Source organism: Ceratotherium simum, chromosome 8, assembly GCF_057802395.1.
Source record: "Ceratotherium simum simum isolate JZ-2026a chromosome 8, ASM5780239v1, whole genome shotgun sequence".
Classification (NCBI taxonomy): Eukaryota; Metazoa; Chordata; class Mammalia; order Perissodactyla; family Rhinocerotidae; genus Ceratotherium; species Ceratotherium simum.
Genome location: NC_141907.1, coordinates 71,685,105 through 71,748,592, shown reverse-complemented (window position 1 = coordinate 71,748,592; position 63,488 = coordinate 71,685,105). Strand labels below are relative to the sequence as shown.

At 38.6% G+C, this 63,488-nt stretch overlaps 1 protein-coding gene and 1 long non-coding RNA gene across 4 annotated transcripts; one reads left to right on the top strand and one right to left on the bottom strand.

The window, feature by feature from the left end:
• Positions 1-12,130: 12,130 nt before the first annotated feature.
• NUDT9 (nudix hydrolase 9) lies at positions 12,131-41,600 on the bottom strand. 3 transcript variants are annotated; one of them, XM_004430930.3, is made up of 8 exons: positions 41,330-41,592; positions 34,219-34,458; positions 31,487-31,582; positions 29,173-29,259; positions 20,970-21,081; positions 18,848-18,994; positions 17,340-17,424; positions 12,131-12,624 (listed from the first exon to the last, which is right to left on the bottom strand). In XM_004430930.3, the coding sequence occupies exons 1-8, from the start codon at positions 41,434-41,436 to the stop codon at positions 12,380-12,382; spliced, it is 1,119 nt and encodes a 372-aa protein (XP_004430987.1). In that variant the 5' UTR covers positions 41,437-41,592; the 3' UTR covers positions 12,131-12,379. The 3 variants fall into 3 exon arrangements, with proteins under 3 accessions (XP_004430987.1, XP_087290688.1, XP_087290687.1); XM_087434561.1 differs by having other exon boundaries at positions 12,563-12,645; positions 41,330-41,600; XM_087434562.1 differs by lacking the exon at positions 34,219-34,458 and having other exon boundaries at positions 41,330-41,595.
• Positions 41,601-41,684: 84 nt separating this feature from the next.
• On the top strand, positions 41,685-50,288 carry LOC147916498 (uncharacterized). The gene is made up of 3 exons (XR_015552945.1): positions 41,685-41,961; positions 48,346-48,417; positions 49,206-50,288. It is a non-coding gene; the product is annotated as an uncharacterized LOC147916498 (long non-coding RNA).
• The last annotated feature ends 13,200 nt before the right edge of the window (positions 50,289-63,488 follow it).

Genomic DNA, 63,488 nt, shown 5'->3' with positions numbered 1-63,488 from the left:
CCCCTTTTTCTATTGCCAATCCTCCTCCTTTTTTTTTTTCCCCTTTTTCTCCCCAAAGCCCCAGTAGATAGTTGTATGTCATAGCTGCACATCCTTCTAGTTGCTGTATGTGGGACGCGGCCTCAGCATGGCCAGAGAAGCGGTGCACCGGTGTGCGCCCGGGATCCGAACCCAGGCTGCCAGTAGCGGAGCACACACACTTAACTGCTAAGCCACAGGGCCGGACCCTAGAACATTTTAGAACCTTAAATTTTCTATCAGTTAAGGCTCCCATGTATAGAGCTGGCCTGGATGATATATTGTAAAAGCACTTTAATATTCTTGGTGGTCACAATTTTTAATTATGGGTTGTTTGTCATAAAAAGTTACTCTAATCTCAGCCAAGGAGATGAAGTTATCTTCTGAGTAATCAGTCTTTAAGCCTATCTCTGTGTAATTGAGATACTTTAGAAGTTGGATTCCTAGACTAGAACCAATCATTCAGTTCAGCTTTGAATTTTGTGACTCATTGCCCATGACCATAAAGGCATTAGTAATATGGCTTAAATACTAGACGGGAATAGCGATGCTAGGAGATCACACTGCTCCTTGGATTTGTTGCTCCGAGGACCATTTGAAGCAAAGGTAATTGAAAAGACACACAGTATAATTTGGACTGATTCTATGCCACTAGGTAAAAAAATGTAAGGTATTCTTGTGTTGGGTAATTTAATGATTTCTAATAGGTCCACTTATCAAAGGAAGAAAGAAATTCAAGGGTTTGAATCCAGAAGAAAGAAAACTACAAAGGAGGAAAATGAAAAAGAAGAGAAAGGGAGATAAGTTGCCTAAATCCAGGCAAAGTAAAATAGTGTGAAGATAAGTCAGATTTGAATTTCAAATACATATAAAATAGTTGAAGAGTAACTTATATATAAAGAGATGTAATTTGCTTCAGATGCGAGGGACAAGTCTTATTAAGAATATGATGAAGTTGATTTTCTTCCAAAATTCTTCCAAAATTTGGATTTCTTCCAAAAATCCACTGTACTTCCAGAGTACAGTGATTTGGTTTGAAACTCAGAAGGTAAGTTAATTTGAATTAATGTGATTTAAAAACATAAAAAGGTTTGCTTTCAGAATCAGCAGGCCAGTAAAGATCACATTGATTTCCTTTATTGAATTTACTCATATTGTGCCTATTCTCTACCAATCCATTATGCCTTACAAGGTTTTTTCCATATCATGTCCTTCTTGAGAAATTATAATTGTCAGTAACAGCATCCAGACCAGGTGAAGGCCTGGTAAGTCTCGTAGCGGTGGAAGCTCAAGGTAGGTTTATTTGCGTATTACTTAAGAAATCTCATTTGAGCCAGTGGTGATACATCCCTAATCCAAAGCATGATATGACACTGGTGTTTGAAGATTTCTGAGTAGAGATCACAAATTCAAATAACTTCAGGGACCAAACAGGTTTAGGTTAACTGTGAGATTATAAGGAAGAGCAGGAAGTGTAGGCGACGTTATGAGCCAGAGAACTCATGTCTTGTTTGAAAGCATTCCCAGTCTTTCAAAGCACTGTTCTAGGCTTACAAAACCTGAATCTGGAGGCAGATGTGAGCGTGGCCACATTTGAACACCTCTAACTCAACAGTCTACTTGCAATGGGAATAAGACTTACATAGAAAAAACTAAAAATGATCTCCTTCACTTCCAGACTCTTCCTTCAGAATGGAATTTCTCGCCCTGGCTGGCCTTTTGAGCTCAGCCACCGCACTGCCCACCCCTGTGCATACCCTCCTCAGTTGTCCACTCCATTTCCGTTTTAGAGACATCGTATTTCTGGACTAGAAAGCATTTCTTGTATCTTTTCATTTTGCAAAAGAGGACAGTGGAGTACAGGAAAGTTGTAGACCCAGGAATTGACCACGATTCCTCAGCCCAAGGGTCTTCCCAGTACAAATTCCAGCTCCACGGGCCATTTGCTAGCTGAGTGACCTTGAGTGAGCAACTAACCCACGGCCTCTCTGTCTGTAAAATGAGTTTTAGGAACTACCTCCGAGTTGTGTGAGGATGACAAACATGCATCTAAAGCACTTGAGTCCTAACGGGAAAATAGAAGCTCATAAATAAACTTAGCAATGTAGAACAAGTGACTTAGGTCTGAATTCCGAGGTTTGAATTGAGTTTCATTTACAATACCCTCACCCCGAACCACCTCCTGTTGACTGTAGCCATGCCTTCTACATCTACACAAATGAGATCTAGGAGTCTAATCCGCGTTTAGTATAGTCTAACTAGGTAGGGCACCAAGTAGGTAAGAAACACTCTCTCCTGCACATTTTGTAACAAAGGAGCTTTCAAAGCAGTGAGGGAGCTTTCAAAATTTGTGTTTGGGGATGCAAAATTTAAATTTACACTTCCACACTCTCTTTACTTTGAACGTATAAATGCTGAGAACTAAATTGAAAACACTGTTGATTTGAAGATAAGAAGACACACAATATGTAATTAATCTTAAAAAAAAAGGTAAATAAAAACACTTTGGAAATAAGTTTAAAGGTGAAAAAATAAAAAATCAGTGGACAAAATTAATTCAACTTTTCCCTATCGGATACTTGACTGCTTTTTATTTCAGAGGTGAAGCTACCTCGTTGTTGGATATAATGCTCAATAGTGGCTTGTTATCTCTTCTCATTTAGAATAATCTCTTTGTAATGAATCAAGTATTGCAATATGTTGCTTTACCTTGTTGCTGTTATTGTTTTACAAGCTTGAACAATCTGGAGGAAGTTCCAGTGGACAGGTAAACTTCTAGTTATATTTTCAAATGACATGTTCATCATTTTAAAAGTTTACAATTGCCTGAAATGATTGACATGTTTCTTTTTACAGAGATTTCACTTTTACCCACCACAAGGACCACCATTTTTTCCTCAAATCCCATTTCCCCTACCTCCACAACTGCCTCTGGTGAGCCCAGGTTTGGGGAGTCTCAAGTTGTGACAAGTATTTACTAGCTGGATGACGGTTATGAAATTTTCCAAATTTGATACAGAAAGATGAGGTTTTAAGAGGTCACAAGGCATCAGCTATTCATGCTCCCCTCCCCTCAGAGCTTGTGGTGGAGTGTGACAAGGGACTAACAAATGTCCCTCCAAGTCTTCAGTGACTTCCTCCAATGTCTCTCTACACTCATCATCAAAAAGGTGTTTAACCCAAATTACCTTGGCTATGATGAGCCTAGTTACTCTTCATGAAGAGAATACTAACCTTTTTCTATAATATCTATTCTTGTTCTTTTCCTAAATCACCTTGCTGCTTTCTTTTCTCTAAAAAGTTTTTTTCCAGCTCTCTGTAACTTTTTATCACTGGTCAAACAATATAATTACTTTGTTCTCCTTATTGGACCCTATTCAATCTCTCCTAACATCTGGATTCTTATAACATTTTTTAATAAAAGCCAGAAGAATGCTAAATACGTAATGAAATTGCTTTTATTCTATATGTAATACTTTTGTTGGTACAGACAGATAGCATTTATTCAGTTAATGTTTATTGAGTGTCTTCTATATAATAGGGTCTACAGCGAGTGCAGGAAATACAAAAAGTATGAGACAAGTTCACAATCTGATGAGGAAGAGAGATTCATAAATTAAAAAAACAATGTAATTTGATAAGTCCTTCTAGATGCAAATACAAAGCCAGCCGACTTAAGATGTGTCAAAGATTTCATTTCCAGAGAAGATGGTATCTGATCCAGGTTATGAAGGATGAGGAGTGGTTGAGGCACTCCAGGTACACGGGCAAGCGCCTAGGCACAGACCTGAGAAGCACATGGCAATTTGGGGAAAGAATGACCAGTACAATCAGGCTGCAACACAGGTTGGAGACATGTTGAAATTGGACAGTATTTAAGCAATGATGTTTTGAAAAATTCACACATTTTAAAATAGCATCTAGCTTAACTTCCTGTCTAGCACCTAAACATTTTTAAAATATAAACACAATTTTGCATAATTTTATCTAAATGTAATCATCACCTTCCCTTTGCTTCTATTTAATTTCAGACAGTTGATTTCTCAACTTTAAGTAGGCTTTCAGAAATCTGTCACCAAAGTTAGTCCTCCATGGACTTTACGTTTTCACTTGTCCTAATTGAATCTTAGCCACTAAATTTCTATGTATTTGCATTTATAATTAATTGCTAATTATTTAGGTTCTAGTCAGGGCTAGGTGCATTGTTTCTTTTTTTTTTTTTGGCTGAATTCAGTGAGGTTTGTTTTAAATTAATGCAAAATCCTGGAGTCTTGATTTACAATTAGAATTAGGAATCTCTGTTAACATCTGTTTAAAATTATGTATATCTGTGTGGCAATAAAAAGAATCACCAGTATTCGAAATGGAAACTCTTCCTTCCACCAGATGGCAGAATAGTATTAAAAATCAGGCAAAGAATGAACTACTATAGACAAACTAATGGACTTGCAAGATCTATCAATGCATGAGACAAATTCCTAGGCTTTAGGCTTGAGTGATTAAGCAAAATAAGCATACCTCTTGAAAGAAAAAATAAATCCCACAAGAATCTAATTTTCACCAACTAGAAGTTGGGTTCTCTGAGAGCACATAATTTCTCAATAAATACTGGATGAATGGACAGATGGATGGATGGATGGATGGATGGATGGATGGATGGGCAAATGAATGAAAAAATGAGAAAAAAAGCCAAAACAAAATGTTCACAATTCACTTTTTTTCTTTTTTGTAGATTCCAATTCCTCTTCCTCTTCCTTATGATCCAAATTAGGTAATTATACTTCAAGTTTCCTTTAACAAAGCATTTAAATGAACACAAAACAAAAACTTGAAAATTCTTAAGATTTAATTGGAGAAGAATTTGATACCAAGAACTAATGCTTATCATTCTCTTTTGGGGACCATTAGTTGATATTTTGTCCAATTTGAATCATTTAATGTACAAATCTTTTTTTTTTTTTTTTTTTGGTGAGGAAGATTAGCCCTGAGCTAACATCTGTCTCCAATCCTCCTCTTTTTGCTGAGGAAGACTGGCCCTGGGCTAACATCTGTGCCCATCTTCCTCCACTTTATATGGGACGCCACCACAGCATGGCTTGACAAGTGGTGCGTCGGTGGACGCCCGGGGTCTGAACCCTGGGACGCTGCCCCAGAGCATGAGCACTTAACTGCTACACCACCGGGCCAGCCCCCTGTACAAATCTTATATACCCTTGAAAACCGAACTATCAAAAACCTGAAACATTCCTTGATCATGTGGAGGGAATCGGGGAGACCAGTAGAAAAAGCGTTTGAAGTCAAATAATCTGGGGACGCAAGCTCTGCCATGTAATACTCTGGAATAATCCTAAACTCCTTTGAGCCTTATTTTCTTCTAGAACATAAAATAGTGAAAATGCATGATTTTATAAAGTTCATTTCACCTCTAAAATTGTATGCTTATACCTGCCATTAATGGGGAAAAATGCATTCTTATTGAAACGGAATTTGTCCTAGAAGCCTCAGAACTAGATTTAAGGTTATGATCATGATATAAATGGATTATTTAAATTTTACTTTGACAGGATTTTACTGAATAAGGGATAATTACATATGACAAGACTGACTCAGTCACCATCCAAAAAATAAGTTGTGTATATTATAGCATTTTAATTCCAAGTTTTTAAATGATACTCCTATTATAATATAGATGACATTATTCAAGTTTTCTTTCATAAAGAAGTGATCCCAAAATATAGTCTTCTTTCCAACCTAGTAAGCCTAAGTTTAACGCTCTTCCCAAGAAGATCCTACTACATTTGGAGCCCACAAGAGAAAATGTGAACTATATGTTTCCAGAGGTAGTAGGTTTGAAAGGGGTGGAGCGGTACTATAGGGTGGGGTACTTGAAATATTAGTGACTATTTAATGACATAATTTTAGAAGCTAAGAATTCTAAAAAGCATGGTTTCATTAACCAAGCTAAAATAAAATGTATAACATATAAAAGAGCGATAAAATGCTGAATTACAACTCTTTGATTATTTGTTTCCTTTATTCTAGCTGACACCTAATGATCTTATATCAGTAAATATCTTCTGCCCTGTTAATCTATAAAGTTTAGAAAAATATTACATTCAACACCCTATAGTATAAAATGAGCCAATTCATCATGAAAATTAGTCTTTATTAGTCCAATTTCTTTGGAAACGAAATAAAGCACAACTGTTAAAGCCAAAAAACAATCCCAATATGCGCCAGCAGTTCTTCATTCATTTATTCAATTTATCCAAACTATAAATCTTTTATTTATAAATCAACAAAACAATCTCTTCTATCACTGATGAAGGTGAAAGTGAAGAGTCAAAAGACTTAGAGTCACAGAATAAATTGCTTTAGGAGAGATAAAATAGATTTATTTCTTCACTAATGAATTATTAGCATAAACACATCTTATTATTGAACCTAAATCTCAACAGATAATGTTTTTACTGAATTGGACACAATTCAACTTTTTAATGAGGCTCTGTATTGATACAATAAGTTGTTCAGAATCTTAGTTTATGGAAACACAGGAGAAATACTTGAAAGTAGTTAAAAAAGATAACACTAAAAAATTCCATTTCCCTGTCTAAAAACATACTTTTCACACTTAAACATTTTCTGAAATCAAGACGCATTTCACAACAGATCCAGACATTTAATCTAGGATCCCTTTTTTCTTTAATATGCTATCATTAACTAAATGGTACATTTTACATTTCATGGTATCTTACAATGAGGGACATGCAGTATTTTGTAAAAATGTCAGACGTTTAGGCCTAAATCATTTGTGTGCCTGAGATAAAATTTATCAGGATTCTTCAATACAGACTATTAAAAGTCAACCATCTTGCAGAATATTTAAGTATCCCAGAAACTTTAAGGTCAACAAGTAGCTTCAGAGCCTAAGTGAATAAGTTTAAGTTTGAGTTCAAATAGCTAGTGCCCTTCCCACAATCCACTCTGTCTAAGCAATGTTATAGTACATTTCCAAATGACAAATCATAAAAATTCTAGCATATATCTAAAAATGTTTTAGGAAACTATCTTCAATAATTAATTATTGAGGATTACAAAATTAGCAAGCTCACCTTTACATCAAAACATGGCTAACAGAGCACTGGCTTGTGGTTGGAAAGCCTAGATTCTAATTTCATCTTCACATCTAAATTAGCCATGTGACCATTGGTAAATGTATGAATTTACCTCCAAGGTCTCTTCCAGTGAAAACACTGACTCCTCAGACACATGATTCATTCAAATTACCAGATCTGAACACTTAATACCTATTTACACTTTATTTTTCTGAACTTTTTAAAAGTGCTGTTGATCACAACCCATCCTGGAGAGAATCCTGACAGAATAATTTAAAGAATTACCATATCTTCACAGTGATAAGAATTTTTTCTCCCAGGGATCCTAGTTAATCAGGCAGCAGGGAACAAGCATCCTAAGATGACTCAAGGCATTGTTCTTGCCCAAGAACAAGTTGGGATAGTGTTTAGCTTACATATTCTAGCACACATACTGGTAGGGACAGCTCTACAAATAGACGGATTCACCTTCTTGATGGAGTGGTCAATCCCTTGAGCAAGCTGCCAGTCTCTTAAAACAGAAGGACCTGTGGAAGCTACAAAGCAATACTTTTCCAGTGAAACTGCTTGTGTAAACAAACCCTCAAAGCAAAATATTCATAGTCATCCTAAAATTTTGGTTCAAGTATCACTCACACAGGGAATTTGCATAATTTAAGGAAAAAAGCACTATATATGGAAGTGTACACAGTGAGTTTCTTAACCATTCACATCAATTTTCTATCTTTCAGATATAGTGAATAGTTACAAGGCAGTTAGAAGAAAATATTTCTGTGAATTAAGGGAATTTAAATCTAGATATTATATATTCACTTTAAAATCTTATATCATGTAAACAAAACACTAAGCAGTAAAATGAAATTAATTTTTCAATAAAAACAAAGATCTTTATATAGAAAATATTTTAACTTATATATGTACTAAGTTAAAAAATAAACCCATTGACCGCACTGATCATTGATTTTCCTTCTTTCACAGTTAATCACTTCTATTTGAACCAACTTGGGGTAAGTCCATATTAATTTTCAAGCTATTATAAACTACAAATCTAACGGACTGAAGATGATATCCTATTAATCTTTTTATTTTTAGGGCTTCTTTGGGGTAAGACTTTATCTCTTTGATTATATTGATAAAAGCAAGTGACGTTTAATCTCAGGAAAGGTAAGAATAATTCTTCTGATGCGGGCTGGCCCTGTTGCTTAGCGGTTAAGTGCTCGCCCTCTGCTGCTGGCAGCCCAGGTTCGGATCCCGGGCACGCACCAATGCACCACTTGTCTGGCCATGCTGAGGCGGCGTCCCATACAGCAACTAGAAGGATGTGCAACTATGACATACAACTATCTACTGGGGCTTTGGGGAGAAAAAGGGAAAAAAAGGAGGAAGATCGGCAATAGATGTTAGCTCAGAGCTGGTCTTCCTCAGCAAAAAGAGGAGGATTGGCATGGATGTTAGCTCAGGGCTGATCTTCCTCACAAAAAAAAAAAAAAAAGAATTCTTCTTCTGAACCATAAAAACATATAGCAGAATCGAACCCAACTGATCTACCCAGATCAGAGCTCATGAGTTATAAACTCAATTTCCTCCGAGATATTTAGATCAGAATTTCTGCAGGTCTAAAAAGGTATTCTTTTCATAACGCTCATGGTATTTGACAAAATTTCAGTTTACAGAAATATATGCAATATTAGGTGAAGAAATTTTAAATAGTAAATTTTACCTCAAGCTTATTTTTGTCTATGGACAATCCATAGTAAACACTGAGAAAAGCCTGCTGTGAAAACTACCACAGAAACGGCCTGATCTCAAGGCAAGGCAACACACCTCCTTAACAAACAAAAGCATCAGCTCCTTCATGGAAAAGCTGCAAACCTTGAGACTTCTACTTTGATTCTCACACAAGTTTGCTTTCATTTAAAATATATACAAAAAAGAGACACAGAGAGAGACCAAAAAGGTATATTCCTTTTTTAAATATCTGAATTAATGTCAATTAAAATTATATACAGTACATATTTATTTTAATCTACCTTGAGAGAAACTAATGAACCAAAATATTCTCAACCCCGATTTTGAGAAAGAAATTGGATTTCACCTGTTTGCCTCCTGACAAGTTTCATTGCCCTCAAGTGCTTATTTATTTTTTCTTACACTTCAAGTGCTCTCACCAGGCCATCAGGGGCCAAGTGGGAGAAATTAAGTTCTATGTTGCAGAAAAGACAGTGGAGCATTCAACTTACCAGAATTTAGGTATAACAGAACCACATTATTTTCTACCTCCCAACACACGCTTATACCAATACTAACCCATTAACAACAAAATAATCATAATTTGGGAGACACGGGTGGAGGCGAAGATGAAATTATGGCAAAGACACCTTCATATAGTAACTATAATCTGTATTGTTTATTTTGGCAGAAATAATTCTCACTACTATGTCAGAAGTTATATATGGTTAGTAAAATCTCCAACTATCTTTCAAACACTATTATACATTTTTAAATATTTTTATCTTAAGAGTTTAATAGCCTCAGGTTATGCCCATATTGGTAAATTAACAATATGATGAAAGTAGGTGTAAACAAGACCAAATTAATTACAAATGCTTTCTTCAAAGGATGTATTTTAAAATCATTTATTAGAACTTCACAAATATTTTAGAAAACCACCATAAAGTCCTTATACTGTAAGACAGAGCAGCATTTAGCCTCTAAAAGTGGTTAGAATTTTCAAGTGCCCTCTTTAGCTACCAAATACTTAGCTTTTTAGGTAGTCATGGTCTTATGTAAGTTTAATATGTGCTTCTATTTGAGTTTTAAATGCTTTCAAATCTCAAGAACACCTGCTGGTAAGACAAACACTGATTGTGGCCACTTATCCTTAGGTTAAGATATTATCAAATAAATTCTCTTTGGGCCAAAATTATGCAAACAATTTCAAAATGCTAGCCACATCACAAGTGGCCCTTAAATTTCAAGGCACAAACCATAACTGTAATTACTATGGATAACATGAGTACTACTTAAGTAATATATAATCCTCCAAATGCCTATGTACAGGAACAAATCATAAAAGCTTCATAACTTTAGTAGGGAGTACAACAGATAGAGAATAGGTTTTGGAACCAGGCAGACCAGGACTGACCCCAGCTCTGTGCCTTACTGAATAAACCTTGGTGCAGCCTTTCTAAATATCACTTTCATCTGTGAAATGGGAATAATACCACCTAACTTCACAGGATTGTTGTAAGAATTAAGTGATACAATGTAGATATTCAATAAATTGTATTTATTATTCCTATTTATTTTACTAAATGTCTCTAAAAAACCAAAAAATATTCCTTGTATCTAAAATATAAAAAGAGCAAATATGAAGTAATATCATATAGGATATAAGACCAGATGTTCCTCCAGAAATGTCTTAAAACTAAAATTTTAATCTGATTTTTCTCTATTTTAGATGGTACTGGATACCTACAGTAATCAGAAAATTATCTACTTCTATCTTATCTATAGTTTATAGTTTTATCATTCTGCTTACCTTGTAAATGTTCCAGTAAAAATTCCAAAATGCCACCAAGAATTTATTATCTATAGACCATGTGCTTCATTCTTTAAATAAAATTTTAATATAAGCTAAGATCTTTACTAATGTCAATTTAAATGTATCAAAACTATTACACATAAGGAAATGTCATTCTTCAGGGAGTTGTTCAAACTTTCTCAAGAGCCTTTGTAAGCAGTTTTGATTTTACAGAATTATATCAGTGCCAGGAAGAAGCAATTTCCTCCTGCCAAAGAGTAAAAGTAGAATCAGACTCTCTCATGCTGAGAGGTCATCCTACCCCTCACCTAATGAGCAGGACATCCTTGTCAACCACAAGTCCCTTATTACATACCCAGGGACCAGGATTTTATGGATTTTACAAAATTAATACCATATATAAACCTTATAACTCTTCCAGAGGGGTTTGAGGCAGCATCCTGAAATCAAACATTCTAATGTTTCTCAGCAAAACTTAGTCACACTATGGGGGAAAAAGCCTCCTGTCAGTTCAACTGTTCAGGTTTACCACCAAAGGAGTTTTGACATTAAATTGGAAAAAAAAAAAGACCCTTTTGATTTACCTTAGCCCTACGTCTGTCCTCTAGCTACAGAGTAAGCCGAAGGCCTTTTTCAAATGTCTGAAGAAAAGAAAACAACCATGCCTCTGTCCCCTAAGCCTCCTTTTCTTCAGATGTCCTATGTGTAGTCCAGCTGAACGAAGATGGAATTAGGCCAGTCCCTACTTCAGGCTGACAGGAGTTAATATCATGGGACCTTGCCAACCAGCCAGATATCTCGGAGATCTCAACCAGAATGTGATACACACGTCCCTGAGACGAGGCAGTGTTACTTTCCTCCTTCTTCCCTGCTTCCAGCAACACCTAGAACACCAACTCTTTCCTTTCCTCTGGGAACTATGTTAACAGTGAGTCTCTCAAAAACCTATTTCAATCCTTAACATTCCCTTCCTAACAAAAAACACTTCAACTCCCAGACCTCCCTCTGTCTCCGTCTGATTTCAATTCCTCTCTGAACATCTATTTTTAGTTCACTTATGACAAATACAATTACAGTAGTGTGAAATAAATATTTAAATCAATTTAAATTACTAATTTACTGGACACATTTTTTAATTCAGACTTTTTGAAAATAAGACAATGAGCTCTTGTTCACTGATCTTGATCTTTATTGACTAAAAGAGTGACTAAAATTTCCTCATAAAACTGATGACTCTCAAGTTAAGAATACATAAGGTTCCCATTTTTGAAATCATCTTCAACAAGATTATATGAAGCAAAATGTGAAGCAAATAATTTAAAGATAAATCAGATTAGACAACGGTGTTGCTTCTCCTAAAGGAGCTTGACATGGAGGGAACATCCTTCGGAGCTCAGAAGATCAATGGGAAAAAAAAAGAACTGACAAACATGAACTAGACGGAAGGCAGAAGTTATGGTTGATCCGAAATTTCTCTTTATTCAGATTTAATTCTTCAAAAAACATCAGTTGTTTAAATTTGGTTTACAGCCATGCTTATAGAGAATGCATACAAAATATGATTGTTTATATTCCTTTTGACTGGAAAGCAGAATATTCTGTGTTCCATTTCAGCATATTTACTAATTTTATTCGATGCAAATAAATGCAAATCATTTTGAAAGTGAACAAAATAATGTGAAAGTGACCTGCTCTGACCTTTTTATATTACTGCCTTCTTTTCAGCACCCGCTCCTCTCTTGGCCTTTGGCTTACGTGGAGATTTTGAGCTATGACCACCGCAGTCAGTTTCAGAGTTCTCACTCCAGTGTGCATCTCGTTTCTCTGCCACACGTTTGATGAATTGAGAGTGACTGGCATAAAGCTTGAGTTTATCACTGATGTCCACCCATTTCACTTTTCCAGCATCATCTCCAGCTTCTAGGGTAAGGTTATCCAGTATTTCACCTGGTTACCAAAGAAAAAACACTACCAAGTAATTCATTTATTAATTTCTTTTTCAGCACAACTCTATATCTTCAAGTATTCCTGCTAAAAATAATCTTAAATCATCATTGTATTAGGTGGCCAAGTGAATTAAAAGAATGTCTCAAATTTTCCAAATATTTTAACCAAGTTTCTAAATTTTTAGTAGTGGCACCAGCAGGAAAGCTTTTCTCTTTATAAGAAAGAATATTATCCAAAAAAAAGAAGAGTTCCTATTAAATAAGCATGAAACCTCACATCAAAATAAATTCCAGAGGGATTAGAGATTTAAATGTAAAAAAATGAAACAAACAATTACTGCTGGACTCATTTTAAAGTCTTAAGGTAAGTGGACTTTTCTAAGCATGACACCAAACCAGAAACCATAAAATATTTATAATTATATTTATAAATACATATAAATATATTTACTAAAATATTTGTAATTATAATTATCAAAAAATAAGTGCTCTCAATCACTGTTGGTAATGTAAAAGGCATACTTCTGTAGGACAATTTGGCAATGTTTATCAAGAGCTTTTAAAAATCAAATGCTCTTTATGAGCATTCATTCAACAAACACCAGAGTGCCTCTTATACACCAGACTCGGTACTAGGCATTGAGAATACAATAAACAATCAAGTGGGCCAGCCCCATGGCCTAGCAGTTAAGTGCACACGCTCCCCCGCTGGCGGCCCGGGTTCGGATCCCGGGCAGCCACCAATGCACCACTTGTCAGGCCACACTGTGGTGGCATCCCATATAAAGCAGAGGAAGATAGGCACAGATGTTAGCCCAGGGCCAGTCTTCCTCAGCAAAAAGAGGAGGATTGGCATGGACGTTAGCTCAGGGCTGATCTTCCTCACAAAAAAAAAAAAAAAAAAAAACACATTTGAGTAATTCCACTTCAAAGAATTTATCCTAAAGAAATAAAAAGGCAAGCTTGTTAAAATATTCAAGGTCACATTATTTATAACCAAAAAGAAAAAAATGGACATAACCAGGGGCCAGCCCTGTGGTTTGGCAGTTAAGTGCATGCGCTCAGCTACTGGCGGCCCGGGTTCGGATCCCGGGTGCACACCGACGCACCACGTGTCCGGCCATGCTGAGGCAGCATCCCACAAACAGCAACTAGAAGGATGTGCAACTATGACATACAACTATCTACTGGGGCTTTGGGAGTGGGGAGGAAAGGAGGAGGATTGGCAACAGATGTTAGCTCAGAGCTGGTCGTCCTCGGCAAAAAAAAGAGGAGGACTGGCATGGATGTTAGCTCAGGGCTGATCTTCCTCACAAAAGAAAAAAAATAGACATAACCAAACTTTCCATCTATAGGGCACAGATTAAATAAGTGATGGGACAGCTACACAAGGGACTCCCATATAGTCATTAAACATGAAGCACGTCTGTATATACTGACATGGAAAGATGTCCATAATATATTTTTAAGTGAAAGCATCAAGTAACAAAACAGAATGTACAGTATGAGCTCATTTTTATTTTTATTTATTTTTTTGTGTGTGAGGAAGATTGGCCCTGAGCTAACATCTGCCAATCCTCCTCTTTTTTTTTTGCTGATTAAGACTGGCCCTGGGCTAACATCCATGCCCGTCTTCCTCCACTTTACATGGGATGCCGCCACAGCATGGCTTGACAAGCGGTGTGTCGGTGCGCGCCCAGGATCCGAACCGGCGGACCCTGGGCCACCGCAGCAGAGCGCTCACACTTAACCGCTTGCGCCACCGGGCCGGCCCTCATTTTTATTTTAAAAACAGCTATACGAAGTCTGAAAGAAGATAAACCAAAATGTTAACAATGATTATCCTTAGGAAATGAAATAATTAGTGCTTTTTAAATTTTCCCCTTTATATCATCTATTTTCTAAATAAATTATTATTAACAAGTATTAGCTTTATCTTTATAATAAAATAATAAAGCTACTTCTTAAAAGAAAAGAACCAATCAAATGTTTTAGCACACAGGTTTCTAAATTTCAATACTAAAATGACATACTAGATGAAATACTAAAGTGTGTATCCTCATTGCAGCTACAACATCCAACCATCAATGAGTACCAGAATCAAAGAAAACCTGAATCCAAAAGTTACGTGGAAATATCTGATTATCTAAACAACAGGGTCCTCTAACATGCTCTGTATCAGAACTAACAATGTATAAAAAGTTCTTTTACTCCTCTCCCCTTCTGGTCACCTAATAAATTACACAAAACAAAATTCTAAAAGGTTTAAAGAGTTCCAACCTGACATGTAAAGAGCTTAGAAGTCATCACTCCCACGCTCACAACAAGGAAAAAGCTGAACAAACTGAAAATCAACAACTCTTCTGAGATCCATCAGAGAACTGAGGTCACAGCGCACTGCCACCCCAAAAACCAGAGAGACAGGCAAATACAGAGAATCACAACTTACCAGGAAGAGAAGCCCACCACTGGAGCCAGCAACTGGTAGGAACATCTAAAAGGTAATTGACTAATTTCTGGAAACTGATCTGTGGACCAGCTTGAGTGATAAAATCTCCTGAAGGCTCCATCTTGGGATGCACGGGAGGGCCCATTTTCATGAGTTTTACCTCCAGAAATGCCAGCAGGTTCTCAGGGTGAAGACTGGAGAAAAAAAATCTCCACTTGCTTCCAGCAGGGAAAGGGGGAAAGTAACCATTTTGAAATATACCCAGAGCATTCTGCCCTAAAGGAAAACTATTTTACCAAGGCCTAACCTACCTAGGGGAAGGGAAATACCAAACTCTAGTTCCCTCTAGCCCTCCTGCCTCACTTCAGAAGAGTGAGGGTGGAGGGGAAAGCTGAGAAGCAGTTGTGAAGATCACAGCCCAGAGGCACAGACTCGCTAACAGACTAAGACCTAATCATAGGTGCTCCTATGATTTCCCTCCCCCCACACCTGACCACCACATCAGCAGGGCTCCTGTCTAATAACAGGGGAACACACCTGAGAGAACTGCACAGCTCAGACCTTATGTAAGAAGAAGTCTCTAGACTAGAAGTCTCTAGAAGTCTCAAAGACAATAGAGAAGACGAAAACAGGGACACGAGAGGAAATTTTAGCCTCTGACACCTATACCTACAGCTACAGCAAACAGTGAGCACAGTCCAACTCCTAGTGATAAACACGAAACCTCACACCAAAGGCCTATTCGCCTCTGTCCCTTTTACCAGATACATCACAACCACTTTTCAAGAAAAACTACAAGGCATGCTAAAAGGCAAAAAGCATGGTCTGAGGAGACAAAGCAAGCATCACAATCAGACTCAGATATGGCAGAGATTTTGAATTATCATGAGAAATTTTTTTTAATTTAAAGAGAAAGGAAGGGTGAAAACAGTGATTTGAACAACTCATAAACTATATAATCAACCGCTAGAGAATCAGTTATTGTTTTTAAGTCCAAAAATAATTAGCTAACAAATTTATCAGTACTTAAGTCATACAGACCTGCTTCTACATTACATTTGAATATTTCTCCCTCTGAAATATTTCCTCTAAGTTCTCAATACCACAAAGATGAACTCTTCTAATATCTTGCTTAGAGTAGTTGGATAGAAGTAACGGAAAAGGTGCTGGGAGTTTCTCCCAAGTTCAACGAGCAAAAGCACAGAATGTAAAAGTGACAGATCTAGTTCCAGCTCATTTCATAAGTGAAAACACTGAGTCCAAGAGAACAAGTGATGTATACAAGGTTACGCATCTCAGCAAAGAGCCAAGAGTAGAATATTCAGTGGTACCTGATATGGTACTCTCATTTCATTATGCTACAGATGAAAACAAAATATTTAAAAGTCATCCAATTTAGCAATGTAATGCAAGAGAAGTGATCAATGTTATAAATTAAAGATCATAATCAATTTTTGTGTGTGTGTGTGTGTGAGGAGGACCAGCCCTGAGATAACATCTGTTGCCAATCCTCCTCTTTTTGCTGAGGAAGACTGGCCCTGGGCTAACATCCGTGCCCATCTTCCTCTACTTTATATGGGACACCACCACAGCATGGCTTAACAAGCGGTGCGTCGGTGCGTGCCTGGGATCCAAACCAGTGAACCCCGGGCCGCTGCAGCAGAGCGCATGCACTTAACCGCTTGTGCCACTGGGCTGGCCCCCATAATTAGTTTTTAAGACAGCAAATTTCCCCTCTCTTCTGGTAATAACAGATTTGATCCCCACCCCCCCGCCCCCAGTTTTTAAATTCACCAACCAGAAAAAGCATTCATTTTAAATTTTTTCAATACTTGGAAATTTTCTTGATATTGTTTTGTGTTTTAATAACACATACTTATTATAAAAATACTTCAAACAGCAAAACAGATATAAATTCCATTTCCTTAATCAGGGCCATATTTCCTACTTTCTAACCAAATCTCCAGTTGCTTTGGTTTTGTTTTACACAAATGGACTTATACTATAAAAACAATTTGACAACTTTAAGGCACATAATTTTAGTCCACAAATTCAACCTTAATTTAAAGGAAATTAGTTACTCGCAGCACTTTTAAGGCTTTCTTCCATGTATTCTTTTAATATCAACAATTTTGGTTTCATATAATCCTATAATCAACAGTTGATTGGCTTAAGACACTAAAATAGTCCAGAATTAATTGTGCCCTACTAGGCTGCTTGATTTAAACTTCTAATCTAGTCAGTTTACTAAACATAAGTAAAATTACCTGTTTCGTCATGGTAGTTCACAGCTTCTGTCTCCATCCATGCATTATCAGTGTTTCGAGGATCATCAACATATCCCTTATATATCTATTTTTAAAAGGAGGCAGACAAAAAAAAAGTCTAGAGTGAAACAGGAATGAGTAGAGCAGACACGTTACCTTCATTAGAATCATAAATGTAGGAGGCCGGCCCGGTGGTGCAAGTGGTTAAGCATGCACGCTCCGCTGTGGCGGCCTAGGGTTTGCTGGTTCGGATCCCAGGTGCGCACCAATGCACCGCTTGTCAGGCCGTGCTGTGGCAGGCATCCCATATAAAATGGAGGAACATGGGCATGGATGTTAGCCCAGGGCCAGTCTTCCTCAGCAAAAAAAGAGGAAGACTGGCAGATGTTAGCTCAGGGCCAATCTTCCTCACCAAAAAAAAAAAAGAATCATAAATGTAGATATCTTGTTACAAAACAATGTGCCTATAGTTAACACTACTTAATTGTGCACTTAAAAATGGTAAGGATGGTAAATTATATGTTATGTGTTTTTTACCACAATAAAAAAAAAGAAATGTAAATATCATAGAACCTTTAATGTAGCATTCCATATGCTTGTTTTAAATTTCCCAGGGAACAACATTCTCAAGAACTTTTTGAGGCAGCATTAAAATTCACAAAACCCTCAACACCTCAGACTCTAATTTAAGAATCTGAGAATAGTCATATTTGGGCCATATGATTTTTTTTAACGTCTCTATAATTTAAGTACTTTTCTATTTTAACAATTTCTGTGACTATAGTTTCAGAAATACAAAGGCAGATTCTCCTAGTTAAACAAAGGAGATCTATAAATAAAGTTAGTAAAGATTAATACTTAAGTTATTAATACATGAAAAGATTTGGATCTAACACAAATGTGACCCAAAACTGTACAGCGTTGATAAATAATTAAGAAATCTCAATTCTAAAAAGAAAACAAAGCAATCCAAGCAAAAGCCAACAAAAAAGAAAAGAAAATCTGTACTTTTCCTTATTATTAGTACACATATATCTTATAAGGTATTTTTTTTTAATCACAAAGGATATGCAGACAAAACAGACATGAGACTTAAATGGTTATCAACCAGAAAAACTCTGAATAACACAATTTAAAATGTAAATGTCCTTTCAAAAGAGCTGAATTCATGCAAATAAAAAATATTTTCCATTGGATGGGTACTCAACGTATAAGAAAACAGCTTCTTCACTGTCACATTAGCTCACAACTAATCTAAAGAAAAACTAAGAGGAAAAGTGTTATAATAAATGATGTAATTGACCTAAAGTGGGGCTATAAAACTTTAAGTAGAAATTTATTTACAGTGAAAATCTACTATGATTTAAGTTGTTCTTATGAATACGTATTTCAAATATACAAGTATTTCACTCTATTCAAAGAAGGATCTACCAGATTTCCAGGTGAACTTCAGGTCATTTTCATTAATCCACAGGACTAAATCCTTCCTAGGAACCACCATTTCTTACCACTAGATGTTCCTGGCTGAAGAGTTTGTGCAACTGTTCCTCTAATTCTCTCTTTTCAGCACTGGATTTCTGTAAGGAGTTGAGAGCTTCCTCACCAAATTCTCTTTTCAGTGCAGCACTAATCTTCTCTCCTGGATCCACCATCCCCTAAGAGTCACAATTTTGTTAAAAAAATTAAAAAAATAACCTTTAATTCATTCAACAAATTTTTACTGAGTGATGCAATGGACATTTACTGCTCTATCTGCCCATAATCACGACCCCCAATCTTCTGTGATATGCTCTGCTCTAAACCATTTGTTTCAAGCAGAAGCAGCCTATCAGGGTACCTCATATATTTGACCACAATAATTGGTCCAAGGTTTGCCTATGGCAAACTGAGCCAATCACATGCATTTCCTGGTATTTTCCAAACCCGAGCTAAGGAAAGAAAGCCTGGAGGCAAGAAAGAATACAACAAGTTGATAGTTTCCCCATTGGTCATTCCATTCCAGCCACACTGACCTCCTCAATGGTCCTAGAATATGCTAGACATACTCCCACTTTAGGGCCTTTGCATCTGCTATTACTTCTGTCCAAGATGCTTTTCTCCAGAATATCCACATACTTGACTCATTCACCTCCTTCACATCTTCATTCAAATCTCACCTTCTCAGAGAGACCTTCTCTAACTACCCTATCTAAAATTGCAAAACTAAAGCAAGTCCCCTTCCTTGCTTTAGTTTTTTTCTTAGTACTATCACCTTTTAACATACAATAACTTACTTATCTTATATGTCTCCCCCACTGGAGGGGCTGGCCCAGTGGCTCAAGCAGTTAAGTGCACACGTTCTACTTTGGTGGCCCAGGGTTCACAGGTTCAGATCCTGGGTGCACACCGATACACTGCTTATCAAGCCATGCTGTGGCGGCATTCCATACGAAGTAGAGGAAGATGGACACGGATGTTAGCTCAGGGCCAATCTTTCTCAGCACAAAAAAAAAAAAAAAAAAAGAGGAGGACCGGCATTGAATGTTAGCTCAGGGCTGATCTTCCTCACAAAAAAAAAAAAAAAATCTTATATGTCTCCCCCACTGGAATGTGAGCAACAAGAGGACAGGGATGTTTGTTTATGTTGCTCTGTTATATCCTCAAATTCTAAAATATTAGCTGACAAAAGGCAGATATTCAAAATATACTGATTAGATGAATGACTCTCAAAATAGTATCAGTAACAACAGTTCCCTGACTGATCAGAATTTCAAATGACAATGAAAACATAAGATCCTATAATAAAATCATTATTGTGTTTCTGCACTCAGCATGAGTGAAGTTTCACTATTTGGCTCGTAATAATTAGCCTAAGCTTATATCACAGTTAGCTGAGATCTTTATTTCCATTCTATTTTTATCCTACAAAGAAAAAACCATTCTTGCAGATAGCAGTATAAGTCATCCTCTCATCAAACTATCTCCATTTTACAATGTGGCATAAAATATAAAACCCTTTGCTGCACAGAATACACATTTTTTTTCACAATACACATTTTTAAAAAGCCACTTCAAATATACCACTGAAAGAACTCAACAGAAGTGCACTCTTCCTGAGGATATTGTGGAAATTTTAAAAACTATAAGAAACAATAATAAAAGTTATCTTTTTTATTATGTCTAAAATTATCAGAATTCAACAAAACAAATGCTAAAAATCTTAACTTGGGCTTGGAGTAGGGGTTGAGTTCTGAGATGGACCCAACGTTAATGAGTACCTACTATATACCAGGTGCTTTACGTGCTATCTCTAGTAATCCTATGAAGTAGGATTTTACTTTACTTTAAAGATGAGGGTCTGAACTCATCACTCAGCTCGAAGTAGAAAGGCCAAGACACAAGCCTAGGTCTAACTCCAAAGTCCACGTTCTTTCCCAAGGGCTTTAGGATTAGATTCAGATTCTAACAGCCGTGCTCCTACACTTGTTATTAACAATGTCCCTTCACAGCAGTGATGAATGACAAAACTACTACTAATTGAAGTGAGGAGGAATGGAGGTAAATGGAGTAGAAAAGAGCCACATACAGTAACTTTGTAGTAAATAAAGCAACTAAAAAGAACTTAAACATTAATTTAATTTTAATGCTTACCCCTGGGATTGCCCATTCTCCACAGTCTTTCCTTTTTATTGCAACGAATTGTAAGATGTTTTTCCCAGAAATGGGGTGGGTGATTTTATTTCCACGTCTATCCTTTTTCCACCTATAAATAGTAATGTAAGGTCAAAACCAATCTAGAACAAAGACCAAGGTTCTATCTCAAGTTTGAGACAAAGTTATAAACATGTTATTTTTCTTTATAATAGAGTATATATATATTTACCTCAAATCAGCTGGTTTTACCCAAAAAAGAGTTTTGTATTAGAAATGTTCTACAGCCAGCCCAGTAGTGCAGCAGTTAAGTTTGTGTGCTCCACTTCGGCAGCCCAGGGTTCGCAGGTTCAGATCCTGGGCGTGGACCGACACACTGCTTGTCAAGCCATGCTGTGGCAGCGTCCCATATAAAGTAGAGGAACACAGGGACGGATGTTAGCCCAGGGCCAATCTTCCTCAGCAAAAAGAGGAGGACTGGCAACAGATGTTAGCTCAGGGCTAATCTTCCTCACACACACAAAAAAAAAGAAAGAAACAAAGAAATATTCCATATTGAGCACTATTATAAACTAGGACAAATGTCTAATTTCCATAAAGGATATTGTATTCTCCATAATAAAAATTCAAGATATACATGGTTTTTACTAAAGTACTACCAAAAGAAAGAAGTTTAAAAGCAGAATAGAATTTAAAGGAAGAGTTGTAAAAATTAAAAAAAAAAAAAAAAAAGCCCAAGGGTTCTTTTTAAGAATTACAGGAAGTAAGAGAGATCTGGTAATATTTGCTTTTTAACAGTTCACTCCGTATTATCAGAAAAGCAGATGTTATAAACCAATGTTACTGCAATAAACAAAAAAAAAAAAAAGAAAAGCAGTTTATATGATACAGGTTCAGCTGGTCTCAACAGGAGTGCTTTTCAATCTTTATGCCGTCTTTTGATAAAAAATCTCATTCTACCCTTTAGTTTAACTTTATATTTTGAATTGAATTGCATATGGTTTTTTAAATAGTAACAAGGCAATGTTAATTTCAGAATCCACTTTTTCCAACCACAGTCTCTTTCCCAGAGATGCTGATAAATCTCCCCTTCCCCTTCCATACCTCTACCGCATCCACCTCCCCCCACCCAATTTTAAAAATTGTTCTAGGGCCAGCCCCGTGGCTTAGCGGTTAAGTGTGCGCGCTCCGCTACCGGCGGCCCGGGTTCGGATCCCAGGCACGCACCGACGCACGGCTTCTCCGGCCATGCTGAGGCCGTGTCCCACGTACAGCAACTAGAAGGATGTGCAACTATGACATACAACTATCTACTGGGGCTTTGGGGAAAAAAAGGAGGAGGATTGGCAATAGATGTTAGCTCAGAGCCGGTCTTCCTCAGCAAAAAGAGGAGGATTAGCACAGATGTTAGCTCAGGGTTGATCTTCTTCACAAAAAAAAAAAAAAAAAAAAAAAAATTGTTCTAATAGTTTCTTAGGCAAAGATAAAAGATTTTGAACTTCCAATACTAAACCAAAAAAGAAAGCCTATGATCTAATCATCACTTTGAATGAGATTCAACGAAATACACTGGTTTAGATATGAGTTTCCAAGTTTCTTTATATTGTGGCTGACTATCCATCTAACCCATAATTTCTGCCCTGCAAGAGCTCATAATCTAGCAGTGGAACTAAACATGTACATGAATAAATTATAAGGCAGAGTGACAGTTTGATGAGTACAATAAATAGAAATGAAAGAATAATTAGTACAAGAAAATAGCATCTGTCTTTAAGAATGCCAGATAGAGGACTAATATCAGCAAGAAACAAAGTCATAAAATAAAATAATGTGTTCAAGAAACTGAACATATATGTGGGGTCTGGCAACGTGGGCATCAGTGAGGGAGAGATTGGGGATAAGGCTGGAGAAGTAGGCAAAGAATTCATCAAATTCATCTGCTTAGAGAGCCAGAGAATATTTTTAAACAGGGTAAAGAACCCATAAGCAATTTGTATTTTAGAAAGCTCACTCACTTCGACAAAAGTGTGGAGGTTGGTTTGGAGGGAGGCAAGACTAGAGGCAAGAAGACTGTTACCATGACCCAGGTACAAGACGATGAGGAGAGGACTGAAGGCAGAGACCGTGAGAATGGAGAGAGGACAGATTTTACCCTTAAAAGCCATTTATATAGCACTTATCACTTACCTGGTTCTAAGGGCTTTAGTGTATTTATCCGTTTCAGCCTCAAAACAATGCTATAAGGTAGTTGTATTACTGTCTTTATTTTACAGATGCAGAAAATGAGGCACAGAGAAGAGATAACTTGCCGAAGATTGCAGAGCTGACGAGTGGTGTAAACCAAGATTTGAACCCAGGCAGTCTGCTTCCAGAATCTGCACTCGTAATCACTCTAGCACTACTTACTTAAACCAAACAAACAGAATGTTTACACTAGTCAGAGAAAAGGAGGGGTAAGAAGGTGAATGAGGGCTCTGTTCACTCACAAATGTTTACTAGCACCTACTACATATCACATGCAAAGAGCGGGGAAAACAAAGACTAATACAGAGCCCCTGCCGTTCAGCCAGTCATAGCCAGAGCACAGGGAAGAAAAGCAGAATAGAGAGATGCTGCTAGGCAAGAAGGCAGGACCAGACAGATGATGAACAGCCTGCGTATCAAGTTTACATTCTCAGATTTGATCCCAAAGGGACTCATTTAAGGATTTTAAGCAGAGTAGTTTCTTGTTACGCTCATTAGTATAAAATACATTATCACCAAATTTAAAACAAAATTTCTTGATATAACAGAAATAACATACCATTTTAATTAATGAACCTCATTAACATTTATAAAATACAATGATATTCCTATTTACTTTGGATAATCCCCCCCCCCAAAGGGAGGTAAAGGTCCATACCTTCCTGTCTTTAACCAAAACTGGAAAGAAAATGATATTGCTACTAACTTTTTGACCTGAGTTTATTCCCAGTAATATATTAATACTGCCCATCTCATTCTGACTTGAAAGGATCTAAAGGAACTTCAGATAAATTCCCATTATACATGGGAAATCTCTAGGAGAGTACCTGGGAATCTAAAAATTTAACACTTCCCCTGGAGATTCTGAACAAGAAAGTTTGTGAAATCTCACACTGTACAACGCTAGCTTGAATCATGAAGCACTTGGAAAAAAAAAGGAGGATGGAATCTTTGCTTTAAAATTGCCTAGGTTGGGGGCCAGCCCCGTGGTTAAATGCGCACGATCCACTGCTGTCGGCCCAGATTCAGATCCCGGGCGCACACCGATGCACCACTTGTCAGGCCATGCTGTGGCGGCATCCCATATAAAGTAGAGGAAGATGAGCACAGATGTTAGCCCAGGGCCAGTCTTCCTCAGCAAAAAGAGGAGGATTGGCATGGATATTAGCTCAAGGCTGATCTTCCTCACAAAAATAAAATAAATAAAATATAAAGTAAAATAAAATAAATAAATAAATAAAATAAAATAAAATTGCCTACGTTGGCTGGCCCCGTAGCCTAGTGGTTAAGTTTAGCACGCTTCGCTCTGGCAGCCTGGGTTCAGTTCCTAGGCACAGACCTACACCATTCATCAGCAGCCATGCTGCGGCGGCAACCCACATACAAAGTAGAGGAAGACTGGCACAGATGTTAGCTCAGGGCAAATCTTTCTCAGCAAAAAAATAAAAAATAAATAAAAGTGCCTAGGTGATTCTTATAATTATTAGTGAAATACTAGTGTAAAAGAGAAAGCGCAACACTTGGAGCCAAATACTGCTGATTCAAATTTCAGATCCACAAGATTTAGGCAAGTCTCCATTTTCAGATCTATAAAGTAGACATGTTAGTACCTACTCAGGAGTTTTTGTGAGAAACAAGTGGAAAAACTAATAATAGCACCTAGCACAGTGCCTGGTAAAGCAACATTTTGTGTGTGTGTGTGAGGAAGATCAGCCCTGAGCTAACATCCGCTGCCAATCCTCCTCTTTTTGCTGAGGAAGACTGGCCCTGAGCTAACATCCATGCCCACCTTCCTCCATTTATATGGGATGCCACCACAGCACGGCTTGACAAGCGGTGCATTGGTCCACGCCCAGGATCCGAACCTGCACACCCTGGGCCGCAGAAGCAGAGTGTACAAACTTAACGGCTACATCATCAGGCTGGTCCTCAGTAAAGCAATATTTTTTTTTTTTTACAGTTTTTTTTTTTTCCTATGGATGTTTTAATAGTTTTTAACATTGTGAAATTTTGAGTTGTACATTTCTGTTTGTCCATCACCATATACATGACTCCCTTCACCCCTTGCCCCCACCCCCCACCCCCATTGCCCCTGGTAACCACAATACAGTTTTCTCTGTCCATGTGTTGGTTTATATTCCACATATGAGTGAGATCATACAGTGTTTGTCTTTCTCCTTCTGGCTTACTTCACTTAACATAATATCCTCCAGGCCCATCCATGTTGTTGCAAATGGGACGATTTTGTCTTTTTTTATGGTTGAGTAGTATTTCATTGTACATATATACTACATTTTCTTGATCCAATTGTCAGTCGAGGGACACTTAGGTTGCTTCCACTTCTTGGCTATGGTGAATAATGCTGCAATGAACATAAGGGTGCATAAGTCTCTTTGGATTGTTGATTTCAGGTTCGTTGGATAGATTCCCAGTAGCGGGATGGCTGGATCATAGGGCACCTCTATTTTTAATTCTTTGAGGAATCTCCATACTGTTTTCCATAGAGGCTGCACCAGTTTGCATTCCCACCAGCTGTGTATGAGGGTTCCTGTTTCTCCACATCCTCTCCAACATTTGTTGTTTTTTGTCTTGGTGATTATAGCCATTCTAACGGGCATGAGGTGGTATCTTAGTGTTGTTTTGATTTGCATTTCCCTATGATTAATGATGCTGAACATCTTTTCATGTGCCTATTGGCCATCTGTATATCTTCTTTGGAGAAGTGTCTGTTCATTTCCTCTGCCCATTTTTTCATTGGGTTGTTTGTTTTTTTGTTGTTCAGTTGTGCGAGTTATTTATATATTATTGAGATCAACCCCTTGTCAGATGTATGTTTTGCAAATATTCTCTCCCAGCTGGTGGGTTGTCTGTTCATCTTGATTCTGGTTTCGTTTGTCTTGTAGAAGCTCTTTAATCTGATAAAGTCCCACTTGTTTATTTTTTCTTTAGTTTCCCTAGTCTGGGTAGGCATGTCATCCAAAAAGATTCCTTTATGACCAATGTCAAATAGTGTGTTGCCTATATTTTCTTCTACGAGTTTTATAGTGTCAGGTCTCACCTTCAGGTCTTTGATCCATTTTGAGTTAATTTTTGTGAATGGTGATAGCAGATGGTCCACTTTCACTCTTTTGCATGTGGCTGTCCAGTTTTCCCAACACCATTTATTGAAGAGACTTTCCTTGCTCCATTGTTATGTTCTTAGCTCCTCTGTCGAAAATTAGCTGTCCGTATATGTGTGGTTTTATTTCTGGGCTTTCAATTCTGTTCCACTGATCTCTGTGTCTGTTTTTGTACCAGTACCATGCTGTTTTGATTATTATTGCTTTGTAGTATGTTTTGAAGTCAGGGATTGTGATGGCTCCTGCTTTGTTCTTTTTTCTTAGGATTGCTTTAGCTATTCTGGGTCTTTTGTTGCCCCATATAAATTTTAGTATTCTTTTTTCTATTTCCGTGAAGAATGTCATTGGGATTCTGATTGGGATTGCATTGAATCTGTAGATTGCTTTAGGTACTATAGACATTTTAACTATGTTTATTCTTCCAATCCACGTGCATGGGATATCTTTCCATTTCTTTATGTCATCATCGATTTCTTTCAATAATGTCTTGTAGTTCTCATTGTATAGGTCATTCACCTCCTTGGTAAGATTCATTCCTAGGTATTTTATTATTTTTGATGCAATTGTAAATGGTATTATCTTTTTGAGCTCTCTTTCTGTTTGTTCATTATTAGCATATAGCAATTCAACTGATTTTTGTAGATTGATTTTGTACCCTGCAACTTTGCTGTAGTTGTTGATTATTTCTAATAGTTTTCCAATGGATTCTTTAGGGTTTTCTATATATAAAATCATGTCATCTGCAAATAGTGAGAGTTTCACTTCTTCGTTACCTATTTGGATTCCTTTTATTCCTTTTTCTTGCCTAATTTAAAGCAATATTTTTAACAATTCATTTAATCTTGGTGATTCTTCCTTCATCATCTGTCATTCTTCTCTTCCTTCCATTTCCACTGCCACTCATCTATTTGGAGGGACTCATCAGTTAACAAAGGCATTACTGAGGTAGCAAAGAACAACAACCTAAGAGTACAGCTAAAAGCCAGACTCTGCCTTCTGTGGGCTCTTTTATGGCCTTGGACCATCTCTAAGCCCTCAGTTCTCTCATTTGTATAATCACAGAGTTAAGCTCAAAAAGTCTACCTTTTCAAAACAACTTGACACACAATCACCAGATTCACTCCTAGCTGCTATTTGGTCCTCCAGAGATAAAGATATGCCAATTAGAGGCTAACTTTCAAGTCTCTGGCTTTCCTTTTCCGCTTCTTGTCCCCTTACCGGCACTCCTACTTCAAATGTTTTACACCTTCCTGTTTTTAGCCAGCCTCACCAAAATTGAAAAGAAACTGATACTGCCATTAATATTTACTGACATTATCTTAATTATATTGATGAATAAGACTATATTAACTCTTCTCATCTCATTTAAACCGTAAAGTTTCTAAAGGAATTTTAGATGGATAGAGGTAGGTTGATAGGTTGGTTGGTAGGTAGGTAGGTACATAGGTAGATGGGTAGATGGGTGGATGGGTGGATAGAAAGATGGATTGATGCATGGAAGATAAAACTGGGGTGGGGTGTGGGGTAAGGATCTCTTTTGGCAGGGGAACTCAAAGGGCAAGTAAAAGAATAAGATGGGGTGAGTGTTGGTGCCTCTTCTGGTAACTTGAAAATAACGGAAATAAGCTGGTTTCCTAGAGTTAAACTATGAAATTATCATTATATCTCAGATCAGAGAAAAACAGAGTCTCCTGGAAAAAAGGAAGGCCCACAAAATTATCAAAACTAAAAAAGTAAGAATATTGAGGGTATTTGCATTACGTAAAGTAGGAAAGTGACAATTACATGTGAGGAGGGAGTTGGTCAGTAAAGAAATCCTAAAAATAAAAATTAAAAGGATGACAGAGATGACAGAATATTCCAGATGTGCTGGAAAGATGCCATGGAGATGGATAAGTCCACCTAAACATTAGATTCACCTACCTTCTTTATTCTGATTCATGCTCACCAAGGGACTTTCTGAATATGATTTGGCTAACCAGCTAGACCTGCCTCAGGAAGAGAATGCCTTCCCCCTGTTCTGAAATCTTCAATGGCACCAGTTCACACTCCTTAACTTGGCATTAAATATTCTCCACAACAGAATTGCAAAAAATTAATTTTAATTTATCACCCACTATTTTCCTACAAGAATCTTCTGTTTCAACCAAGCTGGTCTTTTCACTGTCTCCCAGTACTCAGACAGATAGTACTACACGCCTTCTTAGGCCTCCTCCCAACCACCTATTCAAGCTTCAAGTTCAGCTCCAGTCTACCCCCTTCATAAGGCCTTTCTTGGGTGCTCCGGGTTTACCATCACATGCCCACATCCAATATCCTAATCTTCTAAAGCTCCCTGTATCACTCATGTTTCTTTGACATGTTTTTTTATTTCATATTTTTCATCTTGCAAATGAAGCCATAGCTCTTCATTGATAGGGAGCTGAAATTCAGAATTGTTACACCTTTTTATATCCTCCAAAGCACCTACTCAAATCTGAGAACAAAGAGATGCTCTATAAATATCTGGTGAATTAACTTTGTTTAGATAATGCCTAACCTACTCATACAACATAAAACTACAGCTTTACACTTATATCACATCACTATAATTTTACATAAAGTCCCTTTGAAACACAGATTTCATGCGTGTGTGGATGTATATATACACGTGTGTGTGTGTGTGTGTGTGTGTGTATATATATATATACAGGTATGTATACAAACACATATATATACATACATACATAGGTGTATATATATGTGTGTGTGTGTGTGTGTGTGTGTGTATGTAAACACATGGTTACAGTCTATTTTCCCAACAGTAGCTCTTTGCTACTGAAATTTTTTTTAGTTCTTACCTGGTTATGATGGGATCTGCAGCATGATTTGGGCCCCATCGCCCCAAAAGCCCCCGGCCAACCAGTCCTGTCCGTCCTGCAGGATTTCTGGAAAAAAAACATAAAATCAATTGAATGTGTTCATCTGTTTTAACCCAACTTGATACAACCCAAAAGGTAGTAAGAGCCATAAGAGAGCAATAGTATCTCCACACAAATCCAGTAGCACTATCACATCTCTAGCACTGGAAGCATTGTTATTTAACTTTTCTTTTGTGCATGTCTTAAGCTTTGGGCTTGATCTAGGAGGAGGATCTCATTTCCAAAGTCCTGCAATACACGAATTTGTTTCAGTTTTCACCTATACTTCTAAATTTAAACTAGAACCTTACTGTACTCTCAAATCTTGGAGGATAAAATGCTCTGCACCGAAACATCATCTGTCTCTACAACAGTGACGATTTATCATTCAGCATACCCACACTTCTCTTCACTTTCTCATCCTCTTTTCCTACTCCACTCTCCTACAAACCTTCCCATTAAAATATTTTTTGTTCCATTTTAACGTCAATTTTTCCCGAGTGGGTTCTGGATCTTTATTATCAGTGATATATATTTTGTAGCATATAATGAGATAGTAGTATCATTCAATATTTCAAGATTTCAAATATACCAAAATTCAATTTTTAAAGAAAACAATTGTATAAAAATGCCAACTTACTATTTAACCTAATGCCACAACCCAGTGTTAAAGTCTGTCAGATAAACACAGCAACACTCGGGCCTGAGTAATTGTCTTCCAGTCAATATTCCTTAAATATTCAACTTTCACTATGTACCAGTAAAATGCCCTAATCTGCAATCTTACCTATTTAATATTGTATTTTTTACCCTCCTCGCATGTGAAACTAACTAAACAACTTGCCAAAATGTCTCTTTCAGCCATCTCTTTTTATTCTGGCCTTCCCTGTGACTGTGACTAAAGTTGATGAATTTTTATATTGTTTTGTAGTAGACTCAGAAATTTTTCAGCAAGACTTGCAAATAAAGACAGAAAGACAAAGACAAAACACCTGGCCAGGTGACAATAATTCTACTTTTCAAATTCACAGGAGGAGGGGCAGGGTGGCCAGCAACCGTGTTTTATTCCGTGTAACCATACACCCCTAAATACAAATGATCAAAGCCAATATTAAGAGAGAGAATGTTAGTTTTTATAAAAGACAAAGCCTATAACCTGTAAACTAGAAGCTGTGGAAAAAATACTTAATAGACTATCTTATAGCCTGAGAAGCAGAGAAAGTTGTTTGCAGAGAAAGAGAAATGAAAGCAACATATAAAGAAGGGCCGAGATGAGGCAGAGAGACAGTCCTGACGCATTTCCAATTTCCTAAGCTAGCTGCATTTCTGCTTTGGGCTCCTTGAGACAACCCTACAGCCCTAGAATAGGGTTCACTTTTTGCTCAGGCAAGGTGGAACTGGCCTCTACTAGTCCGAGTCTTGACTAAAACAATATGTTATCTTGTCTTTGCTGTTGATCCTTTTATATGTGTATTTTAATATATTTTACCCAGAAAAGACTAAGGAATAAGTCAAATACAAGAAGAGTCTGATTTAAAGAGATTCTTATTAATAACACAGAAAGTTGAGTAAGATATGACCAAAGAAAGAATTTAGCAAAACGGAAGGACAAGCTTGGAGTGACAGGAGCACAATCATTTCCTTGTCCTAGAAGGACTAACAATACAAATTGCAACATTTTTACAAGGTAAGAACCACGATTAGAGATCTGTGATCCTTCTTTTGTTTTATTTGGGGCATGCTAATTTTTACATTTCTTCCTAACTTTATAACGTCTTCTGAAGGAAAACGGAAAATTTTGGCGTTGTGTAGAAAAATCATTTTTAGAAGTACAGAAAAAAACTTGATGTTAAATTATTGGGTTACTTTTATTTTTACTCTTACGTGTTTGGATAAATTCTTTAAAGCATCATCTCATTTAATAAATAATTACTGAACTTACAATTTTCAATCCTTTTTCTGCTAAATTACTCAATTAAATTTTTCTACCTTCAAGGTGGAGTTGCAAAAAGATGCATTCAAATCTTGCTTCTGCCATTCACTCACTTAATAAAAATTGCTTACATTCTCTCTCCTTATCTCTAAATGAAACTAAAAATATCCACCTAGAGTTATTGTGATGATTTAATTAGATCACATATATAAATTCTTTTGTACAATGTATGGTACATACAAGCACTCGATAAATTTAATTATATTTTCTAACTTTTGAATATCCATGTAAGATGTAAGATGTTCCATTCCCAGTACCTACCTAGGTCTTCCATTTTCAATCTCATACAGTCCATTCTGGCTCTTTCTCTCAACATGCCCATCCTTTTCATTAAACTTGGGAGAAAACGTACTTTCACTGCAATGAGAATACCAATGCAAAATAAGAAATAATGATTCAACACTTACCAACAGCTTAATAATGCTAGTCAATCTGTTATTTATAATAAGCAGTATCCTTGAAACTAAATTCTTTAAGGGTGAGTTTTCATTTACAAATCCATCTTACTCCTTTAAAATAGTTACTGAAAAAAAATGTGTTAATCAAAACACCTTACAATACAAGGATGTGTATTATAACCCATCTGGGAAGGACAAATGGCAGAAGAACTGGAGCTCCTCCACACGCTACAAAAAAAGTCTGCATTACTACTAGCAAAGAGGAACTGCCTGTGGACACAATATGGCAATTATTGGTTCCTATGTGATTCCAAAAAATAAGATTCTTTCTGATATCTTGATGTTTCTACCGTCTCAAAATAATTTTAATTTCTTCAAATGTATACTAGCTAACATTTTTATCAAAGTAAACCCACAAAACAGCAAATTCACCCCACAAACTTCATAATAACTATGATGTAGATTAAAATAGATATAACATGCTGGAAATGTTCCAGATCTTGATGTAGATGGCAGTTACAGAGCTATAAAAGTGTAAAATTTTACTGAGCTACACCCGCACACTTTAAAAATGTGCATTTTACTACATTTGTCATACCCCAATAAAAATATTTTAAAAATAGATATAAACAAACTCCTTTCCTCACCATTATGAAGTCATTGACATAACTGCACTGACAGTGAATAAAGAGTTGTACAGCACTGGATAGTTCATGGGCAGTTCTGACACAAGTTTCACTTTTTTTCTTGCTTTAATTCTATTAAGTGAGCATAGAAATATTTGTGCTCTGTTTTGGGAAGAATTTCCAGTTTGAATGATCCAGACATTCTCTCAAGACTTCTAACCAATCTTCCATCTAACACACAAATAAAAAGAATTAAATGGTAAAAATCATGAAATTATAAAACCAGAATTACAGCGCTCTTGGGAGTTGAGAAATTCACCATTTAAAAAAAAAAATGAACCTAATTATAATGGAAGCATTAATGTTAGTAATAAAGCTTGATTTAGATAGTGATAAAGTCAACTCTTAAAAAAATAAATAGAATGAAAAATAAGAAAATATATTCAATCTTCCTCTATTTACACTATATAGCACCCCTGCCAACATCATTAATTTTAATTGTGCATAATGTGTGTGTATAATATACGTAAAAACATGTACATCCTCTAAAATGGGGAAAATGGAACTCACTTAAAGCTAATAATTTCTCCACAGGTTAGCTTCATGATTAATTAATAATCCAAGTACTATTACAAAGCTACAAACACATCTTTGGATAAAATAAGGAAACTCTGGGTCAAAATCAAGTCAAAGCAATAAGACCAGGGTAAGGTTTAACAACTAATGAACTAATAGCAGATCTATTCAACTAGCAAAACTTTTTACTTAACTGACTAAATAATGTCTTGAGAGTACTATCATTTACAATAAATTTACTCATGAAATCAAACTTATAAAACTGCTCTAAAACTAGGGTAGCAGTTCAGCAGAGTGGTGAGGAGCACGAATTCTGCAGTAGACTGAGTCCAAGTCCAAGCTATACCATCTACTAGCTCTGTGACCATACACAAAAGACAAACTTTTTTCATTTTGTGTGTGTTTTGTTTTTCCATTAAGTAGAAAACCCTGTCTACCTTCCAGAGTAGTTATAAGAATAAAATAAAATAATGCTAAAAAAAATTTAGTAGAGTGCCTAGCTCACAGTTAGTACATTAAAAAAATCTCTATCATTATATTCATTAAAAGGAACATAAATTTAAAATGTGAATCAATGTAGCACTTCTATGAATTTAGTCAAAGCATTTTTGCTTGAGGTTTTTGATTTCCTCTTTCTCTCTCTCCTTGATCTACCCCGTTTCTATTTTTTCACACTGGTCTAATTTTATCATCATCCTGTTCTCAGTAATCTGGAAAAAAAATTTTTTTTTTTTTGTGAGGGAGATCAGCCCTGAGCTAACATCCATGCCAATCCTCCTCTTTTTGCTGAGGAAGACCGGCTCTGAGCTAACATCTATTGCCAATCCTCCTCCTTTTTTTCTTCCCCAAAGCCCCAGTAGATAGTTGTACGTCATAGTTGCACATACTTCTAGCTGCTGTATGTGGGACACGAGGCCAGAGAAGCAGTGCATCGGTGCGTGCCCAGGATCCGAACCCGGGACGCCAGTAGCGGAGCGCGAGCACTTAACCGCCAAGCCACCAGGCCGCACAGGAAAAAATTTCTGAAAAATTTTTTCACTACTTCAAATACAAGTCCAGCTATGTTGGAAAATAACCAGAAAAGCTGTTCTACTGATAACCCAAACAGAACAAATGAAAACAGATACCACCACTTGTCATTTCATAAAACAAAAAACTTCACAGCAAAATAGATTTACCTATTTGGAAGGATCACGATAAAACTCCCAAAAGAATAAACAAACACAGACTGTCTAGCTTTGGCAAGAATTCAAGCATATGTGGAAACTGAGTTATAACAAAGTCACACACTAGATAAAAATGATCTTCCAGCTGTTGAAATTACAATTTACAAACACGACCATTATCTTCTTTAAAAGTCTTACATCTAGCTAATGCCCACTAATTTGCTCACCTGATCTGAGGATCTGCCCACCTAGGTCCAGCCAAGACAGAGACTGCAGTATATTCCACAGGATTATAGTCTTGCCATTCAACAAACCAGCCTACTTTCTCATTAGGAACCTGGCTGCGTTGAACTTTTGAACCTGGGTAAGGAGAAGTCCGAGCCTTCTTGTGGGAAGTCTCTTTGGCACCATTAGAACCAGACATGATGTTGGAGTTAAGATGAAACCGCCACAATGAAAATGAGTCTCTGGGAGGGAAAAAAAAAAACATATATATTTTATATAAATACCAAAAAATAGACAAGTTAAAGAACCTAATTCAAAGACCCAAAAACACCCTTCTCAATTTCAAAGACTTAAAAATCAGCAAACTCAAATTTGATGCATGTTAGTATAAAGGTCTAAAAAATTGTGAGAGATTATCTTCAAATATGAAAATTTCTAAAATATTGCTAAATCTTATTAACTGGAATCTACTCACCGAATTTATTTTAGTTGAGAAAAAGGGACAGAGGTTTACTTTTGTTAGCACAAAAGTTGGAGAAAGAAAGTGTGTTATGAAAATTCAACCACAGGGGCCGGCCCTGTGGCTTAGCGGTTGCGTGCAAGCGCTCCGCTGCTGGCGGCCCAGGTTCGGATCCCGGGCGCGCACCGACACACTGCTTCTCCAGCCGTGCTGAGGCGGCGTCCCACATACAGCAACTAGAAGGTTGTGCAACTATGACATACAACTATCTACTGGGGCTTTGGGGAGAAAAAGAGAAACAAAAGGAAGAGGATTGGCAATAAAAAAAAAAAAACTATACGGTCTACTATGGGAGTTATTTAAAAAAAAAAAAAAGAAAAGAAAATTCAACCATAAAAACAAATGTAAAAGAAGACTGTTTAAGTCTACGTGAAGGAATACATTTTTAAAAACCATCTACAGGGGCCCTCCCCTGTGGCGTAGCGGTTAAGTGTGCGCGCTCTGTTGCTGGCGGCCCTGGTTCGGATCCCGGGCATGCACCGACACACTGCTTGTCAGGCCATGCTGTGGCGGCGTCCCATATAAAGTGGAGGAAGATGGGCACAGATGTTAGCCAGTCTTCCTCAGCAAAAAGAGGAGGAGTGGCATGGATGTTAGCTCAGGGTTGATCTTCCTCACACAAAAAAAATAATAATAAAAAAAATTTAAAAAAATAACAAAAATCTACAGTCTAACACGTGTAAAATGTATGGCAAAAACAGCACAAAAGAAAAAGAACAGAAAAAAAGAAATAAACTGTGGTACAGTTCTTACAACATGAAATAATGTAATATTACCAGAAGTCAGACTGTGATAAATATACAAATTGTAAACTGCAGAGTAAAATTTAAAGTAAAATTAAGAGGCATAGAGCTGAAATAATTGGATAACATATACAAAAAAAAAAGAAGAAGGAAAAAACTGAACCTCAACCTTTACCTCACAGCATACATGAAAATTTTTCAGGTATTCTCCTATCTAAAAACTTATACGGCTTCTCATTATTCTCAAAATAAAGATTAAAATTCCTAATGATCCTAAATTAAGACATCTAAAGTGAAAAAGGGGATTCTGAGAACATGGTAAAGTGATGATGGTTCCCTTCCCCTGCTTTCACAATACCAATTTGCCCTTCTTGAGACAAATGGTTGATGGGAGAAAAACCAACTTGATGGGGTCGTAAACTAAGTCGACATCATGTGCACTGAGAAGTACGCTGACAAGTACACAGTGAGATATCACAAACTGACAAGTATACAGTGATCATTTCTGAGGTATTCCTTACAAGAATATATGACCAGAGTCTACATATGACAAAATATAGAACAGACCCAGTGTAAGGGACATCTTACAGAATAAAGGTCTGTACTCTTTAAATTGGTAAAAGTCATGAAAGATAAAGTCAGATGAACTTTTCCAGATAGATGGAGACTAAAGAGACGTGAAAACTAAGTGCAATCAATGATCCTGGACTGGCTCCTGAATCATAAAGGAAAAAAAAGTTTCAAGACAAGTGGTAAAATTTGAATGGTGCTGTACAAATAATTTTAAAAGGTGATACAAAAACCTTATTTATTTACTCTCAACAAAGAAAAGCTTAGGAGCAGATGGCTTTACTGGTGAATTCTATTAAACATTAAAGAAGAAGAAATACCAGTCCACCTCAAACTCTTCCAAAAAATTGAACAGGAGGGAATACTTTCAAATTCTTTCTATGAGGCTACCACTATTACTCTGATACCAAAGCTAGACAAAGACATTACCAAAAAACTACAGACCAATAACCCTGATGAATATCAATGAAAAAATCCTCAACAAAATAATAGCAAACAGACTTCAACAGCACCTTAAAAGGATTATCCAGCCATGCACTGCTTAACAATGAGGATATGTTCTGAGAAATGCATCGTCAGGCGATTTCGTCATCATATGAACATCAGAGAGTGTACCGAAGGGGGACGAAATTTGCCACTCCAATATGTGTCTCTTTAACATGAAGATTATTTTAGGCGTGTGTGTGTGTGTGTGTGTGTGTGTGTGTGTGTGTGTGTGTGTGTGGAAGATCAGCCCTGAGCTAACATCCATGCTAATCCTCCTCTTTTTGCTGAGGAAGACTGGCCCTGGGCTAACATCTGTGCCCATCTTCCTCCACTTTATATGGGACGCCGCCACAGCATGGCCTGACAAGTAGTGCGTCGGTGCACGCCCGGGATCCAACCCGAGCTGCCAGAAGCTGAGCTTGCGCACTTAACCACTACGCCATGGGGCTGGCCCGAGGCTAATTATTTTTAAGAAACAAAAGACTCAAAGCTTTTCTTGTTACCTTTCCTAAAAAATTCAGATTAAAAAAACTGTCTCAGGAAGCTAGCTATCACCTTAGCATAACATGAACTAGGTGATAGGAAGGAACCTAGAAAAGCCTGTTTGTTGGGCTCCCCTCCGTGTTCTTCTATTTCTGTAAAACCAAACACTTGTTTTCCAAACGTTAGCTCCTTTTCACTTACCTGAGCATTGCCTTTTTTCCCTTTGAAGTCCCTGATTCTCCCTACCCTCAACATCTTCTTTTGTCTTTAACTGAGGATGCTACTTAAGGTAAGGGCTTCAGCCATTTAGGTGAGTTACTTGGTTTTCCTGGGTTTCTCCCCTGTATACATGTTATTAAATTTTTGTTTGTTTTTCTCCTGTTAAGCTGTCTCATGTCAATTTAATAGCCAGCCAAAAGAAACTAGAAGGATACAGGAAAATTTCTTCCTCCCCTACAGAACTTACACAAATCTAGATGGTATAGCCAACTACATACTTAGGCCATATCTTACAAGACCACCATCGTATATGCGGTCTATCGTTGACTGAAACATTGTTAGGCGGTACAGGACTGTACACCATGACCAAGTGGGATTTATTCCCAGAATGCAAGGATGGTTTAACATACAAAAATCAATCTATGTAGTACACCACATTAACAGAATGAAGGAAAAAAACCACATGAACGTCTCAATTGATGAAGAAAAAATCTTTGTCAAAATTCAATACCTTTTCATAATAAAAACATTCAACAAACAAGGAATAGAATAAAACTACTTCAGGGCCGGCCCCGTGGCTTGGTGGTTAAGTGAGCGCGCTCCGATGCTGGTGGCCCGGGTTCGGATCCCGGGCGCGCACCACTTCTCTGTCCATCCTGAGGCCGAGTCCCACATGCAGCAGCTAGAAGGATGTGCAGCTATGGCATACAACTATCTACTGGGGCTTTGGGGGGAAAAAATAAATAAATAAAATCTCAAAAAAAAAAAAAAAAGAATAAAACTACTTCAACATAATAAAGGCCACATAGGAAAAGCCCACAGTTTTTTGGTGTAATGGTGAAAAACTGAAAGCTTTTCCTCTAAGATCAGGAACAAGGGACTCCAAATAGCCAAAGCAATCTTGGAAAAGCAAAACAAAGTTGAAGGTCTCATACTTCCTGATTTCAAAACTTACTACAAAGCTACAGCAATCATAACAGTGTAATACAGGCATAAAGACAGACATATAGACCAATGCAACAGAATGTTGTTAATGTTGCTATTTATATCTGCTGTTTAAATGTGATACACTGAAAGGAATCAGAACAAGAATATATATAATATACACAAATACAGCCTCGATTCTTTTAGTGCATTACTGACTAGGTGCAAGAAATACATCTGAACAAGCAAGTGGGAATTCAATAGCTAATAAAAACCGGTTCCTAAACCAAGTCAAACGTGATGAAATGCAATACTGATACGGTGCTTTGAAATAAAGCAAATTTGCAATAATACTAATAGCCATAATAACAGCCAAATGTATATAGTGCATGCTAGGTGCAAAACACTGTTATTGTGCTATAATATATTAACTCATTTGATCCTCACAACTCTAAGGTTAGGTATTATTTTTCTTATTTTAGAAATAAGACCACTAAGGCCCAGAGAGGCTCAAAAAGTTTACCAAAGTCACACAACTCATAGCAGAATCAGGATCCAATCCCAGGCAAGCTGAGTCTGAATTCCAGGCTCTTAAGATTAAGCTATACTAACTCGATTTCATTTTTAGCTCACATATATGTTTACATGTATTCACAGGAATAAACTATACACTGTTTTCCACACGTCACTGATAGATCCTGTTGGAAAACTTGGAAGCATTCACTACATCTTTATATACTATCATTTCTTTTCCAGAAAATAGGCATTTGCAACCTTCTAGTCAAATTACAAAAACCAACTGCAAAACTGTGACTTTCTGGATTTGCCCAAATTATTAAAGTACAGTAAAATACTTGACGACAAATTTCTTTTGTCTCCTCCAGGATGCCTTGCAATACTCAACACATACTTGTTGGCTTAACTTTTGGCTTTTTCTTCCAAGCCAGTAAACAGTCACTGGTTTTAGATACACCCCACTTCACCTAGGGTTCCCAGCATTATAAAAATGAAGAATAACTGCCAAGCAATTTTACATCGTTCTAGTGACATCTATCAAAAATAGAATTAGTGACTTTCAGAGAGCATAGATGTTTATTCCTTCCCTCCCCAAATCCCACTGAAAAGAGATAAAGATGTATAAAACGCAACAAAATCTACAGCAGGAAAGAGTATAGGATACCACCAGCAAATGAGAGATTTTAACCAATTTCAGGAAGATAAAAAATATGGAATCAGGGGGCCGGCCTGTGGCATAGGGGCTAAGTGCACACGCTCCGCTGCGGGCGGCCCAGGTTCAGATCCCGGGCGCGCGCAGATGCACCACTTGTCAGGCCATGCTGTGGCAGCATCCCATATAAAGTGGAGGAAGATGGGCACACACGTTAGCCTAGGGCCAGTCTTCCTCGGCAAAACGAGGATTGGCGTGGATGTTAGCTCAGGGCTGATCTTCCTCACAAAAAAAATAAAAATAAAAATAAATAAATAAATATGGAATCATATTGACCTACAAACCAAAGTAGAACAAATTATATTTGAGAATATGCACAAAAGGGTGAGGGAGAGATGCCATTCTTACAAGAGGAGGCCTGAGAGGTTTCAAGCTTGAAATAAGTGAGCCCAAATGTAATAAGTAGGCAGTGGAGCAGTAACCATGGAAATCAGTCCTCCTCCCTCCCCATCCTCCAAACAAAAAGTCGGCAATTGTTTGCCAGTTTTGTTTGCCCCCGGAATAAAGCCAAAAGTTAAAGAAAATGAAGGACTAGGACCTCTATTGTGAATACTGGTGTTAGAGAACATAGCAGAAACAGGCTTAATACCTCTACAATTCACACTGAGGAAAAAAGTTAAGGCAGCTATGCTCAGCAGAGAAGTTGCTCCACTAGCGTAAACCCTGGGACAAAGGCGGAAGAGGGTGGTTCCCAGCTTGTCCACCCGCTACCTAATCACACATTCTCAACTGAAATCTCCCAGTCTAGGTGTCCTGGTACATGGAGCCAATAATCAATCAGTCCTCCCATTTAGAGAAAACAATGCCTATTACCTACATTAATCGAAAGAGCAATGGATAACTGGCATCCACCAGATGTTTGAGAAAAAACAGAAAGAAAAAGGACCAAAGAATCACTGACCCAAAACAGACAGATAATTCAGGAAATAGAACATAACTGTTTATTTTAATTATCATTTTTATAGATTCGAAAGACTTTTTATATCCATAAAATTAGAAAAGGCTGCTATTAAAAAGAGCAATTTAGGGAAAAAAGTTCTTGTCAAAATTTACAATTTAATAGAAAAGATGACTAACAATGCACAGGTCTAAGGTCTGAATTAGTAATCTGGAAGACAAATTTAAGAAAAATATCTTAGACAAACCAATGGAAAATGAGAGAAAAAGAGAAACAGAGACTTCACCCAGAAGTTCCAACAGCGATCACGGGCGGTTCCCGAAAAAAAAAGAGGGGACAAGAAATAAATAGGGCGGGGGAATAGAAGAAAATTTCCTTGTGCCAGAAGTAAACATGACATGCCAAGCAAGAAAAATTAAAACAAAACAAAACACTCCTAGAGGCAGCTCATCAAGTGAGTTCATTACTCTGTGCCCAGCACGGCATCTAGGACATCGTGTTTACTGAACCAAAGAATAAAAACCATACAAGAGATGAATAAAAGTAGGAGGCAGTGTGAGACACCATAAATCAGTAAATTTATCCAGAGTTGGCAAATCAAGAAAAAGGCAGATAATAAATATACTGTCTACACTGAGAAGCAGTGGTAGAGGGGAGGAATGACGACTTATATTTCTCATTTTACACCATTTATACTGCTCACATTTTTTAACTAAGTGCACGTACTAACTTTAACAATAATGTTTTAAGTATTTAGCAGAAAAAAAGGCACGGGACAACACCACACCCAGACAAGTGCTATATAAACTCGCTGGCGACAATAACGGTGACTTGCGGAGGACGGCAAATTTCAGTATCATCGACCAAGAAACGTCACCACCACTAGTTTTCCTCAAAACGCAGATAAAACATTTGAGCCTTTTTGAAATATGGCTATAAATGTCCGGGACGCAAGCAAACCCAGGAAGCCGCCGGGCCGGAAGCTGGTTCCCGCACGCGACCCAGGACCTCCGGAGAAGGAGCGGCCCTTGGAGGGGCATACCTGCACGCCGGGATGCTGAGACAGCCCGAAGACTTGACAGGCACAGAGGCCAAGGCCACAGACAGAGACAAGGTGGCGAAAGTCTTCCCCAGGAGGCGTCCGGCCATCAACGCCCCGCGGGCGACTTCGCGGAAGGAGGTCGCCCGTAGCTGGGGCTGCAGCCTCCGCCCGCCCCACAGCCCCGAGCCGGGTATCTAACGGGCACTAGGGCCGGGCCACCCTGCCGTTCCCGAGAGGAAGTAGCTACGTCTCTCTCGGAAACTCTCGCGGACCAGGAGCCCTCCCCACATACATAACAGTTCAGCGCTTCCGCCAGAGCGAAGACCACGCTCCCAGCGCCAGCTGCCGGCGGCACAGCGACCCGGCCCAGGGACGACCCCGGTGCGTGACGGCGCTTTACGGCCGCGCCGCAAAGCAAACACCGTGCCGGCGGCGTATCGGCCTGCCATCTTCCAGTTCTCAATTTGCGCGAGCTTACTTGGGACGAGGCGGGGCGAAAGTTCGAGAAAACAGAAGAGAAAGGAGGAAGTAAAAGAAGACAAGGAACTGCAAGGGGAAGAGGAAAGAGAAGGAAGTGAGAGAAGTTCGTTGTCCTAGTTTCTCCGCCAGGAAGGGATTACTGGCAGCTGAAGGTGTGAACCATGTGCTTCTTAGTCATATCTGAGTAATAAGTGGTTTCAGGAAGAAATCCGTTCTTTGCCTCTTCCAGCTTCTGGTGGCTGCTGTCGTTCTGTGGCTTGTGGTCGCAGCGTTTTGCAGCACTCCAAATGTCATATTGCCTTCCCCTTTTCTGTTTGTATCAGTTCTCTCTCTGACTCTCTCTTATGAGGACACTTGTGATTTCGTTTAGTGCTCGCCTGTATAATCTAGGATCATCTCACAATCTCAGAATCCTTGACTATATCTGCAAAGACCCGTTTTCCATAATTAGGTTTCATTTACAGGTTCCGGGGTTTAGGACCGGATACCCTTTGAGTCATTATTCAGCCTACCACACCAGGATTCAAATTTAGAGCTGTATGACTGTAAGCTCCAATTCTTAACCATGCATTTGTTCCATAAATATTTGTTGAACACCTGATGTGTGCAAGCACTGTAGTTGGTACTGTGAGTACAAAGATGAGCAGAATCAGTCAGGAGCACTGCCCTCTTGAGTCTGCGGGCTAGTTGGGGAGATAGATATTGGTAAAAGTAATCACACAAATAAATGTCAAGTTGCAACTATTATCGATGTTATGAAGGGAGATTCATGGTGCTCTGAGAATTTATGATAGGGAGATTTGGTCAAGTCTGGCAAAGCTCCCCTTAGGAAGTACCACTTGAGACAGATCTGAAGGAACAATAGGAGTCAATTAGACATAAAATGGAGAAAAAGAAAAAACTCTTATGCAGTCCTGCTAGCAGGATGTATGGCACACGTAAGTGTTCAGTAAATCAAGTTCTCTCTTCCCTCTCACCTCCCTCCCTTAGGGAATCTACTAATGCAGCTACAGTGCTATTCAAAGAGATATAGAACTACCACAGTGGAACCCTTGTACAGGTTTCGGTAAGAGTCTTCCTAACCCATACTGTATGCAACAGTCCATGTAACAACTGTCTACACAGGTCATAGTTCATCTGTAGCTGAATAATAAATAAATCTATAATGTAGCTTGCATCAGCAAGGCAGGAACCAAAAATCAAACTGAGTCTTTTGTACAAAGAGCCAAGCATGTCCTCCGTGCAGTCAATGGAATCTCAACGCAGTGTATTCCAGAATGGGACTGGACATGATCAGACATTCAGAAAGCCCAACAAACCATCCTCTAACAGAACATTTATTTAAAAAAAAAAAAAAAAAACAGGGCCGGCCCCGTGGCTTAGCGGTTAAGTGCGCGCGCTCCACTGCTGGCGGCCCGGGGTTTGGATCCCGGGCGCGCACTGACGCACTGCTTCTCTGGCATGGCCGCGTCCCACATACAGCAACTAGAAGGATGTGCAGCTATGACGTACAACTATCTACTGGGGCTTTGGGAGGAAAATAAATAAATAAATAAAATCTTTAAAAAACAAAAACAAAACAGGTCTTGTTGACTCTCGGGTTTTTTGTTAGACAAGGAAGTTATTCAAGGATAATCGTTGCAAATGTTACTATGTGTTAGGTGAAAGAGATTTCAAAGAATGTTCTTTTGCTGTTGAAAATAAGTATTTGCCAAAGTTTTAATTGATAGTCTCCTAGCGTTATATGGAAGAAACAAAGTTAGCTTATTTAACAGCTAGTTGAAAAACAAAACGCATTTTGTTTCCACATTTTAAGTCAGTAATTTTTTTCTTTTTGGTGAGTTCCATAAGTTTCCATTTATAACCTCTCATTGATATTTATAGGTAGAGAAAGAGCTTAGAAACAAGGGTTTACATCAAGTCAAAACTACAGCATATGCTAGCAGGGCTGCAAGGAGTAACATAAGAACTATCCGGACATACCTCCAGAAGTATAAGTTCCCGTCCCTATCTTTCCACCTTCCATTTCTCCTGTCTATTAAAGGATATGTGCTTTTCATTTGTTAATACTTTGGGTAGGGCATCTTTTTTTTTTTTATGATTATTTTTTATTTTTTATGTGGGGAAGATCAACCCTGAGCTAACATCCATGTCAATCCTCTTCTTTTTGCTGAGGAAGACTGGCCCTGAGCTAACATCTGTGCCCATCTTCCTCCACTTTATGTGGGATGCCGCCACAGCATGGCCTGACAAGCAGTGTGTCGGTGGGCGCCAGGTGTCGGAACCCAGGCCGCCAGCAACGGAGTGTGCGCCCTTAACCGATATGCCACGGGCGGGCCCAGGGCATCTTCTATATTGAATGCAATACCTTTATTTTTAAGAGTTAATGTGAATTTATCAAAAGTGACAGATCCCTTTCACCTAAAGTTAACAGGGGTGGAGGGGAAAAGGTCAGCACAAAATACCGGTAAGAGTGTAAAATGCACAACTTTTTAGAGTGGGCACTTAGGCCATCATGAGTATACACACAAGAGGGCTGTGTTCCTAAAAACAGGAGCATTCCCAAAAGGACGTTCCTTCTGGTACAGAAAAGTGATTTGAATATGGTTAACTATTCCGTATTTACCCATAGCTTGCTAAAGGGATTTAGCAGACTGCTAGCCCACTGATTTAGCCACTAAATGGCTATACCACTAGGCAAATACAAATTAAATGGGCAAATTATAAATTAAAAGAGGCTTAATTCTCCCTGTTGAAGAGACCCCCTTCCCCTTTAAGAATCTTTGTGCCCTTTTAAAATCTCTTTAACGGCCAAGTCTCTAGACAGTCTCAACACAGGTTGCAATAGTCAAACCTTTGGTAGTACGATGGTCCCCAACCATTGGAATATTCATTGAGATTATGTGTGGAGCATTCCAGAAAGCTGGAATTCCCTTTGTAGCTTTGTGGCTGGGATTACTAGTAAACTTAATGTCCAAAGTGGGATGTTAATGTCCAAAGAAGGGATGGGTTAAAAGTGCCATAGTAGCACATGGAAAAATCATACTCTACATATTAAGAGCTGGGAGTATATAGAGAATATGGCAGTGTCCCTCTAGTAGGGTGAGGGAACTCCAGGCCATATTCTTCCTTGAGCCAGATTCAGTCCCATACAAATGTCGGCTACCAATTTTGAAGATGGGCCTCAATATTTTTCCCTCTGAAGGAAATGCCAGGCAGGATTCCTCATTGATGCCAGCAAGCTTTTCCTGTCCTGGTTGAAGGTCAGCTGAAGCAGAGACTAGGGCTCATTCATGAGGCCCAGCACCCTGCCGGTTGGTCCCCTCCCTTCTCACTCCAAGAGATTTTATATGGAGGACATCACATGCACAAGTGCCCTCCTGTTTACATATGCTAGCCTATCTGGGGAAATAGACAAATTACTGGTAATCACTTTGAGGAATCCACATTCAAGTAGTACATGAGTATATAATTTTTATGTTTTATTGTACTTGCAACACGTTTAAATTTTACCATTAAATACTGAGAATAAGTATGTGCTAGTCTTATGTCTGTAGATTTGTGAAATGTAAAGATAAGTGGACAAATGCTTAAAGGGTGTGACATAGTAAACATGAATTGTAGAATCTAGGTGGTGGTAAAATTCTAGGTAAAGTTTGCACTTTATACCCTCCACCACTACTACTACGAAAGAGGGACAATATGTCATGGCTTCTTTGGAGTTTGCGGGTGGCAAATACACAAATACAACTGTTGGGAATATTCTTTTGACACGTTACTGGTTTAACTTGGAATGCTACCAGTTTGAGTCTTGCCAGAGTAACAGAGCACTCAATGTCAGGTCCAGGCTGTGCTGCAGGCTGCCTCTTGGTCCTTATGGCCCTGCAGATCCATTGGTCAAGGGTTATCCATGGTGGATAAGGAAGCTGTGTGGAATTCACAGAGCAAAACCCCTAGGCCTTTGGAGCAGGACTGTGTTTTCCATGGCAGAGAGCTGCTTGCTGTTTGAAAATCAGCTCCGGGTCTGTTACTTGGCTCTTGCAAATACCAAGTGGCTGACCCTGAAAATCAGATCCCTAGGTTACCCAACGAAGCTGCATTAACACTATCATGTCATTAAAATAGCATTTAATATACTCAAGGCACAATCTTCAAATGATTTTCCCAATTCTATAAAATTAGTAAATCTTGTTTGGTTTGTTCCTTGTCTCTTATGCATTTGTGTCAAAGAGATATCGTATATTTCCACTGTTCATAAGTCTCAAAGAAATTAGGTTCTATGTTTAATTTCTATGGAAGACATAGTTGTCCTGGTGAGAGAGGGATTAAACGTGAGCAGAGAGGCAGGCAGAGATCACATCATGTAGAACTTTGCAGCAGAGGGCAAGGAGTTTGGATTTTATTCTAAGTGCAACAAGAAGCCTGGAGTGAATTAATCAGGACACTGGCAGGATCTGATTTTTGTTTTTAAAATATCCCTCTGGCTCCTGTGAAGGGGAGTTGAGAAATGGAGTGGTAGGTGGAGAGGGATGTGATTAAGACAGAGTTTGTTGTTGTTTAAGATAAAAGAATGTTTGGATGCCAAGGAGAATGATTCAGCACAGTGCTGTGAAGGGGTCCAGAATATGGTGCTGTAGCATAACAATTATTTTAAGCTGAAGGAACTTGAGAATAGGCTTTTTTCTGAACTCCCTTGTCCACGTAAAAGCAGAACCTCCCAAAAAACTCAGTTGTCATAAATCATCTCCCCAGGAGTTTCAGGAGTTTTGCAACCAGGAAAGATTGTCACAGACATTATCACAAAACTATCGTATCTCTCATCTATTCTCCTAAGGGCCCATTTATTTTTCCTAAAAGTCATTTGTTTTCCTATGTGTCCTTCTTCCTCTCCTTTACCCCTAGTAAAATGGTATATAAAACCCCAAATTCTAACCTTCTCCTTGAATCACAGGTTTTTGTGAACTCTTGTGCATACGTAAATAAAAATCTGTCTTTTCTCTTGCTAATATGTTTTTTTTTCTGTTTAATTAACAGAACTCCAATTACTCAACATAGTATGGTAGAGGAAAAGTTTTTCTTCCTCGAAGGCCAGAAAATGATTCAATAAGACTGTCACAGAGCTGACCCCTAGAGCTCTGGATAAGGACTTGCCTTCCAGGGCAGAGAACTATTTGCTGTTTAAAAATCAGCTCCAACAGGAGGAAGAGGGAATCATTGCAAAAGAGAAGTTCTTGAAAAGCCTGGAGGGGCAGGAAGGGATGGGATCCAGGGACTAGTGTGGGAGGTGCTGTGAGGTAGGAGCAGCAACACCATTCACAGAAACAGAAGAGGAGGCAGTGAGCCTGGGGTCACAGAAACAGAAGAGGAGGCAGTGAGCCTGGGGTCACAGAAACAGAAGAGGAGGCAGTGAGCCTGGGGTCACAGAAACAGAAGAGGAGGCAGTGAGCCTGGGGTCACAGAAACAGAAGAGGAGGCAGTGAGCCTGGGGTCACAGAAACAGAAGAGGAGGCAGTGAGCCTGGGGTCACAGAAACAGAAGAGGAGGCAGTGAGCCTGGGGTCACAGAAACAGAAGAGGAGGCAGTGAGCCTGGGGTCACAGAAACAGAAGAGGAGGCAGTGAGCCTGGGGTCACAGAAACAGAAGAGGAGGCAGTGAGCCTGGGGTCACAGAAACAGAAGAGGAGGCAGTGAGCCTGGGGTCACAGAAACAGAAGAGGAGGCAGTGAGCCTGGGGTCACAGAAACAGAAGAGGAGGCAGTGAGCCTGGGGTCACAGAAACAGAAGAGGAGGCAGTGAGCCTGGGGTCACAGAAACAGAAGAGGAGGCAGTGAGCCTGGGGTCACAGAAACAGAAGAGGAGGCAGTGAGCCTGGGGTCACAGAAACAGAAGAGGAGGCAGTGAGCCTGGGGTCACAGAAACAGAAGAGGAGGCAGTGAGCCTGGGGTCACAGAAACAGAAGAGGAGGCAGTGAGCCTGGGGTCACAGAAACAGAAGAGGAGGCAGTGAGCCTGGGGTCACAGAAACAGAAGAGGAGGCAGTGAGCCTGGGGTCACAGAAACAGAAGAGGAGGCAGTGAGCCTGGGGTCACAGAAACAGAAGAGGAGGCAGTGAGCCTGGGGTCACAGAAACAGAAGAGGAGGCAGTGAGCCTGGGGTCACAGAAACAGAAGAGGAGGCAGTGAGCCTGGGGTCACAGAAACAGAAGAGGAGGCAGTGAGCCTGGGGTCACAGAAACAGAAGAGGAGGCAGTGAGCCTGGGGTCAGGTGCAGAGAGTTTGATCAGTTTGGTAGTTGGAAGATGAAAGCCTTCATTGTGATTGCTTCTATTTTTCTCAGTTGAGGCCGATTCATCAACTGAGAGTGAAGGTGGGAAAGAGAGTATAGACAGATTGAAGAGAGAAGACAACATGTGCTATGGCCTCTTTCAGAGGGTGGGAAAGGAAACAGGAAATTTCCTCCCAGGGAATACTTAACATGCATCTGAGATTTGTGTTCATGAAATCAGTCTGCACGGTTGAGTTTGTTTATTTGTTTTCAGGAATGCTCAGCTTCTTGGTGCAAGCACAGCATAGAACAGAGCAAGATTTAATGAGGGCTGGATCTCCACCAGGTGAGTCCAATGGAGGGCGTAAGAATCAGAAGAATGATTACAATGAGGGGTATGGGATCTAAGCTGAGTAAAGAGAGGGAGAAACTGAGTCAGGTAATAGGTGATTGGAAGTGGAAGAGTCAGGTGATCTGATCGAAGGACACCAGTCAAGTAGTTACTGTAGTGGGCACACTCAAGAAGGTGAGCTGGCAGGGTAGGGGTGGGTGTGGGAGGCTCCTAGCTGGGGTTGGGCTGCAGGGCAGTTACTGGGGATATCAAGGTCATGAATATAACCCTGGGCATGGATGGTAAAGAGAACTGAGTAAAAGACCTATCTATCATTTTTTGGCCTTATTCTAGTCTCTTCTCTGCACATTGGTCTTCAACATGCAACTGTTTTTACCGTTGCACAATAGGGGTAGATTTGGCAGTAATCAGAGAACACAGTGTCAAGGTTTATGAAAGAGCAGTGAACTCGCAGAGGTTATCACTGGCAGGTAGAGAGTAAAGTCACAGTAAATAGACTTAAATAATTAACACAGGGGAGATCATAAGACAAAGGGTTCTGGCAGCTTTATAAAGCTCCAGGGAAAATCAAGGGTATAAACCCCTTTGTGGCTTGGAAGGCTGCAGACAACAAAGGTGACAAAAATGGAATTGTGTTGAGTGCTTTTGCTTATGATGAGGTAAACTGCTCAATATTGGGAAAGAGGAACTGAATTAAGCAGATTCACTCTAATTCCTAGGGTGACAAGTCAAGAACAAATAACCCTGCATGCTCTTTTATTTACTCCCTCATCTCTCCATAGGGGAATTATTTTCATATGAAATGAACCAAGTTACAATGAATATCCACAGTGGTCTGAAGAAGAAAACAAGTTAGAACAAAACAGAGGTGAACATTATAGGAAAGATTCTGAACCTCTTTCTCTCAGTACAAGGTTAAACTGTCACTGTGGTACGGAACCAAGTGGGCTCGCCTCCTGGTGAGTTAAATAAGACTCTACACCAGGACAAGCAGTGAGTCGGTACACGCCCGGGATCCGAACCTGCGAACCCCAGGCTGCTGAAGCGAAGCGGGCACACTTAACCACTGCGCCACCAGACTGGCCCCAGGACATTTAGACTATAAATACTGAGAATTTGTGAGGACTACCCGAGTGTTCGGTCTGGGCAAGGCTACCCTTCGCTCATCTAAATAGCTCTCAGAAGACCTTGGGGCATTAGCTCCTGCCTCAGTAAAGACAACTCTTTCACCAGCAGTGGTGAAAACTGTGCAGTGGCCCATGAGGGAGATCATCTTGCCTGCCAGCACTGGCACTGCCATTCCCTAGTAACGTGCTCTAGCAACTAGGGATGTTCACTTTGCACTGGCAGCTGGATATCGGCTCTCAATTGGCTTAGCCATCTCTCCTGAGGACCAACTCATAGAAAGGTACCCCTCAACTAAATTTGGACTTTATTTTATATTTTTATTTATTTTTTTTGTGAGAAAGATCAGCCCTGAGCTAACATCCATGCCAGTCCTCCTCTTTGTGCTGAGGAAGACTGGCCCTCGGCTAACATCTGTGCCCATCTTCCTCCACTTTATGTGGGACGCCACCACAGCATGGCCTGACATGCTGCATTGGTGTGCACCCGGGATCCAAACCCAAGCCACCAACAGTGGAGCGCAGGCACTTAACCGCTATGCCACGGGGCCAGCCCCCAAATTTGGACTTTATTATATTCATCTCCCCTTACCGTGGAACAATAGTGTGATTAATCTATCATTGGTTTGGAGTATGTTATTTCTTTATTGGCTTATTAAGAAACATTATCCTGTATGCTATTGGCTTGTGAAATTATTATAATTACCACAGTGAACCTGTGTTAAATAAATTATTGGCAAAGACGGAATCTCAGTCTCTGAGCATTAATTTGTCCCCCTGAGACAAAACAAAAATAAGTTGTTAGAGTGATATTTTCCTTATAGTCATTAATTAAGAAGAAGATAGGATAAAGAGTTTGGTGAGATATACTTGATACCGAGCAATGGGCTTGCTCTGCTCCTCATGATCTGAACCAATCAATCACAACGAATTAGAGATCGAGAAAGGAAGCTTTAATTTGATTAGCAGGCATAATTGGGAAGGTGACAGACTAATGTCTAAAAAAAACCATCATCAAGAATTACAGAATCTTGAGGTAGTTATATAGGGAAAATGGGCAGTGAGGAGGGGGTCCAGAGATGTTGGTTTCTAGGCATGATGGGCTCCAGGCACCACATTATTCCATTCTTCTGTCAGCTGTGATGGATACCTTGCAGGTGTGTTTCCCACCTGTGGTCAGCCTGTTCGTGGGGATAAGCTCAAAACAAAGTTAATTTATCGAGCTATAGGGGAGTACATGTGTAAGTGGAGGCCATAAATCAGGAGAGCATGTGAATTATTTTAGAGTATGCGCAGAGCAGCAAGTAGTCACACAGAGGAGGGGCTGGGGTCATTTAGTGTAACAAGATGGTGCCACTTATGTTCACTTACATACTGAGCTTGTGGTTCTGAGAGAACTTAAGGTATAAAAGTGCAAGAAACAGTTGGATAAAAGGTATGAAGTTCAGGAGAAAGGTCAAGACCAGAGCAGTACATATGTGAGTCACTCTGCTACAGACTAAATATTCGTGTGCCCCACAAATTCATATGTTGAAACCTAACTGCCAGTGTGATGGTATTTGGAGGTGGGGACCTTGGGAGGTGATTAGGTCATGAGAGCAGAGCCCTCACAAATGGGATTAGTGCCCTTTTAAAAGAGATCCCAGGGGCCGGCCTGGTGGCATAGAGGTTAAGTTCGCACGCTCTGCTTCAGTGGCCCAGGGTTCGCAGGTTTAGATTCCAGGCACGGCCCTACGCACTGCTTGTCAAGCCATGCTGTGGCGGCATCCCATATAAAGTGGAGGAAGATGGGCATGGATGTTAGCCCAGGGCCAGTCTTCCTCAGCAAAAAGAGGAAGATTGGCATGGATGTTAGCTCAGGGCTGATCATCCTCACAAAAAAAAAAAAGAAAAAAAGTACTGCATTGTCTCCACCTGCACACAGAGTGCAAGGGCTCAGGGCATGACTGCCGTCACTTAGATTTCAAAGGGCAGTGCCACCACAGAGAGCCACCATTAGAGCGAGCAATGTCCAGCAGAGGTGGGGCAGGGCACTGCAATGACCCCAGACTTGCAGAGGCACCTGCACCTGACCCCAGTGGGGAGATATGGAGGTAGGACTGCAGCCCCAGTGGGCCTGGAAGACAGAGCATCCAGCCAAAGAGGATTATTCTTGAGCCTTAAGGTTTAATGTTGTTTGACTCATTAGGTTTTGGATTTACCTGGGACCTGCCATTCCTTTCTTCTTTCCTATTTCTCCCTTTTGGAATGAGACTGTCTATCTTGTGCCTGTCCCACCATTGTAATTTGGAAGCACATAGCATGTTGGTTTCACAGACTCACCGCTGGAGAGCAATTTGCCTCATGATGAATCATACCTTGAGTCTTAACCACATCTGATTTAGATGACATATAGATAAGACTTTGGATTTTAGACTTTAGAGTTCATGCTGGAATGAGTTAAGACTTTTGGGGCTGTTGGGATGTAATGAATGTGTTTTGCATGTGAGAAGGACATGAATTGGGGGGGGGGCCAGGGTGGAATGCTACAGACTAAATATTTGTGTCCTCTGAAAATTCATCTATTGAAATCCTAACCCTCAAAAGATGATGGGATTAGGAGGTGGAGCCTTTGGGAGGTGATTAGGTCATGAGGGGGGAGCCCTCATGAATGATATGCTTATAAAAGAGGTCCTAGAGAGCTCCCTCACCCCTTCTGCCATGTGAGGATACAGGAGAAGATGGCCATCTACCAACCAGGAAGCCGGGCCCCACCAGGCATGGAATCCACTGGTGCCTTGATCTTAGACTTTCCAGCCTTCAGAACTGGGAGAAATAAATTTCTGTTGTTTATAAGCCACTCAGTCTATGGTACAGTAGTCCCCCCTTATTCATGATTTCACTTTCCATGGTTTCAGTTATCCACAGTCAATCACGGTCCAAAAATATTAGATGGAAAATTCCAGAAATAATTCATACATTTTAAATTGAATGCCATTCTGAGTAGCATGATGAAATCTCATGCTATCCCACTCCATCCCACCCAGGACATGAATCATCTCTTTGTCCAGTGTATCCACACTGTATACATGACCTGCCCCTTAGCCACTTAGCTGTCTCAGTTATCAAATCACCTGTCAAAGGATCACAGTGCTTGTGTTGAAGTAACCTTTACTTTACTCAATAATGGCTCCAAAGTGCAAGAGTAGTGATGCTGGCAATTCAGATATGCCAAAGAGGAGCCATAAAGTGCCTCCTTTAAGTGAAAAGGTGAAAGTTCTTGACTTAAGGAAAGGAAAAAAAATCATATGCTGAGGTTACTAAGATCTACAGTAACTTTTATTACAGTATATTGTTATAATTACCCTATTTTATTATTGTTGTTGTTAATCTCTTACTGTGACTAATTTATAAATTAAACTTTGTCATAGTTGTGTATGTATAAGAAAAAACATAGTATAGACAGGGTTCGGTGCCATTCATGGTTTTAGGCATTCACCGGGAACATATCCCCATGAATAAGGAGGGACTACTATATTCTGTTGTAGTAGCCTGAACAGACTAAGACACAGTCACAGAGGGGTGGAAATTGAAGTTATGGGCTTAGGTAAAATGTCTAGAGAAGAAAGTGTTTGCCAGAATCTTCAGACTTCTGATTCAATATCACCTCCTTTGGTCACTCTCAATAAAGGAGGTATCCCTCCCACTTACCTGTTATTCTCTGTCAAAGCACCTCTTTGACTCTTTCATAAAATTTTTATAATAGCGAATTTGTAATTATATATTCATTTGGGTTATTACTTCATTTTCTACCTTCCCCACTAGGATGTAAGATTCACAAAGACAGACAGTGAGTGCTTTCATTCAAGACTGTAACAATAATAATGATAGCAAACTCTTCTAAGTGTTTTGTGTGTACTACTAGATTTATCCTCATAGCAACACTAAAAGTCAGATTCTATACTTATCTGTATTTTATAGGTGAGGAAAATGAGATTCAGAGGGGTTAAGTAACTTGTCCAAGGTCATGAAGCTAGTAACAATGGAGCCAGGACTCAAACCCTGAAAATTTGGCTCCAAAATCAGTGCTCTTAACCTCTGCTCAGTGTCACACTGCCCCTCTGAACCCAGAACCTATCACAATCATTGGCACAAGGGAGGTGTGTAGTAATTTGTTATATGAATGAAGGATTCAATCATGTTATCCTACTATTTAAAATGTATCAATACTCTTGGGGCCTGCCCCATTGCCGAGTGGTTAAAGTTCCACGCACTCCACTTTGGTGACCTGGGTTCATGGGTTCAGATCCCAAGCACGGACCTACACCACAGATGTTAGGTCAGGGCTAATCTTCCTCAAGCAAAAAAGAGGAAGATTGGCAACAGATTTTAGCTCAGGGTGGATCTTCCTCAGCAAGAAAAAAAAAATGTATCAATACTCTTGATCTCCAACTGGATCATATCACATTCTAATCTATAACATAGAAAGCCCTGCAAGACTTGGCCTCAGTCCACCTCCTCAGTCTCATCTCCCATCTCTCCTCCTCGGAATCTTACACAGTTCCAAGAACATGCCATGTCATACTATCTTGACCTTGCATACCCTGTGCCATCTGCTATGAATGCTCTTGATTCTCTTCCTGTACATTAATGTGATGAGCTCCTACTTAAGTTTGCCTGTGAAGCATTCTCTAACCTCCATAGAGAGAGGTGATTGCTCCTTTCTTTGAGCCTTTATTGACCCTAGTCTTTACGTCTCATAGTACTTTTCACGGTGTTCAGCATTCATCATTTTGCATGTGTTTCACCCATTGGACTGTTTGCTTCTTCTAAATATTAGTATTCTACATTTGCCACTTTGCACAGCTACTGGCACATACAAAAACTCAATATATGCTTTCTGAATTGAATTGAAATGGAGGCAAAAGAGGATTCTATGAAGGAGTTAAAAATGAAGGAGGAGTCTTTAGAAAGAGAATTATGTGACTTGCACAGAGAAGATGCTCAAAAATATCAGTTGCATTGATTTGAAACAGCCTAGTACAATATCCAAAAAGAAAGAATTACAACATTTGGATAAAAAAAGTTTGACTAATAGTGTCTATAGATTCATGGGAAATACAATAAATGAGACTTACCTTCCTTTAAATGCTTCAGAAACAGAACAAAGATATCTTTCAAAGAATACCAATAACAGGGCTGGCCCAGTGGTGTAGTGGTTAAGTTCATGTGCTCCACTTTGGCGGCCCGGGGTTCGTGGGTTTGGATCCTGGGCACAGACCTACCCATTGCTCATCAAGCCATGCTGCAGTGGCATCCCATATATAAAGTAGAGGAAGATTGGCACAGATGTTAGCTCAGTGACAATCTTCCTCAAGCAAAAAGAGGAAGATTGGCACAGATGTTAGCTCAGGGCCAATCTTCCTCACCAAAAAAAAAGAATACCAATAGCAAGAGACTACATAATGTAATGGGAAGAGAACTGGTCTTTGGCTTCAAAAAGACATGGCTTTGTAAATGAAATGGAAAAATTCCAAGAAAGACACAAACTACCAAAAGTAACTCAAGAAGAAATAGAAAACCTTTGGAGACTTATAATAAGTAAAAGGACTGAATTAGCATTCAAAAACAACCACAAAGCAAAACCCAGACCAATATGGCTTCCCTGATGAATTCTACCAAACATTTAAAGAAGAATTCATATTAATTCTTCATAAACTCTCCCGAAAAGAGAAGAGGAAACTCTTCATAACATGTTATAAGGCCAGTATTATTCTGATACTAAAGCCAGAGAAAAACATCAGAAGAAAACTATGGACCAATATCTTTTATGCATAGAGACACAGAAATCCTCAACAAAATACTAGCAAGCCATATTCAGCAATATACAAAAAAGATATGCACCATGTTCAAATGCGATATATCCCAGGAATGCAAGGTTGGTTTAACATATGAAACTCAATTAATGTAATACACTATATCAATAGCATAAAAAACAAAACCACACAATCATCACAATAGACATAGAAAAAGCATTTCACAAAATCAAACACCTCTTTATGGTAAGAACATTCAACAAACTAGAAATAGAAGGGAAGCTCCTCAATCTGATAAAGAGCATCTATGAAAAACCCACAGCTAACATCCTACTTAATGATGAAAGACTGAATATTTTTCCCGTAAGATCAGGAATAAGACATCTCTGTTCTTGTTCTCATCACTCATCACTTCTAGTCACCTCTAATCAACATTGTACTGGAGATTCTATCCAGGGCAATTAAGCAAGGAAAAGAAAAAAGGCAACCAGATGGGAAAGGAAATGCAAATGATCTAATCTTGTATATAGAGAATTCTAACAAATCCACTAAACATCTATTAGAATGAATTAACAAGTTCAGCAAGGTTGCAAGATACAAGATCAATATACAAAAATCAATTCTATTTCTACACACTATCAGTAACAATCTGAAAATGAAATTAAGAAAAAAATTCCATTTGCAATAGCATCAAAAAGAATAAAATAATTAGGACTAATTTTAACAAAAGAAGTGTAAGACATACTCTTAAAACTAAACATTTTGAAAGAAATTTAAAAAGATATAAATAAATGTAAAGACATTTCGTGTTCATAGATCAGAAGACTTAACATCATTAAGATTACAATACTCTCAAGTTGATGTATAGATTCAACACAATTCCTACCAAAATTCCAGTTGCCTTTTGGTAGAAATGGACAAGCTAATCCTAAAATTCATGTGGAAATACAAGTGACCCAGAATAGCCAAACAATCTTGAAAAAGAAGAACAAAGGTGAAGGACTCACTCACACTTCCCATTTTCAAGACTATCTACAAACCTACAATAATAAGCATGGTGTGGTAGTGGCATCAGAAAGGATATATGGAATAGATCAATGGAATAGAATTGACAGTCCAAATATAAACCTATGCTTGTATGGTCAACGATTTTTGACAACGTGATAAAGATAATTCAATGAGAAAAGTAGTCTTTTCAACAAATGGTGCTGGGACAACTGGATGTCCACCGGTAAAAGAAGGAATTTGGACCCATTACTTGCACCATATACAAAATTAATTCAGAACAGATCACCATCTAAATGTAAGAGCTACAACCACAGAACCGTTAGCAAAAAACCTAGGCATAAATCTTTGTGTGTATGTTGGATTAGGCAACTGTTTCTTAGATACGACACCATAAGCACAAATGTCAAAAAAAAAAATAGATAAATTAGACTTCATCAAAATTAAAAACTTTTGTGCATCAAAAGACACTATCAAGAAAGTGAAAAGACAACCTACAGAATGGGAGAAAATATTTACAAATCATATGTCTGATAAGGGTCTAATATCCAGAGTATATAAAGAAATCTGACAGCTTGAGGACTGGCATGATCGTTACAAAGGAAATGTTTATTTCTGAAAGATGAGATTAGAAAGAATTTTTTTTATTTTCTCTTTGTATTTTTTGGGTTGTTTTCTGTGCTTTTTTAAATTATTATTGGTGTCATAATAGTTTATAACATTGTTAAATTTCAGTTGTACGTTATTTTTTGTCAGTCACCATATAAATGTGTCCCTTCACTCCTTGTGCCCACCCCCAGCCCCCTTTCCCCTGGTAACCACCAAACTGTTCTCTCTGTCCATGTGTTAGTTTATATTCCACATACGAGTGAAGTCACACAGTGTTTGTCTTTCTCTGTCTGGCTTATTTCACTTAACATAATACCCTCCAGGTCCATCCATGTTGTTGCAAATAGGACGATTTTGTCTTTTTTATGGCTGAGTAGTATTCCATTGTATATATATATACCACATCTTCTTTATCCAATCATCTGTGGATGGACACTTGGGTTTCTTCCATTTCTTGGCTATAGTGAATAATGCTCCAATGAATATAGGGGTTTCATAAGCCTCTTGGGATTATTGATTTCAAGTTCTTTGGATAAATACCCAGAAGTGGGAGAGCTGGATCATAACGTATTTCTATTTTTAACTTTTTGAGGAATCTCCATACTGTTTTCCATAGATGCTGCACCAGTTTGCATTCCCACCAGCAGTGAATGAGGGTTCTCTTTTCTCCACATCCTTTCCAACATTTGTTATTTTTTCTCTTGGTGATTATTGCTGTTCTCACAGGTGTAAGGTGATATCTTAGTGTAGTTTTGATTTGCATTTCCCTGATGATTAGTGATGTTGAACATCTTTTCATATGCCTATTACCCATCTGTATATCTTCTTTGGAAAAAATTCTGTTCATATCTTCTGTCCATTTTTTTGATCAGGTTATTTGGTTTTTTTGTTGTTTAGTTGTATGAGTTCTTGATATATTATGGAGATTAACCCCTTGTTGGATATATGATTTGCAAATATCTTCTCCCAGCTGGTGGGTTGTCTTTTCATTTTGATCCTGGTTTCCCTTGCCTTGCAGAAGCTCTTTAGTCTGATGAAATCCCACTTGCTTATTTTTTTCTTTTGTTTCCCTTATCTAAGAGATATGGAATTTGAAAAGATCCCTCTAAGACCTGTTATGAGAGGTTCGGGGATTCGATCGGAGATGTAAAAGACACTTTCCACTCCAAACAAATGGACTGAAGGTATATTTTATTATATAGAGGATAGTAAAGGCGATAGTCTGCAAACAGATCCGAATAGGTCAAATATTAAGAGGGAAAAAACATCAGCCCGACTGGAAAGGGAAAACACCCACATCGGCTGAAGAGAAATGACACAAATCAACCGGAAAGAGAAACACCAGGTTGACCAAAAAGAGAACACATCAAATCAATTACTTCATATCAAATCAATTACTTCACATCAAATCAATTACTCACAACATTTACGCCCCACTGCCGGGAGAGCCCTGTCAATCGACGCGGCTGGGCAAGGATCACACGTCCTGGGCAAGGTGTCCCTTCCACAGGTGGAACTCTCACCAGGGCTCAGTTTCCAGCAGTTTTTATACCATCAGTAATTTTCAGAGTAAGCAATTACAGAGTTTGCAGAGCAAGCATTTAGTGTTTCCATGCACAAAATGGTTATCAGTGGCGCACGTGCACTGAGCCCCCTGGCTAACGTCCCAGCCCAGTAGTTGTGTACGTGCATTGTTCTCTGGTTATCGTCTCAGCCCGGCACAGATGGCCAGTTCCGGGCTACGACGCTCCAAGAGCCTTGAAATGTTACAACTTGTACAACTTGCAACTCTCTCCGTGGGAGAAAGGCCAGTTCCCACCACACAGAAAGCAGCTTTGTATTTCTTTTTTGTGCTGGTGGCTGTAGGTCAATGGAGTGGCCAAACATGGCTGTACTCATGTCAAGACAGACCAATGTCAAAGACTGTTCTGCCTATATTTTCTTCTAGGAGTTTTATAGTTTCAGGTCTTACCTTCAAGTCTTTGATCCATTTTGAGTTAATTTTTGTGTATGGCAAAAGACAAGGGTCTACTTTCATTCTTTTGCATGCGGCTGTCCAGTTTTCCCAGCACCATTTATTGAAGAGACTTCCTTTCTGCACTCTATGTTCTTAACTCCTTTGTCGAAGATTAGCTGTCCATATATGTGTGGTTTTATTTCTGGACTTTCATTTCTATACCATTGATCTGTATGTCTGCTTTTGTACCAGTACCATGTTGTTTTGATTATTATAGCTTTGTAGTATATTTTGAAGTTAGGGATTATGATGCCTCCAGCTTTGTTCTTTTTTCTCAGGATTGCTTTAGCTATTCAGGGTCTTTTGTTGCCCCATAGGAATTTTAGATTTCTTTGTTCTATTTCCATGAACAATGTCATTGGGATTCCGATTGGGATTGCATTGAAACTGTAGATTGCTTTAGGTAGTATGGACATTTTATTTTATTTTATTATTTTTGTGTGTGTGAGGAAGATCAGCCCTGAGCTAACATCCATGCTAATCCTCCTCTTTTTGCTGAGGAAGACCGGCTCTGAGCTAACATCTATTGCCAATCCTCCTCCTTTTTTTCCCCAAAGCCCCAGTAGGTAGTTGTATGTCATAGTTGCACATCCTTCTAGTTGCTGTATGTGGGACGTGGCCTCAGCACGGCCTGAGAAGCGGTGCGTCGGTGTGCACCCAGGATCCGAACCCCGGCCAGCAGTAGCGGAGCTCGCACACTTAATGGCTAAGCCACGGGGCCGGCCCTGGACATTTTAACTATGTTTATTCTTCCAATCCATGTGCATGGGCTATCTTTCCATTTCTTTAGGTCATTATCAATTTCTTTCATTAATGTCTTATAATTTTTATTGTATAGGTCTTTCACCTCTTTGGTTAAATTTATTCCTACATATTTCATTCTTTTTGTTGCAGTTATAAACGGGATTGTATTCTTGAGTTCTCTTTCTGTGAGTTCGTTATTAGAGTATTGAAATGCAACTGATTTTTGTAAGTTGATTTTGTACCCTGCAACTTTGCTGTAGTTGTTGATTATTTCTAATAGTTTTCTGATGGATTCTTTAGGGTTTTCTATATATAAAATCATGTTGTCTGCAAAGAGTGAGGGTTTCACTTCTTCATTGCCTATTTGGATTCCTTTTATTCCTTTTTCTTGTCTATTTGCTCTGGCCAAAACCTCCAATACCATGTTGAATAAGAGTAGTGAGCGTGGGCACCATTGTCTTGTTCCTGTTCTGAGAGGGATGGCTTTCAGTTTTTCCCTGTTGAGTATGATGTTGGCTGTGGGTTTGTCATATGTGGCCTTTATTATGTTGAGGTACTTTCCATCTATACCCATTTTGTTGCGAGTTTTTATCATAAATGGATGTTGGATCTTGTCAAATGCTTTCTCTGCATCTACTTAGATGATCATGTGGTTTTTATTCCTCATTTTGTTAATGTGGTATATCACATTGATTTGTGGATGTTGAAATATCCCTGTGTCCCTGGTATAAATCCCACTTGATCGTGGTGTATGATCTTTTTAATGTATTGCTGCATTCCGTTTGCCAATATTTGTTGCGGATTTTTTGTGCTTTGTTTTTTAAATAAACAAAAATTATATAATTTTCATAAAACAAAGATCAAAAAGAAATATTTATGGACTAGTCATTATTTTGTGTATGACACTGTGCTTAAGCACTGTGAAAAATACAGAAGTTAACTGTGCATGGAATCCTTCTGTGCAGCCTAGTTGGAAAGACAAAATTAGTGGTGATGATGGTGATGGAATTATTTTATAGAGAAAAATAGACAATAAATAATATAGCTACATGATACACAGAAGGACAGTCAGCCCGATAGATATAGAAATACATAACAGCACAGCAATACATAACCAGAACACCTCATATTTGCATCTGAGTTTACCATCAATTTGTTCAGTAAGGAAAATAAAAGCAGAAAGATTTCCTGGTTGATAGTAATAGCTATCGTTCATTAAGTATATTTGTCTGTAAGATATTATGCTCTGTGCTTTTTATTTTTTAAATATTTTATTTATTTATTTATTTCCCCCCAAGCCCCAGTAGATAGTTGTATGTCATAGCTGCACATCATTCTATTTGCCGTATGTGGGACCGGCCTCAGCATGGCCGGAGAAGTGGTGCGTCAGTGCGTGCCTGGGATCCGAACCCGAGCCACCAGCAGCGGAGCGCGCGCACTTAACCGCTAAGCCACGGGGCCGGCCCTGCTCTGTGCTTTTTAAATATGTCATTTATTCAACCAAACTCCTATTATATCCATTTTACAGATGAGGCAACTGAGATCTCAGGATAGAGTAAATAATTAACCAGATGTCACATAGCTAGTAACAAGCTTGGCAGGAATTCAAACTCATCGTTTTAATAGCTGCACTCTATTGCCTGCTAATTAGGCATTTAAGTTACCTAATGGTATGAGAGGGAGGTATTATGACTGCTGTAGGAGCCATGAATAGTAGGAGGTGTTATGAATAGTAGGAGTTTTGATCCTTTTAAATTTCCAAAGTGATTTAGAACTGGCTTAGTTTTTCTTCTTTGCCCTAAGAAAGAAGGCAATCCAGCATAGTGATAAAAACCCAGGTTTAAGTTCAACTCTACCATTTATATTATGCTCTCAGGCGATTTACTTATTTCTCTTAATCCGTTATTTCTTCATTCATGTAATAGACATCACAATTGAACCTACTGTTTAAGATTATTGAGAGGATAAGATGAACTGTGTTTGTATGTGAAACACTTAACACAATGCCTGGCCATAGTAAGTGCTCAAAATATCGCTGAAGGACCCCTTGTCCTTAATTTTTTTTATGCCACTTCAACAGCTGGGAAGTGTTAAATGATAAACTGAGGCACATTAAAATTTTTAAGAGTTTGAGCAAAAATCAATTTGAATCAGGCAGCATCCAATCTAGCAGATAGAAAGGAGCTCTGAGGAGCTGTAAAAAATGAAAGACTTTTATAGGCACGAGGGAGTGGGAACAAGGAAGTTATACTGGCAAAAAAGCAGGTTGGTTATTGCAAGGTCACTTTTCCATAGGGCGTGGCAGAGGTCTATCAGATCACCTAACTAGTGCTGATCAGGTGATTCCTGATTGCCTGGTTTACGATTCCATTTCCGGGAAAGCAGAAACTGTAAGTCAGTCTCAGTTTGGCGACATGGGGCTTAGCATACGCAACTGCATTTTGAGCCTGTTGTCTTGTTTTTAACAGAAGGCAGTATGAAATTAAGATGCCCCATATAAAACATTTTAAACTTACCCAATGAAAGGTATTTTTAAAAACCACAAATATATAAAATCACATACTTTACCACAGTGTCAGATTAGTAGTTAATCATCATTCACAAAACCATTCACATTATAATTATATTAGTGTTAATTATGTTACACAGAGTTGAATAGTTGATAAAGTACTTGCTTTATGTTAACTCATTTGAACGTCACAAGAATCCTGTAGGGTAAGTGTTAGTAACATCCCAATTTTACAAATTATGAAACATGCTCAGGGAGGCGAAGTCACATACACATGGGATTCAGGTGTGAATGCTTTCAAACCTGGGCTCTTTCCCTAGACCAATGTAACCCTGGTCAACCCAGTGAATCAAAACTACTTAGTTTTTTTAAATACAATTTTTTAACAGAAAAATAGCAGAGCCAGAGTCTCAATATATATGAAAGTCAACATACATGAAAGGAAACACACACATATACTAGGTCACCATGTGAAATGTGACTTCTTCCTACAGGTATTGGGCAAAAAACTTGGACAAACACTGACCCTGCCCCTAGCCCTAGTTGCGCTTCTACTTGCCATGGGAACCTTAGAAACTCAATCTAACTGATTTATTCGTTCACAAAATAGTTTTTTTCTCTACTTCCTAGGAGGCTTATTTGAAAATCAAATGAGATAACGTGTAGGAAAAAGCTCTGGAAACTGTTAACTCTCTATATAAATGTTTGTACCATTGTAAACTCTGATTTGGGGGCTGTAAGAAAAAGTTGCAGATGATACTCAGAATTTTCAAGAACTCCACGGTGGAGCTCTGCTTTTGCAGGACTGTCACTATCCCTTCATCCCCGCTGACACTGTAGGGCTAAGTAAGACAGAGAAGCGAGTATGAGTTATTCGTGAACTTCAATTTCTTGTGATCTTCCTGCCTCTTAAATATAAAGGGTGACCATTAGTCACCCACATGACAAAAGTCTCTTTCCAAGCACTGTAGTGTCTCACAAAAAGCCCCAATTCAATTACTATCAAGAACTGAGTTGAAAAAAATACATTTAACAGACAATTCTTACGGTACACAAGTTCAGAGTTGGGTCTTTATTTTCAATAACCAATCTCTAGGATTTTTTTTAAATCACCAATTATATATTGAATACTTACATATATAGGCTCCTAAACTAAAAATTACATATGTAATCTGTAGGCAAGGTGATTTTCTTTCTATTTTATTATTCATTCTGGAGGCAGTGATTTATTAAACTGGATAAAGATACAATTACTAAATTGT

Coding starts and splice junctions, on each gene's coding strand:
- NUDT9 (XM_004430930.3), bottom strand. CDS start 41,436: ATGGCCGGACGCCTCCTGGGGAAGACTTTCGCCACCTTGTCTCTGTCT. Junction 29,260..31,486: donor ATTGAAAATGGAAGACCTAG/GTAGGTACTGGG, acceptor TTTTTTTTCCAG/AAATCCTGCAGGACGGACAG. Junction 12,625..17,339: donor GAACTACCATGACGAAACAG/GTAATTTTACTT, acceptor TTTGGTAACCAG/GTGAAATACTGGATAACCTT.